The sequence below is a fragment of the Mastigoproctus giganteus genome, chromosome 3 (assembly GCF_048544385.1).
Source record: "Mastigoproctus giganteus isolate SK-2022 chromosome 3, ASM4854438v1, whole genome shotgun sequence".
Lineage (NCBI taxonomy): Eukaryota > Metazoa > Arthropoda > Arachnida > Uropygi > Thelyphonidae > Mastigoproctus > Mastigoproctus giganteus.
This window is the reverse complement of record NC_143577.1, coordinates 233476071-233547606: the sequence shown is the minus strand read 5'-3', so window position 1 is coordinate 233547606 and position 71536 is coordinate 233476071. Positions and strand designations below refer to the sequence as shown.

Sequence of the window (71536 nt, the reverse complement as noted above, 5' to 3'; positions counted from 1 at the left end):
TTTTGTTATGGACTCATAAAGACAAATGCAATTGTTGATACAAGTCCCAGATTGCTGTTTTAATATTTATGGGTTGTAAAATATGCTGGATTTTAAAGAATTCTAGATTGCAAAGTGCAGATTTTGCAGAGTTTTCTGTTAAAATGCAAGAACAAAACAATTTGAAGTGATAAGATTGTTCTTTGTTTTGACTTTAAAATTTTTATTTTTATTTTTTTAAATTAAAATAGTTTTAACAAAAGTGGTCATTTCAAAATATTTTAGACTAGTGGGTGCACTGGTGTACAAAGTACATCAATATGAGAAAGAGAGATATGATTATTTTTAACACTGTATTTATGATTTTTTTTTTTTTTTTTTTTGATTTGGTAGTTGTTGGCGCATCGGCTTCTGTGGCCATATTGCACCTCCCAAGGTTTTTGCAGTACTTTGATCCAAGCCCGAGGCGGGAATCGAACCCGCGACCTTTGGGTTGCCGGGCAGGTATTTTACCCACTCGGCTAGCCCGGTCGGCACTGTATTTATCAAATTCTAACAACTTTAAATGATACAGATCAAAAGGAAACTATATTGAAGAAATACTAAAATTCACATGATTATCACTAATAATATTTTAATTTGTAAGTTTTTTTATTTTTTTCTTGCAGAAGTATGCTGTTTTCTACTTTAGAGTTAAATATTGTGTTCTGTTTATATGCTGCATGACCATGTAGGTTAGAGGAGTTTATAACAAATTATTTGACAGTTATCATTAACCATATTTGGCAGTCATGTGGTTTGAACCACAGTCAACTCAAGTATGTGTATAATTCTGCTGCAACATTGATCACTTTGCAATGTCTGGCCTGAATGATCTATTTATACTCTGGCAAGACCAGTAGGTCAGAGGAGTTCACAACTAGTTAATTTGGTAAGAATGCAATTATTAACTGCCTTTAGCAGTCAATGTGTGTACTACTGCACTTTCATTTGACCACTCGGTTGCACCACACCTGTGTAGGTTGTTCTTTTCATCTATTCAGTTGCAGCCAATTTTCAGAGACTTTATGGGCGAGCTGCCTCCATGCTGTCCAGTCTTCAACAGCTTCTTTCAAGTCCTTCATGCTCATGCCAGTGTCACTCTTGATGGTGTCGAGCCAGTATATTCTTTGCCGACCTCTTCTCCTTGTTCCACTGACCTTTCCTAGCATTATCAATTTATTCTTGAGCTCGTTCAGAAAGTTTTCTGGTGAAAACTTTATGAACCCACTTGCTATGAAGTTTATAAACTTGATAGCAGTTGGTTACCATGTAGTTACCTACACCTGCTATATAAACTGAATTATCTGAGAAAGCAGTTTCATCAAGCCACAACATCCATTGGCCATATTTAAATATCATTTGGATATCAGAATTGTTAAAAAAAATTGAGTAATAATTGTAATTATCCTGTTCACCAGATTCATCATCCAATACTGAAGACTTGTGAAGGGTGGATGAGAAATTGTCAGGTTTTCATTGCGTGGCACCAGAGCAACAGAGGATGGTAATTTGGGATACACTACAGCCTTTTGATCCACAGACTTTGATCCTTAATATGTCTACTGTAGAAAAGTAGCAGTTGTTATGATGGTTTGTGGATTTTCTTCATATTCAAGGTATAGCAAATGCACACACAAATGCCACGAAACCATCTAATAATGACTTGCAATTATCACAGAAAAAAATGAGCTGCTTGTCTTGATCACCTAAAGGCATTTCTAAATAGGCTTTGTACTGCAAAATTTGGTACCACCTGTTTTCAATCTATATGATATCCACAAACAGAAGAACAAGGCAAGATAAATTAAACTTTCTGGTAACCACAGCAAACTGTGAAATAAAAAAGTAAGTATTAGTGGTTCATAAGTATCACAGTATTTATATGCAGTTACATTCTTGATATACTCCAGCATTACACACAAGGTTAGAGAAGTTTACAGTAAATCATGAATACAATCCATAAAATCAAAAGAAAATTTGAAAATTAACAATCGTTAATCATACAATTAACAATCGTTAATCATATTTAGCAGTCATGCAGGCTTGAACTATGGTCCACTCAAAGAGCCTGTTACTGCACTCTTGCTTCTGACCAAAGCTACGTCAGGCCTTGAATGTTATATATATATATAAATGCAGCAAAAACAGACATCTTCAATTTCTGTGTCCTGGGTGCCAAGTGATGTGAGACAGCAATATTTGTCTCAACTGTGATTCTCTAGACAGAGATTACAGTAGTTAGTTTTTGTTCTGGTATTTGTTAAATTTCCTTATTTGAGAAAAGCTCTTCTTTCAAAAAAGTATTATAAGAGAGCAAGAAAAGAAGTTCCTTTTAATATAATAGGTGGGACACTTTTAATAGGTGGGACAGCCTATGCATTACTAAAAGGAGCCAAATGAATATCCAAACTTTTTCACCAGTGGCACCCATAGACTTCATGTATCATAAAGCTGAAACTAACTGCTTGAAATCCTAAGAGACAGAAAAGAATGCATTAAAAAGGTCATTTACCATTTTTTGTATTTCATTCCTTGACAATCAGCCTATCAGCAAACTCCATTTCCTCTGTTCCACTGTTCACCTAAAAGTGGATAAAAGATTTCATGCAGGAGACCTGGAAGAAATGCTGAGAATGAGCATATAGAAGGTATGCTTATTACACTTTCATCTTGAAATAGCAATCCCATCAATCAGTTTAGGATCACTTATGTCACCCTAAACATTTCATAAGAGATAGAGACCTAAATATCACATGAAATAGTGAAAGAATTGTGAGACAAAAAGGCATACATACAAAATAGGTAGAGAACTTACACCCCTTTTAACATACTTACCTTCAATACCAACATCAGTAGAAACAGGTTACTTTTTGTGTAATATTTGCCCATATATCCCAAGACCAATCACGTGATATAAATGCCAAAAATTTGGTCATTCACAAACATTGGGAAACTGTGCTCTAACTGGGTTCTAGGACCTTAATCGACTGAACTGTAGTGTTAAATCACCATTTGTGCAAACTGTAAAGGCTATCACCTAGCATACTTCAAAGCCTGTTAGCTCTGGAAATTAGGTAAGAATATTCAAAGTTATAAGATAGAACATAAAATTACATATAGAGGCAAGAAAATGACTTCTTCAGACTCCAGAATTGCAACTATGTAGCAGTTACCCAAAAACATGAAACAATAGCAATACAGACATGACTGTTCCACCAAAAATATCACTTGAGTGGACAAGATCTCTATTAGTGGATTCTCTGCAATCTTTTTACAGGGGTGAAACCCCTCAACTTGATTTCAACAATCTTTTCAACAGATCACATTACTAATACACTGAACGCAGTCCCATCTACACAGTGATCATTTATTTCTGAATTTTTTGACTTCCTTAAGCAAACTGGACTTTTTAATAATTTCTGATTTCAAATTTTCTTTTGATTTTATGGAAATTCCTCATCTCTTAAAATAATAAGTGAATAGGCACATTATAGCCATAGCAGCTTATGTGCCATTAAGCCTCCATAACAACAACAACAGTGATCATTGAATTATGATCACTCCATCCATAATTCACCATGCCGCATAGCTCACATTATAAAAAATAACAGCTTCCTATGCTAGAGCAGTGGTAATTTGCATCTGGTCATGCAAGTCAAAGTGATAAAGTAGCAATCATGGGATATAGTAAAAGATATAGAGTTTCAAAAGGGCATGACTTTTCAGTTGCTCACAGCTCACTGTGTTTAAATTGTACAAAGAACGGTCTCAAATGAGTAAAGCCACCTCCTGCTGACAGAACTAAAGGATTATGCAAGGAGGATGTTCATTGGTAAATGAAGGGTGCAATGCAGTGCATATGCGCAATGGCAGGTCATTGTGACAATTGACATCACAATGCAATATGGGAAATGCAATAAAAATATCCCAAAGGACAATGCACTGCACATTCAGATGTATAGGTTCCACAGTGGATGACCCAAGAGACACTCTCACTGCTTATCAATGGTGAATGCTATGGCATCAACAACATGCTGGTTGAACACTGGAGGACGAAATGGGTGTGCTGATTGGATGTGTCCAAATACCTGGAACACATTGCAACATGCCAATGGACGTTTTTGTATGTGACACAAGCAACAGGTTTTTGTCACATCGTGCACACTATCCAAGCAGGTAGCAGCGGTTGCTTAATATGAGAGCATGTTTTGCATTTAGCTGGCAGGAACTAGGACCCCAGGGTGTGCATGGACCAATGTTTTACTGCCATGCACGATGCGACAGTGACCTCATGTTGCTTGTTCCACATACAAAAACGTCCATTGGTGTGTTCCAGGTATTTGTCACATCCAACCAGCACACTCATTTCCAGTCTTCCAGTGTCCAACCAGCATGTTGTTGATGCCATAGCATTCACCATTGATCAGCAGTGAGTGTGTCTCTTGGGTCATCCACTGTGGAACCTATACATCTGAGTGTGCAGTGCATTGTCCTTTGGGATATTTTTATTGCATTCCCCATATTGTACTGTGTTGTCAAGTGCTGTGTCATTGGGCCTACACTGTGCATGAGTAGTTATGAACACAGAAGATATTGCCCATCTTGATTGAACTCCAAATTCATCTGACCTGAGTTCACTTGAACACCTGTGGGATGTTATGAAATGGAAAGTGAGGTGCATTGATACACAACTGTCATATAATCTGACACTGGAAAGCCTTATGGGATCCATGGCAGCAGATCCCTCCGGACATCTAGTGTAGTCAATGCCTAAGGAAATAGTGACTATTATGCATGCAAACAGTGGCCAAACACTTAGGTTAGTTGCTCATAATTCAGTGATCACTCATTGTGCTGTTCCAGCAACTTAAAAAGCACAAAGAATTGTCCTCAATGTAATAAAACCCTCCCCAACACAATGGAATGTAATACACCCAATAAAGGGATACTGTAGATATATGCTGAAGTTGATATGTATATATGATGGCCAATCTTTTCTAGAAAAAAAAAAAAATTAAAGTGAACACACCCTCCACCACAAAGTATAAAAAAAAAAAAAAGCAATAACCAGTGGAAATATAAGTGCATACACAGCAACATTGGTGACTATGAATTGATTGCCTCCTTGTAACCCAGCCATTCCTTTACAGGAAACCAACTGAATAGCTGCAATGTCTTCAACAAAAATGCTTGCTACAAACAAAACATTCATCACATGATGAGTTTTGCTATTTTAGTAGAATCTAGAATTTCCCCAAACATACCTCTATGCACTTGTTTAGATTTGTAGGATCGTGCAGCTCTAGTGTTCACAGACCAGCCACTTGATAGTCCACTGTATGGAATTTATTGGTAACTAGAAGGAATTCAGAGGGGCTAGTGTATAATCTTGCTCCTCCTAATCTTCCAAGTAGTGTATTTGTTGACATTGTTGTGGCCATGTTGTGGTCAAGAATTTGGTTATGATGTACACACTTGCTGTGTGTACATCATAACCAAAATTTCGTTACTTTCAACATGTCTCCCTTTTCCTTTATCACGAATAGTCAAACTAATAGAATAATCTTATGCTTCCTCATTTCTCAAATGTGATGCACAAACAAATCTAACATTTCTCAAATATAAGTTGTCTCAGTTGCAATCTCTGTCCATTTCCACATGCAATCCATCAAACACCACTTTTTCTGATAGAATCCCAATTATCAGTTACTTCAACCACATCCTTTCAGTTCTAATTATTTACTGTACAGTTCCTGTCACTTCAGAGTTGGCGTATAAGCTTGCTTTCTTGAATCACATGCATCTGTGCACTCCGATATTCCCTGTCAGATTAATTTGGAATTTCTTTTTGATCTCTCTACCCCCCATTATCAAAATCAAACTACAGTATATCGTTCTACCTACTCCAATAATTGCCCCCGTGGGTAGCACATTTGGTAGGATCATCATCCTCCCCATACCAAGTGAAAAAGACCCTAGTTCAAAGACTGTTGTTGATGGGACGAATTTTTATGGGTCTTTCACAATGTGCTGAGTTAGGCTCAGTCAAGGGTAGCATGGTTTTTTCTACTGGACTCGGGTATTTGGACCAGCAAACAAAATTGAAGATGCACATTTTAAAGACAATATACATGGAGCAACATGGCCATAGTCGCGATGCTACTAAAACCCAACAACCAACCAATAGAATCTTATGCTTCCACCTGCAACTCCAATAATCACTTGGAACTGACTTGCTTTTTCTAAAACTCGATTTCTTTAGTCCAACTGTCCTAACAGTGAGGTAATTTCCCTTGGCGATTTTAACGTTCATAACTCCAGCTAGCTTTAATTTTCTACTCCCACTGACCCGGGTGGGGAGATGCTGAGTTTTTTGCAATTATTAAACACCTTGACGATTGTTCATTTGCCTACCAGAATACCAGATAATCCTCATCATACACCCAATACTCTTGATCTTTTCCTTATGAACAACACTTCAAAGTACATGGTTGTCCTCCACACACTCCGGATCACAATTTGGTAATGGGCTCTTCTTTCTTGGAGAATTTCTGAATTTCCAGCGTAGCCATTCTCACTCATGTTTGGCATTCAAGAATGTCAAATGGGATGATCTGCAGAATTTTATTATTTTCCTTATTTGGATTACTGTTTTAAATCATGTGTTGTCATTGTTTGCTCAGATCCTGTAAATGAAATTATTTGCGTAAGAATGAAATCCTTTATTCCACGCCCCATCTGAAAATCCCATCCTTTACCTACACCTTGGTTTTCAAAAAAAATGCCTTGAGATTGTTCAAGATATGAACGTTATATATTGCAATTGGCTCGAATCTACATCTCCAGATTCATTTTCTGCTTGCAGTAAAGCACACAAATGTAAAGCAGTTATTAATCTATCTAAACAGGATTTAGAGTAGAAGCCTTCCTTGTCCAAACAGTCAAACATTTTAGTCTTACCAAAGAGACTAAGGTGCTTGACTAGCCTTTAATTAAAACAGTGCTGGATTAAGGTATGGGATATGTTGAGGATCTACTGGCTCCTGGGATTTCTCCCATCTCCAAGAATGTTCTTTGTATCAGTGACAGAACCCTGTCAAAGCCCGAGATTTAGAAGTATGTGGGGCATGTGTAGTGTTATATGTTGTTGCCCATTGTTTATCCGGCTTATTGGCTGCCAGTCCCCTAATGGACCCGACGCTGCCCACACCTTGCCACATGGAGGCTAGCCGGGTGTTACCAGTGAGTCAATTGTACTCTGGCAGGTCCTGCCACTTACTTTCTTGAGATTTCAGTGGCTAGGACCGAAAATAAAATTGGAACGAGCGCGGTTGATTTTAGTTCAGTTATATTAAAGTGCTAATGTGGAGTTTGATGCTGAAGGCCTGTTTCTGAAGTGCCTAAAAGGTCAGGCAAATTTTTTTTTGGTGTCTTTTAAATTTGGACATGTAGGGCTATGTGCTGTGCAAGAGAAAGTTCTGGGAGGGGAGAGTGAAGGCGGGGGGGGGGGGTGAAATAGCAAGAAGGTCGATAGGGTAGGTGAACCCCTATTATTCAGTGAGGCATGCCCATGCTTCACCAGTGGGAAGGAATGGTGTGGCAGGGGGAAGAGGAGACAGCGAGCCATCACCTCCCCCCCTGCCGGGTGTGGGAAAAAAGGGTTGCACCGCACAAGAGAGTGCAGAGCCTTGAGCCAATATGGATCTGTCAAGGCGGCAACTTGGAGTTTCTATGCAGTATGAGATGTTTGTCAGTCTTCTCTGTCATCAGTAGTCTTTAGTATCCAGGTTTGTCCTCCTCGGCTATGAATGCTGGTCAGGTCCGTTATCAATGGCTGTGGTCTTCATCATCATGGTGGGAAGATCCGCGCCTGTCTCCATTGGGTATTCTTGTGTTCGCTAGGTATTAGATATTATTAGTAGTGAGCAGGCTTCTGAGGGAGGTTCTCCCTGAGTCCCCTGTGTGTTCTTTGTCTCATTTTTTTTTAAAAATCTGTTTCTTCTGTTGATGGCTATCAGTGTTTTACACCTAACAAATAGTTTTTGTGCGTATTCCTTTAGCGCTATATATTCCTCTAGTGAGTCCAGGTTTTTGAGGAGGTAGTGTATCACGATGATCAGTCTGCACCTGAGGTCCTCATAATGCGTACAGTCGTACATAATATATTCCCAGCACTCAAGCTCCCCACAGACATAGCTAGGATCCTCAATTCCCAGTGTTGTCAGCTTGGGTTTAAAGGCCCCTCTGTCCAGTGAGTAAATAGGTGGTGTGTAAGCCGGGTTGAAACCAAGTTGGTGGACGGGTACATCCTGTCGATATTCGGAATTTCCTGGTGATATTTCTCTTGTCTGAGTTGGCCCAGCACTCCTGCCAAACTTGCATCAGGTGTTTTTACAATCTTATCTTTTCATTTTGGCGTGATGCATTAACGTCCACAATATAGCCATGGTATGTACAGAGTATTCCTCTCTTTATGTGGTAGTTTATTCCCCTGCAGGTGATCTCTAAATCAAGGGGTAGAGCCCCGGCCAAGACCTGCATTGTGTGCATACTGGTTCTACAAGCATGTACAACTGTCAATAGGATGGTTCTTTGTTGCATCAAGGATGCGTCGGTTTAGTTCAGTTGCTGTTTTGGGGAACCATATTGCTGAGGCGAAAGTGATGATCAGTAGAAAGATTGTTTTATAAAACTGACGGTGCATTGGTTTAACCCCCAGTCCCACCTGCCGATCCTAGCCACCAATCCACAGTATCTTTTAATTTTGGCTCTGATATAAGATGGTTAAAGGTTACCATCCAGTATAACCCCTAAATATTTTAAACTGGGTCACTAGTTTTATTGTGGTAGGTCCCACCTTTATTTGTGGCGGCCTGCATATATCAAGCTTGCCTTTTAGCAGGATAGAGGACGTCTTTGTTGGTGATATCGTCAGGCAGTGGGTTCTGGTCCAGTTTTGCAGTATCAACATTGCCTGGTTGGCCTTTTCCTCTAGCTGGGCCATGCTATCTGCAGCAATGGTGAGGACCAGATCATCGGCAAAGGGCTGGGAGCGCCCATCGCCAAGGTCCAAAGCCAAGAACTTATCCAGAAACATGTTCCACAGGAGCAGCCCCTGCAGACACCACGATTCACTACCATAAGGTGCTTCCGCGATGATGCATCTCTCCAAGAGGTATGACCTAATTATGGAGTATAGGTTAATCAGCACGTGTGCCTGCCTTAGTCTTGCAAGGATGCTTGGCCACCAAATGGTGTCGAACATCCTGACAAAGTCAACGGAGATGACTAGTGGGTATTTATTATTACAGTGCTGCTGAATCTGAGAGGCTATGCAAGGCCTCCACAGTAGACGAACCCTGCTTGAATCCGTATTGCGATGTCTGAGTTTCGCTGTCTGGTAATGCTGCTTTATCCTTGTGTAGAGTAGTCTTTCTAGCAGTTTGCTTGTGGTTGGCAGCAGGGCTATTAGCCGATAGGAGTTTGGCAGGTGGTTCGAATTTTTGGCGATTAATTTTATCTTTGCTGCCAGATTAAGGTAAGGTGTATTTAGTGCCAGACGGTACCGGGGTTCCCCCCATCTCCGCGTAGTTTTCATGTGGGTGTACCAGTTCACTGGAAATGCCAGAGATTTAAAAGTGTATGGATATTGTATATGTGTAGTGCCGTATACCGTTGTTCATCTGGTCGTTTAGCCGCTGGATCCCTGCTGAGGCCCAACGTTGGCCAGATTAAGGTAAGGTACGGGATGCTGGGGTACCAGTCTTTAAGGGATGCCAAAAACAGGTACAGTGAGGCAAAAAATATTTACATATACTTAGTAAAGACCGCCGAAAAATCTTTCTCCCCTGGCCGTGGGAATACCTTGGTCCAGCACTGGACTAAAATACTATTTGCAGAAAAATTTGCTCACATATGTTCCCATCTATATTAAAACCAAGTGACTATTGTCTCCCCAACAAAAGAGTGCCAACAATAGCGTTCTAATTTTTTTCTAACTTGTATTGACCATCTTGCTAAACCACCTATTACCATTCCCAGTACCCTCCACTCAATGCGTTTTGTGTCTTCAAATAAAAGGATGTCAGAAGGATTTTACACAAGCTTGAGGCCAAGAAAGCTTCAGATCGTTATGACATTTCTTCATCTGTGCTTATGTTGTGTGTCGCCTTTTTATTCCATTGGCGTTTTTCCTTCCATTTATAAATTTTTTCATATCCAACCAGTTCTTAAAAAGGAATATAAATCCTCATCTCATTATCATCCCATTGCAATTACCTCTCTCTCTCTCCAAAGTAATGGAAAAATCCATTAACTCTGAACTGCTTTAACTATCTCGAAATGCTCTCGTATGTAGTACAGTTGATATAATCACTAGCCTCCCTACACCGGTGGTAAAGACCTAAGTTCGAGTCCTGTCAATGACGCGAGAAATTTTTATGGGCCTTTTCACAAGCTGTCTTGAGTTAGTCGGTTTAAGGAGAGGGATATATGGTTTTTTTTTTCTCGCAAAAACTGCTTTTTTGTCCAGCAAACAGCTAATCGACCCCACAACCTTCAATCTTCAACATGCAATTTACAGATATATACTGTATACGCAAAATATATAAATTGCTGATATGCCTAAAATCCTATAACAATTATCTCAAACCTTTCCGTGTGATCAGTGAATCCCTAATATGGATTCTGTCAATGTTCCTCCACAGGTGATATTGGCTTACATTATCCATACCCCCAGGGGCTCACATCTGGTGAGCATATGCTTACCAAACCCAGGATCCTGAGCTGGATATCATCTCTCTCTTTCTCTCTCTCTCTCTCTCTCTCTCTCTCTCTCTCTCTGTGGGTAACACGGATTTTTTTTTTTTTGGCTGGTGCAGCATATAGATAATAATAATAATAATCTATCGACAAATTCAATAGAAAATCTCCCTGAAATTTAAGCGGTTGCTCTTGACATTTCAATGGCTTTTGATTTGTGTTTGGCATAAAGCTTTAAATAAGCTTCAATCTTATGGATTTCCAACTGTTTTGCAATTGGGTATCTAGTCATCTTCATGACCACTTGATGCAAGTGATGCTAGTGACACACTGTCTTCTAACTTTTCCACAAAATCTGGTGTTCCCCTAGGTTCAGTTCTTTCTTCCATTATTTTATGTAATAATGCCATTCTAATGACTAGAAATTCTTTCCATATTATTGCCAATGTTAGGACTTTGTACTTCACTTTCCAGTTTGAGAAACATTGCCCTGCATAAATAGCTTCATATTCGCGAGTATCCACAACCATTTCCTTAAATGCTGATCAAATGATTAAATGGTGTGTTTAATAGTAAGAAAAAGTGGGTGGGACATGCTGTATGAAGTAATGAAATTTTTAGATATGGCGTACACGTGGTAAGAATATACTCAGATCTTTGACATAACGTGGCCTCGAGAATGCTCCCCGCATACACACTACTCGGACTCCCTCCAGTCACTATCTGGCAGAGTAGAGGTAGCAAGATTATACACTAGCTGATCCGGAAGCCTCCTAGAGAGTTACCAATAAGTTCGGTCCGGTGTACTAACAAGCGGCCGACCTGCGAACACCATTTTAGAGCTGTAGCCTCGAAATGTAAGGAATAATGGATCTCGCCACGACGTTCATCATAACCTCAAAAGTCATCAATCATACTGCATGATGGAAGAGATAGGGAAGGGTTGACCGGAACTTAGCCCTAGAGACTAAACAGGGTTCCACCACTTCAAGCCTCCAATAAGCAAAGTGGTGGTATTTCACCGGTTGATGTGAGTCATCTACCACCTAGTACTGCCTGGTAACATAGAGGGGCGGCGTTCCTACATGCGGTGTGGGCGCCACACCTCGACCCCTGCTTACGTTGGTTCCCACCTGGGTAGTGTGAACCAATTTAAACAGTCCCACCATCGTGAAGGTGCAAGCAGAGGATTTGGCTCAATTTCGGTGAAATCCTGACGGTCTGTCACAGACCGTCAGGACTTCACCGAAATTGGGTCCATTTGACTTGAGTGTCACCCGAATATCAGTTCCATCAGCGTTTTTGACTCCCAGGTAGCAAGTACAGCTTGTCTGGCATACCTGAGAGAATGTCTGTGACAACCTCAGTAAGAGATGTATACTTGCGATCGCAAGTATACATCTCTTACTTTAGTTATCATAAATCCATCGTATCATGTCTTCCAGAAATTATGAAATTTGCGAATGTTCAATAAAATATTTACAATACACAAGCTCTTTTATTTCATAATCAATATGCACACCCAGGGTCCTGAGCTAGATATCATCATTCTTCTTATTCTAGGTGATTCCTTTCTCTCTGTCAGGGAAACTTGAGAATTTTTTTTTTTTTTTTTTTTTTTGGCTGGTGGACCATAAGCCTTAAGCTTCAAGTTGATCCAAGGTTATGACGTCCATCATAACCTTGGATTAACTTGACCGCTAGTTAGAACACCGGACCGAACCTATTGGTAACTCTTTAGGAGGCTTCCGGATCAGTCAAGTGTGTATAATCTTGCTACATCCGCCTGCCGAATAGTGACTGGAGGGAGTACGATTAGTGTGTATGCTGGGGCCATTGTCGAGGCCACGTTATGTCAAGGATCTGGGTATATTCTTATCATGTGTACACCATATCCAAAAAATTTCATTACTTCATACAGCATGTCCCCCCACTTTTTCTTACTATTGAATATACCGTGAATTGTCAAACTAATACAGTAAGCTTAATTGCGAAAAGATCCAAACCTCCCGAACACTTCCTAGTCCATTTCACAAATATACGTGTCTCAGTTCTATTCTTAACGACATTTACAGTCTGCCAAACCCCATGTAATTTATCTGAGAGAATCTCAGTTATCGGTTGATTCAACTACTGCTGATCTGACTTGCCCAAATTTTTCGCTGTATAATTCCTTTCGCTGACAGGGAATATCGCAACGGAAATATGCACAAGTACCTCAAAGGTGGTACTTGTTAATATGTCCGTTCCGATATTCCCTGTCAGAGACTTGGTAACATGGAATCTTCTCTTTTCGATCTTCTCTGGCTTAAAATCTCTACCTCCTTCTGTCAATATCATCTGCTGTCTCTACCATACTCACACCTCCACTAATCACTTGGAGCTCTTTGACTTCCTCTCTTTGCAACTTCACTTTCTCCAGTCCAACTTTCTTATCAGTGAGGGAATTTTCCCTGGTGAGTTTCATGTTCACAACTCAGTTGGTTTCCATTTTCTAGTCATACCGATCCAGCTGGACGAGATGCTGAGGCTTTTACAATTACTAATAACCTCGCTCAGATTGTTCATTTACCTACCAGAATACCGGACAATCCTAAATATACAGAGAACAGGATTGATCTTTTTCTCACAAACCACCGTTCGAAGTGAGTGGTCCTTTAGGAATCTCAGATCAAAACTTGGTGAATGTCTCTTCCCTAGGGGAGCCTTGAGCTCATGGCTAGTCCCAAGATCCTGTTGTTTGGCATTAAAATAATACAAATTGAGATGACCTTCCAGATTTCTTTTCTTCTTTTCCTTGGTCGGATTACTGTTTCAAAACTTCTGATGTCAACGTTTGCTCAGTTCGCGTCAGTGAAAGTAGTCTTGTAGGAATGGAATCGTTCATTCCACAATCCACTTTAAAATCTCGTCCTTTATCTAAACCTTGGTTTTCCATTAAATGTGCTAAGGCTTTTCAAGAGAAGAATGTTGCATATCGTAATTGGCTTGTTTCCAAATCTTCAAATTCATTTTCTACCTGCAACAATTGTAAAGCAGTTATTAATCAGTCCAAACTAGATTTTGAACAGGCTAAGAATAGAAAACTTGCTTCTTGTCCTAATGGTAGCTGAGCAATCTGATCACTTACCAAAGCTATTGGCCGCAACTTTTGCCCATCTCTGCTCCCATCTCTTTCAAAACTAGATGGTTCTGTTCTCACGTCAGCCAAGGATAAAGCTGACCTGCTACCATATCCCGTATGAATTATCTTGGTAAAACACCTCCCACCATTCCCAACACGCTCCATTCAATGCCTCCTGTGGTCTTCCGTCAAAAGGATATCAGAAGGAATTTGACGAATCTTGATGCTAGAAAAGCTCGAGGTCCTGATGGTATTTCTCCACTTGTTCTCAAAACCTGTGCTCCTGAACTTACTCCTATTCTTTGGCGCCTTTTTTCACTTTCTTATTCCAAAGGTGTTTTTCCTTCTGCTTGGAAATTTGCTCATATCCAGCCAGTTCCTAAAAAGAGTGACAAATCCCTCACATCCAATTGTCGTCCCATTGAAATTACTTCTACTCTTTCTAAAGTAATGGAGAAATCAATTAACCGCCAACTCTTAAACTACCTAGAAACCTATCTGATCAATGATCGCAGTACGGATTTTGTCAGTGTCGATTCACTGGTGATATTCTGGCTTATGTTACGCAATTATGGACAAATTCAATGAAAAAGTTCGGTGAAACACAAGCAGTTGCTCTTGAAATCTCAAAGGCTTTCAATCCTGTTTGGCACAAAGGTCTTCTAAACAAGCTTCCCTCTTATGGTTTGCCAACTGTGTTTAGTAATTGGTTATCCAGTTTTCTCTCTGATCGCTCACTGAGGGTGATGGTAGATGGCTCTCTGTCTTCTAACTTCTCCACTAATGCCGGTGTCCCCCAAGGTTCAGTTCTTTTCCCCACTCTTTTCCTCTTGTATATTAATGACCTTCTTCCATTGACTAGAAATCCTATCCATAGTTTTGCCGATGATAGCACATTGCATTCCACTTTCCATTACGAGAAACTTTTCCCTGCTCAATCAGCTTCAACCTCTCGAAAATCTGGTACCAATTCCTTAAATGCTGATCTTCAGGTAATTCTCCAGTGGGGCAAAGACAGCTTAGTTGATTTCAATCCTTCTAAAACTCAATCTCGTCTTATATCTCGCAAGAAGGATTGTTCTGCTCCTATACCTATCATTGGTGACACTCCGAGTTCTAGGCAAGTTGATATATCTCTTTTGGGGATTACCTTGTCTTCTAATCTCTCTTGGCACAAGCACATTACAAATATTGCTTCCTCTGCATCTAAAAAAATTGGATTTCTCTTTCGCTCTCGGCTTTACTTTTCTTCCAAACAGCTGTTTACTGTGTACAAATCGCAAATTGGCCCTACCATTGCATATTATTTCCACAACAGGGGCGGTTCCCCCCAAAACAGCTCTCAGGTTTCTAAGTTCCATTCAGAAGAGGTCAGTTATGTTAATTAATGACTTATCTCTAACTGAGTCTCTCTACTTGCTGTCTCATAGATGTACTGTTTCTGCTGCATGCTTTTTCTACATATACTAGCATGAGCACTGTTCTTCTGAATTGGCTTCTATAATTCCCGCTCTCTCTTTCAAAACAGTCCGAACACGTGCCACCACCAGCCAACATCCATTTACTGTCCAACTTCAACCTCACAGAACCAACTTTTAATTTTCATCGTTTATTCATTCAACTGCCGTTTTCTGGAACAACCTTCCTTCATACGTATTTCCTGAAAATTACAGTCTACAGAAGTTCAAGTCTAATGTCAACAAAGATCTTTTCTCTTCTCAAACTCCAACCAAAGCACGGTACTCAGTATTATAGGTTCTAATACCTCCCGTGTTTGGGGTTTTCATAAAAAAAAAAAAAAAAAATAAGCCAGCAAAACAGGTAAATCGACCAGAGAACACACTCAGTTTACAGACATAATACATTAAACAGGTATATGCAGGAAAATACGGATGGGCCTAATATAATAGTTGGAATTTTTGAGTTAGAGTTATGAAGGAAATCCGATCTTGGTTAATTCATTATGATGCACCTTACTAATGAAGTAAATTGCACAGTGTTCAGGGGAACACTCGAATTCCCAGAAAATAAAATGCAGATCAAGCCACCAAACACCCATTCAACTAATATTACTCATACGCTCTCTCCCTCCCTCCCTCTTTTTGGGTAATTCAGAATTTTTTTTTTTTTTTTTTTGCCTCATGCTGCATAAGCGTCAGGCTTCCTTGCACCATATGGCTAATAATAATAATAATAATACAATACAATTTATTTTTATCACCAGAATTTGTTTACAATGAATGAACTTGTTAATAAAAGTAAATTTCTTGACAACAAGTTGTAATTCTTCATTTACAACAGATTTTGCATACAAATTTTTTATCTAACAGAAAAGATAATGAAATCACAACACAGTACATTCCGCGCTGCAAACAGAGATAGCAATTTATCTGCATAGCAATTCTAATCTACTGTATCATTGAGTATCAAAAAGTTTCTTATTATGAATTTTAATTTGGAGTTAGAATAACTTCTCCTTACCTGAAATCTACACTGACCAACAAGTTGTTTATTATATTCATTGTATGCTTATCTCCAAATCTATTTAGTATCCTAGGGTGAGGAAAAACAATTGCTTTTGGGTTCCTTAAATTATGTGAGACATTCCTTTGCAGATTCAACCCTTCAAAAATTGTTAAGATTTTTAAAAATTAAATTTAACTTCAGTTTTTGAACTGGATAAAGTATTTTATAATTCAGTAAAAATTGCTTCTCTTATTCAGGTCATTCCAAAAGTTTGTCCCCATTAAAAGTCTCAAAATCCTGTTAATTAAGTTGTTTATTACCCTTATTTCAGTTATATTTGCTCATGCCCATACATTTACTAAATAATTGAGCTGGGAGTCCACTAATGCATAATATAAAGTAACTTTTGTTCTAAGATTTAACTTATTCTTAATGTAGTAAAAAAGTACACATAAAATCTCATTTTTTTTGTACATATTTGTTATATGGATTGCCCCAAAAAAAAAAAAAAAAAAAAAAAATACAAACCCGGCGAAATATAGACCAATCACCTGCCTCCCAACAATGTACAAGATCCTGATCAGCTTCATAACCAGGAAGATATCAGACCACTCCGAGAGCCAGAACATATGGCCGAACAGCAGAAAGGATGCAAGCCGCTGAGCAAAGGATGCAAGGAACAATTAACCATAGATGTCGCGGTTATGAAGCAAGCCTACAAGAAGCGCCGCAACATGTACACAGCCTACATCGATTGCCGCAAAGCCTTCGACTCTGTGCCTCATAGCTGGCTTATAGAGGCGCTGAACATCTACAAAGTCAATTCGATAGTGACAAACTTCCTAGGAGAAATGATGGCGAAATGGAGTACCACCATTAAGGTCGAAAACATCACAACCAGGCCAATCCCCATCAGTAGAGGAATGTTTCAGGGAGATGCCCTGAGCGCATTGTGGTTCTGTCTAGCAATTAACCCGCTATCTACCATGCTCAACAGCAGAAAGTACGGATATAACCTCAAAGAAGGAAGGAAGAACCTGTATACCCTCACCAACCTGATGTACATGGATGGCATCAAGCTCTACGTGGTAACCGAGAAGCACCTTCAGCAACTACTCCAGAACGCCGAAGAATTAAGCAATGATATTAGGATGGAATTTTGTCTAGACAAATGCAAGACCCACGGATTGCGCCAGGGAAAATTAGTCAACCGAATCTACCAGCTGCAAAGTGATAAAGAGATCGAAGCTATGGCAGAGGGAGAGGCTTACAAATAGTTGGGGATGATGCAGGCTCAGCAGCTACAGCACAAGGAAATTAAGTCCTGCCTGACCAAAAAATACCATCAGTGGCTCAGAACCCTGCTGAAAGCAAAGCTGAACTGAGGGAACAGGGTTAAAGCCATTAACACCTATGCAGTCCCAGTGCTAACAAACTCCGTCGGGGTCATAGATTGGACTAACACAGAGGTGGATAATATCAAGAGAAAGACGAGGACAATGATGACCAAGAGCCAACAACACCACACGAAATCAGCCGTGGAGAGACTGGCAATTGTCCGGGAAAAGGGAGGAAGGGATCTGATAGACCTGACTGAGCAAAAGAAGACAGCGATATTAACCTGAAGGATTATTTCCATAAGCACACAGCAGCACTCCAGCACTCCGTAAGGAAGAAAAACAAGTGGTATACTTCACTCAACCTAAGTGAGGAGTCCATCCGCATCCAGGAGGTACAAACGAAGCTAGAAAGATGGGCAGAGAAGACACTTCATGGCAGACACTACAATGATCTCCATCAAGATCATATAGATAAAATTGCTTCCAATGCATGGCTCACGGGCGGGACGCTCTTTCCCGAGACTGAAGGGTTCATGTTCGCCATCCAAGACCAGGTAATCAACACCAGGAACTATAGAAAATACATCGCAAAGAGCCCGGAATGTTAGATGACACATGTCAACGATTCCACCTGGCCTCATAAACGATCCAACACATCGCTGCGGGATGCAATGTGATCACCCAGATTGAGTACACTCATAGACACGACCAGATAGCCAGGATAATACATCAGAAGCTACCAAGGAAATACCAGTTGGTCGGAGAAAGCGTACCGTACTACAAGTACGAAGCCCAGTCAGTACTAGAGACCCCAACTCACAAGCTGTACTGGGTCCGCGTCATAATAACGAATAGGACGATCCCGCACAACAGACCGGACATAACACTTATGGACAAGAAGGAAAAGGCTACTTATCTGATTGACATAGCGGTACCCAACACTGGCAACTTGCAGAAAACCCATGGGGAAAAATTCAGGAAGTACGAGAAACGAAGACAGGAGATCAAAGAGATGTGGCACATGCAACAAGTAACGACCATCCCGATCATCGTGTCAACCACAGGTATGGTGCCAAAGACCATACATAACAGCCTAGCAGCAATAGGTCTCCCAGCGAACAGCTACAAGGAACTCCAGAAAGTCGCAATCCTGAACACCTGTAGGGTAGTCCGAGAGTTCCTTGACCAACAGTAACACCAGACAAAACAAAAAGCACCCTGGGTACTTGGTAGTAATACCCGTCACGAGGTGGAACCCTAGTCAGGGAGAAATAATAATAATGCTTTATAATAATACAATACAATTTATTTATCAAGAGAATATGTTTACAATAAATGAACTTGTTAAGAAAAGTGAATTTCTTGACAACAAGTTGAAATTCTTTATTTACAACAGTTTTGTATACAAATTCTTTTACAACCAGAAAAGACAATGAAGTCACTACTTATAGTACATTCCACACTGTAAACAGAGATAGTAATTTATCTATATAGCAATTTTATTCCACTGTATCATTGAGTATCAAGAATTTTCTTATTAGAAATTTTAATTTGGAGATGGGATAACTTCTCCTGAGCCTGAAATCAACACTAGCCAGCAAGTTGTTTTTTATATATTCATAGTGTGCCTATCTCCAAATCTATTTAGTACCCTAGGGTGAGGCAAAGTAATTGCTTTTGGGTTCCTTAAATTACGTGTGCCATTCGATTGCAGATTTGATTCTTCATAAATAGTGTTAAGATTTTTCAAGAATAAATTTAACTTCAGTTTTTGAACTGGATGCAGTATTTTGTATTTTAACAAAAATTGCCTTCTCTTATTCAGGTCATTCCAATAATAATAATAATAATAATAATAATAATAATAATAATAATAAATGCCGTCTTTGTATAATATAATCATCCAACAACAAGCTTTGCCCGATCAGCATAAGCAACTATGGCAACCTGTTTACTCTCACTGAATCGTCCCTTTATTCATTGAAATTTTATTGTTCCTAATTTAATTCCACATTGTTCAGATTTATACATCGGTCATTCAATTGGAACTGTTTTACTAAAATCTAAGTATACTATACACTACCAAAGAATAGTTTTACTGAAATCTGCCAAAATTAATACTTTTTTTTTTGCATGTAGTTCTTCTCTGAGCGCCTCATACTAACTGATTTAAAAACAAAAAGTATCTACTGTAGATAATTATAAATTTGCTTAGAGGGGAACAGATCGGAAGCAGAAAACATCGGATCATGGCCTGTTGGCTTGTTATGACTGTGCCATGTTTACAGATCACTGTAAAAGACTATTATGTTTGAGTTATGAAGGAAATCCGATTTGGTTAATTCTTTACCTGCGAGATGTGGGAAATTTAGCCAATTTAAGATAAAGAGATAAAGCTTGGCGTACTAATGGATGAAATCGAGTCTTAAAAACGAGTAGATACTTTAGAACGTATCAATAGTGGCAAATGATGCATGAAAGAAAGCTTATAAAGCATCAATCAAAAAAAAAAAAAAAAAACCGCTTCCGACATCACTTATTAATCCCCTGCAATAGTTTGTCTGGTTTTTCGTTCAATTTATCAAACTTACACCCTTCTTTTCCACAGAACGAATGAAATTTTGTCCCAATAATCAACCAAGCGCTGACTGGAGGCAAATTTCGCATCTATCCTCTAACTGTCCTTATATAATTGGAAGTTATTTCCCTTCATCAGCATTAGCTTTATCTTTAGCAAAGGCACATGATGCAAGAAAACAAGCTTATATAGCATCAGCCAAAAAAAAAAAAAAAAACACACATACACACCCTTCTTATTTCACCCATCCGCTCACTCCAAATGTTTTGTCTAGTTCTGCGTTGAATCTGTTTAAGCTATCAACATCTACAACGACAGATGGAAGTTTGTTCCAGCAATCAACCACTCGCTGGCTAAAGGTAAATTTCCGCACATCTATCCTACAATTCTCTTTCTTGAATTTGAATTTATGCCCTCTCAGGCGATTATTCTGAGCAAGAAAAAGAATCCCATCAGCATTGAGCATGATCAAACCATTCAAAGCTTTATACACCTCAAACAGATCACCTCGCAGGTGCCTAGTCTCCATACACTGCAATTTGCAAAATTTAAGCCTTTCTTCGCAAGAGCGACCCTTTATACCATTCACTAATCTTGTTGCCCTTCTCTCTTTCTCGTCCAGCAGCTCTACATTCTTCTTAAAATGAGGCCTGCAGATCTGCATACAGTACTCAAGGTGTGGCCTGACCATTGCTTTATAAAAGAAGATAATCACCTCCTTATCCCTGCTAGAAAAATTCCAGTTTATCATTGACAAGACACCATGAGCTACTCTTACAGACCATCTTCACTGCTTAGAAAACTTCATACCTGCCTGCATAATTACCCCTAGGTCCTGTTAATTCTCTACCATTGTCATTATACTACCACAGACTTGATACGTTACTGTGAGGTTACTGCTTTCCACATGCAGTACTTTACATTTGCCAATGTTAAACTTCAGTTGCCAAATCTCAGCCCATCTGATAAATTTTTCGAGATCCCGTTGCATCAGTGTACTGTCGTTAGCATTAGCATTAGTAAAAGCATATGATGCAAGAAAGCAAGCTTATGCAGCATCAGCCAAAAAAAAAAAAAAAAACTTCCACTTCACCCCTCCGTTCGTTCGAAACCTGTCCAGCTGAGCATTAAATTTATTTAGGCTATCAATTTCCACAACAAGGGATGGAAGTCCGTTCCACCAACAATCTGCCCGCTGGCTAAAGGCAAATTTCCGCACATCTATACTACATCTGTCTTTCCTCAATTTCAATTTAGCCCTCTCAGGTGATTATTCTGAACAAGAGGCAGAATCCCATCAGCATTGAGCATGCTCAAACCATTCAAGGCTTTATACACCTCTATCAGATCACCCCGCCGGTGACTAGTCTCCAGACACTGTAATTTTCAAAAAGCCTTTTTTCGTAAGAGCAAGCCTTTGTTTCCTTCACTAATCTTGTTGCCCTTCTCTGTACTCGTTCCAACAGCGCTGCATCCTCCTTGAAATGAGGCCGGCAGCGTATACTGTACTCAAGATGTGGCCTGACCATTGCCGTAAACAAGGGGATAATCACCTCCTTATCCCTGGTAGAAAACTTCCGGTATATCATTGACAAGACACTATGAGCTACCCTTGCAGCCCGTTTGCACTACTACTCAGAGAACTTCATATCTGCCTGCACAATTACCTCCAGGTCCTTTTCATTCTCTACCACTGTCAGCGTAGCACCACAGAGTTGATACGTTACTCTGAGATTGCTGTTTCCCATATGTAATACTTTACATTTGTCAATGTTAAACTTCATTTGCCACCTCTCAGCCCATCTGCTCAACCTTTCCAGATCCTGTTGCAGCAGCATAGCGTCAATAGTGTCCGGCCAACCTTTGTATCGTCTGCAAACTTGGACATTAAGCTTGATATACCATCATCAATATTATTTATAAATACAGAAAACAATAATGGACCCAACACTAAACCCTGAGGGACTCCACTACTAACGTTATTCCACGATGAGCAGTGTCCATTGATTACCACTCTTTGTCTTCTCCCGCTCAACCAACCCCTCATCCATAGCAGCAATTTGCCTCCAATGCCACACTGCTCCAATTTGTGTAGCACTCTTTCATGTGCAACAGTATCAACAGCCTTTCTAAGATTCAAGTTATTCCCTGCATCCAGTTCTTTTGTGACTGCATCATAGTATCCAATGAAATTGGTCAGGCAAGACTGCCCCTTAACAAAATCATGCTGTGTCCGAGCTATAACTGAACTCTTGTCTAGAAGATCCTGCAGTGCTTTCTTAACCAGTGCCTCCATTAATTTTCCTGGAACAGAAGTTAAACTCACAGGTCTATTAATACTTGTGTCAGCCTTTCTTCCTCATTTGTGAATTGGGGTCACATTTGCACAACTCCAGTCTATAGGTACCTCAACTGAGTCCAAGGAAGCTCTCATAATTATTGCTAAGGGTTTGCTTACTTCCTTTGCTGCCACCTTTAATATAACTAGATAGATCCCATCCACCCTAGGTGCCTTTCTTGTGTTTATCTTCAACAATTTCTCCTCCCCTTTACTCTCAGTTATTACAAGATTATCTAGCTTACTGCCAGAGTTGAATACACCTCTGGCATTCTCCTCGCTGAATAAATCCTCATGTGTGAATGTCGATGAAAAATATTCATTTAGTTTGTTAGCTACCTGAGCAGGACCATCAACAGTTGAAACATCGATATCAAGTGGACCAATCTGATTCATCCCCTTCCTTCTAGAGTTTACATGAATAAAGAACTTTTTGCTGTTTTTCTTTGTATCCCTTGCCAAAGATTTCTTGTAATAACTACCTTCGCCTGCCTAACCTCCTTTGTAACTTGGTTACAGATCAACTTATATCTATCATAGCCTTCTGCGTCACGTGTTAATTTTTATGCATCCCATGCATTTTTCTTCTTTGCCATATGTCTCATTAGTTCATCTGACATCCGTTTAGGCCTAAACTTTGAACAATATTTCTTAGTTGGTATGTAAAGCCTAGTAGCGTCCAAGATAAGTTCTTTGAATGCTTCCCATTTTGAATTTGCTGTTGGTAACATCATTAGTTGGTCCCACTGTATAGAATTTAAATATTGTCTCAGTCCATCGCAGTCTCCTTTACGAAAGCAATAACCCTTACCTTTACCCCTAATGGTAGTTACCTCTTTCAGTCAACCCACTTCAGCACACTGTGATCACTGCCACCTAGTGGTTCCTCTATCTGCAGATTCTTAATGCATGAAGAATCACTACTGATAATCAAACCAAGAGTATCACTCCCTCTAGTTGCCTTCCTAACATGCCGATGTAGAAAACAATCATCCAATAAATCCACAAAAGCCTTGCTAGTGTGTGAGTGACCAACCCACGAATTCCAGTCAATATCTGGGAAATTAAATTCCCCCATTATAAGACTCTGATTTACTAGCCCACTCTATTTCCCTGTACAGTTTCTTATTATACTCATCAGAGCCATTAGGCCTATAGCACACTCCTACTCTCAATTTTGATCTCCCAATGCTTATGTCACACCAAACTGACTCGACACTGCACTGTCCAGCGATATCGACTGGCTTCACTTCCTTGGATTTTATCTGTTTCTTAACTAATAGCATAACCCCACCTCCCTTCCTATCCTGTCTATCCTTTCTGTAGACGTTGTACTCCCCAAATTCCAGTTCTGCATTCCTTATATCTATGTGACACCATGTCTCTGATATGGTGTCACAGTTTTCCGACCCACCTAACACTGCCTCGATAGCATCAGCAAATATTCTTGCACTCTTTCTATTTAAGTGTATCCCATTCGTGTAAAAATAATCCCTTCTGTTAACAAGTAAAGACCAGGCTGGAAAAAATTCTACCCCTTGTGCCTCGACCGTCTTTGTAGGGCCGAATTGATCGACAAGGCCTCTCATCATATACTCCCTCCTATCGTGTCTGGGCAGAATTGCAGACACTTTCAAATTCAACCCTAATTCTCGGCTTTTTTTCAACAGTGACCTGTACTTGTTAAGTAATTCTGCCGGTCTCCTACTCTTAATATCATTAGTGCCAAAGTGTGGATCTCTATCACGTTTTGAGCCCTTAAAAGATGATATCCGCTCTACAACGTCATCAACCTTTGCCCCTGGCAGACATACCCTGGTCCTGTTCCACCTATCCTTTTTACAAAGCATGTTCCCAGTTTCCCTGACAATAGAGTCACCAACAACTACTAGTTCCTGTGGGACCAGCGCATTCTGCCTTGGGGGTTGCCGCTGTGTTGCGTGATGACCAAGTGCAAGCTCTGGCGTTGATGTGGGCAGCTGAGAGCTTGATGGGCCCCTCCCCTTAAATCCTTCGAGGGCATCCAACCTGTCCTTCAAGCTCTCATATAGACCGATAACAACGCTGAGTTGTTGCCTGATTTCGTTGCACTCCTTGCATCGCGCACACACAAAGACATCCCCTATGGCAATATCATGTCCCGTACCCGATTGCCCCACAAACATCATGCAAGTAGTGCATTTTAAAAGGCTGTGATTCAGAGGGCACCAGCCCCCCTTAGTTTTCCTCTGAGCCACAGCACTCCCATTAGCTTGAGCCTTTTGCTTTGCTGCTCTGGTCTGAGTCATGATTTCGATTTAATTTCAATTTCAGTACAAAATTATAACCCTAAACTTGTATCCCAACACAGTTATAAGTATATATATATTTTCCAGTATCAAGTTATGTATAACATCCGTATCAAGTTATGTACTAATTAATTATGTTTCGTTTGTAATCTAAGTCGTTATATGTATTTAGTTAAAAGTACAATTTAATTGACAACGAAGTTTAACAAAATTAGTAGATTTTGTTAGATTTAGTGTCATTAACAACCCTTCCAGCCTTCATATCGTCTGGAAACTTGGACATTAAATCTGATATGGCATCACCAATATCATTAATAAATATAGAGAACAACAATGGACCCAACACTGAATCCTGAGGGACTCCATTAATAACATTAATCCACGAAGAGCAGTGTCCATTAATTACCACTCTCTGTCTTCTCTCCCTGAACCATCCCTTTATCCATAGCAGCAATTTGCTTCCAATTCCACACTGCTCCAATTTATGCAGCAGTCTTCCATGTGCAACAGTATCAAAAGCCTTTCTAAGATCCGAATATATGATATCAAAGCGATTCCTGCATCCAGTTCCTTTGTGACTACATCATAGTGTCCAATAAAATTGGTCAGACAAGACTTCCCCTTAACAAAACCATGCTGTGTCCTAGCTATAACTGAAGTCTTGTATAGATGATCCTGCAGAGCTTCTTAACCAGTGTCTCCATTAATTTTCTTGGAACAGAAATTAAACTAACAGGTCTATAATACCCGTTTCTCCCTTTGATCCTCTGTGGATTGGGGTGACATTTGCACATCTCAAGTCTATACCTGCCCCGAGTACAAGGAAGCTCTCACAATTATGGCTAAGGGTTTGCTTACATCCTTTGCTGCCTCCTTTAATATAACTGGATAGATTCCCTTCACCCGAGATACCTTTCTTATGTTTATCTTCAACAATTTCACCTCCGCTTTACTCTCGGTTATTACAAGATTATCTAGCTTACTGCCAGAGTTTAACACACCCCTCGCCATCTGCTCCCTGAATAACTCCTTATGTGTGAATATAGATAAAAAATATTCATGAAGTTTGTTAGCTACCTGAGCAGGATCATGAACAGTTGAACCATCGATATCAAGTGGAACAATGTGGTTCATCCCCCTTCCTTCTAGAGTTTACATAAGTAAAAAACTCTTTGCTGTTTTTGTTTTCTATATATGCAAGAGGAGAGATCTTATAATGAGTGTTTTGTTGATTATTTTTTATTTTGTTTTGCTTTCGTTCAAATGTTTCTTTCGAGTTCAATAAAAAAAATTTTAAATTTAAAAATAAAATTTAAAAAGCCAATTAATTAAAAGTGCCAACATAATCGCTTCAAACCAGATGAAGTCCCAATATTTCCCAGTAGTCCCAGAGGCAGGGGCTATCCATCTTTATAATCAAAATCAAAATTACTACTGCACGATGATTATAGCTCATGATTCCCCGAACACTGCTTTATCCCCCTCTCCACCTCTTTAGAAAATACTTGGACTACATCTGGTTTGAAGTGATTGTGTTGGCACTTTTAATTAATAGGCTTTTTAAATTTTATTTTTAAAATTGAAATGGGTGCTGCTCTTTGTGGACTAATGTTATTAGTGGAGTCCCACAAGGTTCGGTGTTGGGTCCACTGTTGCTTTTTATATTTATCAATGATATTGATGAAGGTATATCAGGCTTACTACCGAAGTTTGTAGATGATATAAACAGGTTGGCAGGGTTTCTAATGATTGTAATTGTAGTGTGTTACTGCAACAGGATCTAGAAAATTTGGGCAGAGGGGCTGAGAAGTGGCAACTGAAGTTTAACATTGAAAAATGCAAAGTACTGCATATGGGTAGAAGTAACCCCAGAGAAACGTACCAACTGTGTGGTACTACACTTAAGGTGGTGGAAAATGAAAAAGACCTGGGAGTAATTGTGCAGTCAGATGTGACATTTTCTGAGCAATGCAGACAGGCTGCCAGGGCAGGTTATGGGGTATTGTCAATGATATACAGGAATTTTGTTAGCAGGGAAAAGGAGGTGATTGTCCCTCTGTACAAGGCAATGGTGAGGCCTCGCCTTGAGTACTGCGTGCATGTTTGGAGGCCTCATTTTAGGAAGGATGTAGATTTGCTTGAGCGTGTACAGAAAAGGGCAACAAGATTGGTGAGGGGAATGAAGGGATCCTCTTACCAAGGGAGGCTTAAATTCTGCAAATTGCAGCAGCTGGAGACTAGGCACCTGCGAGGTGACCTGATTGAGGTGTATAAGGCCTTGAATAGGTTGAGCACGCTGAATTCTGATGGGATTCTTCCACCTGTTCAGGTTACGAATCTAAGGGGACATAAATTGAAATTGAGGAAGGATAGATGTGCGGAAATTTGCCTTTAGCCAGCGGGTAGTTTATTGCTGGAACAAACTTCCATCTGTCGTTGTGGAAGTTGATAGGTTAAATAAATTTAAGGAGGAACTGGACAAATATTCAGAGGGGATTGTTTTGTGATTTTTTTTTTGTTTTGGCTCATGCTGAATAAGCTCATACATTTGCTTTCTTGCATCACATTCCACTACTACTAAAGCAGATACGTGGCGCCTTTAGGCGGTTTTGTGACATGTTCTGTTAATACGTTCCTTTTTACCTCTTTTAGTGTTTGTGTAATGTCTGTATACCTTTAATCGAAGGAGTGTTGTATTTTTACGTAGGTCTTGTGTGATAATATAATTCTAGTGATATTTCTCAGATTTATGAGCAGAAATAATAATCAATGTCAGCTGTTTCCTCTGCTGCCATCAAAGCCGTCAAGAAATCTAGTTGCGAAGAAATTAAAAATAAAATTGAATATAAGCAGAAGATTCTTGATGAAGATTCATATACTGAGGTAAAATCAAAGCTGTTTATAGCATTATACTATTTGAAATGGTAGAATTAAGGGCATTTCCAGGCTGGGGCTATCCCTCTTTATAATCATAATGTGAACTTATTACTACTACATGATGATTATAGCTAATGATTCCCCGAACACTGCTTAACCCCCCCCCCCATCCCTTTAGAAAATACTGGGACTACATCTGGTTTGAAGTGATTGTTTTGGCACTTTTAATTAATTGGCTTTTTAAATTTGTGTTTTTGTATTCATTACTTATTACTTCGTCTTTTATTAATCGAATTTGACTAGTAAATCCGCGGATTTTAATTCGCTGTGGAAGTCATGTTAATATCGGTATTACTTGTGGCATATGATGCAAGGAAGCAAGCTTATACTGTATCAGAAAAAAAAGAAAAAAAACTGGCTACATCATCTGTCATCATCATCAGCCATTTTCAATCCACTGCAGTATGAAGCCTCTTCAGAAACTTTCCAGTTCCTTCTGTTTTGTGCAATGGCCATCCAAAGGTTGATGAAGTTGTAGAGCAGATAACATCTTTTAAGGGCACAAAGGGTGATATTGTTGTACACGTTGGCATTATGATATTAAGAGTAGGAGACTGGCAGAATTACTTAACAAGTACAGGCCACTGTTGAAAAAAAGCCGTGAATTAGGGTTGAATTTGAAAGTAGTAGTGGCGACATGTGATGCAAGAAAGCAAGTGTATGAGCTTATGCAGCATCAGCCAAAAAAAAAAAAAAAAAAAATCACACCATTCCCTCCAAATGCCTGTCCAGTTCCTCATTAAATTTATTCAACCTATCAACTTCCACAACAACAGATGGAAGTTTGTTCCAGCAATTAACCACCCGCTGGCTAAAGGCAAATTTCCGCACATCAATTCTACATCTGTCTTTTCTTAATTTGAATATATGCCTCCTTAGGTTCGTAATCTGAACAAGTGGAAGGATCCCATCAGAATTCAGCGTGCTCAACCCATTCAAGGCCTTATACACCTCAATCAGATCACAGCGCAAGTGTCTGCAATTCTGCCCAGACACGATAGGAGGGAGTATATGATGAGAGCCTTGTCGATCAATTCAACCCTGGAAAGATTGTGCAAGGCTCAAGGGGTAGAACTTTTTTCAGCCTGGTCTGTACTTGTTAACAGGAGAGACTGCTTCTACAGGGATGGGATACACTTAAATAGAAAGGGTGCAAGAATATTTGCTGATGCTATCCAAGCAGTGTTAGGTGGGTTGGAAAACTGCTAGCTTGGGGGGGGGATACAAGGACTAATAATTAACAGTAGCCACTGGCAGAGGTGAAAGTGATTCTTGCACTGCTTCTATTGGAATGAGCAGCAGCCTTGAAAGCAAGGCAATGGGGATTTTCAAGACTGCTGGTAGTCATAATGGAACTGGTAAACACATGGGTTGTGTTAGGGTAGCTAAGAATAGGAACAAGTTCATGTATACTTGCGTGTACACCAATGCTAGGAGTTTGGTAAATAAATTTGATGAATTTGAGGTATTGCACAGAACATCAAAGGCAGATATTGTTGGGATATCAGAGACGTGGTGTCACACAGATATAAGGAATGCAGAACTGGAATTTTGGGGAGTACAATGTGTACAGGAAGGATAGACAAGATAGGAAGGGAGGAGGGGCAATACTATTAGTTAAGAAACACAAAATCCAAGGAAGTGAAACCAGTCGACATTGCTGGACAGTGCAGTGTCGAGTCAGTTTGGTGTGACATAAGCATTGGGAGATCAAAATTGAGAGTAGGAGTGTGTTATAGGCCTAATGACTCTGATGAGTATAATAAAGAACTGTACAGGGAAATAGAGTGGGCCAGTAAATCAGAGTCTTATAATGGGGGATTTTAATTATTTCCCAGATATTGACTGGAATTTGTGGGTTGGTCACTCACACACTAACAAGGCTTTTGTGGATTTATTGGATGATTGTTTTCTATGTCAGCATGTTCTGGAGGCAACTAGAGGGAGTAATTCTCTTGATCTGATTATCAGTAGTGATTCTTCATGCATTAAGAATCTGCAGATAAAGGAACCACTAGGTGGCAGTGATCACAGTGTGCCGAAGTGGGATTTACCAAAAGAGGTAACTACTATCAGGGGTAAAGGGAAGGGAAGGGTTTTTGCTTTCATAAAGGTGACTACGGTGGTCTGAGACAGTATTTCAATTCTAAACGGTGGGACCAACTGATGATGTTACCAACAGCAAATTCAAAATGGGAAGCATTCAAAGAATTTATCTTGAAAGCTACTAGGCTTTACATACCAACTAAGAAATATTGTTCAAGGTTTAGGCCTAAATGGATGTCAGATGAACTAATGAGACATGTGGCAGAGAAGAAAAATGCATGGGATACTTATAAATTAATGGGTGACATGGAAGCCTATGATAGATATAAGCTGGTCTGTAACCAAGTCACAAAAGAGATTAAGCAGGCAAAGGCAGATTATGAGAAATCCTTGGCAAAGGATGCAAAGAAAAACAACAAAGAGTTCTTTACCTATGTAAACTCTAGAAGGAAGGGGATGAATCAGATTGGTCCACTGGATATTGATGGCTCAACTGTTGATGATCCTGCTCAGGTGGCTAACTAACTAAATGAGTATTTTGCATCTACATTCACCCATGAGGAGTTATTCAGGAAGGGGAATGCTAGAGATGAGTTAAACTCTGGCAGTGAGCTGGATTATTTTGTAATAACTGAGAAGAAATTGCTGAAGATAAACATAAAAAAGGCACCCGGGTTGGATGGGAGCTGTCCAGTTATATTAAGTGAGGCAGCAAAGGAAGTAAGCAAATCCTTAGCCATAATTATGAGAACTTCTTTAGACTCAGGGGAGGTACCCATGGACTGGAGAATTGCAAATGTGACCCCAATTCACAAAGGAGGATCAAAGGGCTACACAAGTAATTATAGACCTGTTAGTTTATCTTCTCTTCCAGGAAAATTAATGAAGGCAACTGGTTAAAGAAGCACTGCAGGATCATCTAGACAAGACTTTAGTTATAACTCAGACACAGCATGGTTTTGTTAAGGAAAGTCTTGCCTGACCAATTTGATTGGATACTATGATGTGGTCACAAAGGAACTGGATGCAGGGAATAACTTTGATATCATATATTTGGATTTTAGAAAGGCTTTTGATACTGTTGCACGTGGAAGACTGCTGCACAAATTGGAGCAGTGTGGAATTTTCAAACTCCTTTCTCAATTTTAAATTTGCTACTGGCTTTGTCTAGTCTAATAAAGGACATATGCAATATATATGCATTCTCATATATTTTCTTCAAAATCATGATATATGTGCCCGAAACATTGCCTTATGCTGTATGGAGACAAATGCCTTTTCATAATCCACAAATGCCAGGCATAATGGTGTTTTATATTCATTTGCTTTCTCCGTTAGCTGTGATATTACGTGAAGGTGATCCATAGTTGAGAATCCTGTCCTGAAGTCACCTTGCTTACATCATCTGTAAGTCTTCTCTAATAATTTGTCTAATCCTTCCCTAAATTTATTCAGATTACCCACTTCCATAACATAAATTTCAATTGAAGAAGTATGGCTGCAGGATTGACGTGTAGAAATTTGTTTTCAGCCAGATTGTTAGAACAAACTTCCATCTAGTGCTGTGGAAGTGGGCAGTTTGAATAATTTTTAGGAAGAACTAGACAAATAATTAAAGGGAATTGACAAGTAATACGGAAAGTTTTTTTTCTTCTTTTATTTGCCTTATTTTGGTGGATGCTGTATAAACTTGCTTCTAAAGTTTTAAAAAAAAATTTAAGTGTTTCTCCATTTTAGTAGTATTGCATGTTAAAAGCTTTGATGTTAGATTTTGGAATTTAGAAGGTATTGTCAGATGTTTACTATTAGATATTATATGGTGTCCACTAAATGTTTAAGAGGCATTTGAAAAGTTCAAGGCCTGAGTATGATGAGTTTATATGAGGAGTGTGGTAATAGGTTACTTTTCAACATAGTGCCTCTTCCCCCCTTGGAATCAATCAGTTATTATTATTATTATTATCCATATGATGCAAGGAAGCCTGAGGCTTATGCTGCACTAGGAAAAAAAAAGTTCCCGAGAGAGAGAGAGAGAGAGAGAGAGTGTGTCAAAAGTAGAAGGGAATCACCAAGAAAGAGAAGAATGATGATATCCACCTCAGGACCCTGGGTGTGCCAGGCCCATACTCACCAGATGTGAGCCCTCAGGGTTAAATTTTTGCCACCAATTCTGAAATGCATTGTTTCCAGTTGCAAAAAAAGTTTGCTCTTGGGCCTCCATGTTTGCATCCATTTCAGCAGTGACATCACTGTCAGTGGGAAAATGGATGCTAACCAGGTATTTTTTTTTTTTTTTCCAAATTAAGAAATAGGTAAAAGTCTCATGGTGCTAGATCTGGTGAATATGAGGTATGGTCTGAGATTTAAAAGCCACACTCATGCAATATAGCCATGGCAGTGAAAGACTTATGAGCAGACACATTGTCCAGATGGAACAAGACTCCTTTCTCAGGTTTTCCTTGTTCTTTTTCTTTGATGTTTTCATGCAAACAGACTTGTGAACAGGCATGTTATCCTGGTATAACACATAGGGGTATATTATGCAGACTTCATAAAGTCCACATAATGTCCCTGTGACTGTTTTGCCTTTTTGAAGGTAATACCCTAGCAACACTCCATCTTCATTCCAAAAAAAAACCAGTGCCATCACTTTGCCAGCAGAAGAAATTGACTTGGCTTTCTTTGGAAGTCCAAACAGTGGAGAAAACACTGTTTTTCCTCACCACCCAAATATTGGATGATCATACATTGACTGATTTTGTCCATCTTTCGTCATTCACACATTGGACCACTTCACCTCTGGTTGGAAGTGATGGACCTGTATCTCATCCATAGGCACAAACCTTACAAGGATGTTTGTTGGATCTTCTTGAAAATGATGCAATGTTCACTTGATTTGACAACTCTTGTGATTTTGATTTGCTGCCAACAATTTTGGAGACAGTGCTGACACCTTTTTCACTGTGAGAACATCAGTTATATGTGGTACATACATTCAGATGAAATGCCCAAGGCACTGGAAATGTACCAAACTGTCACTTCTTGATCACCGATTGCCAGAACATTCACACTGTCACCTTCTGGATTGATGGATGCAGCAGATCTTACACAGTACAGGTCATTTTCCAGACTCTTCCTCTGTCATTTAAATTCTGCTGCTCACTTCTTAACTGCTCACATCTGGTGAGTATGGGCTTGGCAAACCCCCAGGGTCCTGAGCTGGATATCATCATTCTTCTCTTTCTTGGTGATTCCTCTCTCTCTCTCTCTCTCTCTCTCTCTCTCTCTCTCTCTCTCTCTCTCTCTCTCTCTCTCTCTCTCTCTCTCTCTCTCTCTCTCTCTCTCTCTCTCAGGGTAACTCGGGAATTTTTTTTTGGCTGGTGCAGCATAAGCCTCAGGCTTCCTTGCACCATATGGCTAATAATAATAATAGGAGGTGGGCGGATCTTCCTCCAATGTTGTAACCATATCCTCATGAATTGCATTAGGCATTAGCCCTCTTCTCCCCATTGTACTAATTTTATCTATTGATATGCCTTTATATATATATATATGCACTTTCGACGAAGTAACCTTTTTAAAAGGTTACCAGTCTCATCTTTCTTGAATTTTAACCTTTTCATGGTGCACTATAACCTTGCTGTTTTTGCGCCACAAAAATCAAAACAATCCAACAGACCTCTCCCCCCCCACCCAAATATTGGATGACCATACAGTGACTGATTTTGTCCATCTTTCATCATTCACACAACTTGATTTACTTCAGGACTTGTAAGTAAAACAAAATGTTATCAAAAACTACATGAAACTTGGTAGGTTACTGTTTGAAGTATTATACATTAAGTACAGAAATTAAGTGTAGCCACTACCTTTTTATACTCAGGCCACCAACCTTTCAAATGCCTCTCATAAATATAAATGTAATTTTTATTTTTATCCTTTTCTTTTTATGTTTTAGTTGGTTGAAGATAAAAAGTTTTATAAGGTTACTTTTAAGTTTTAATTATCAGTTTACAAAAATCTTTTTCATTATCAACAAAGAAGCATACTCCTGCTGTGAGAGTGACACAACCACAAATCCAAGCTTATACCTTGATAATTAGTTCCCTATGCTAATACATTCTTATCTGCTTGCTCCCTCCATCTGGCTGTACAAAATTTCATTCTCTTCATCATCCATTTTGTGTGCAACATTTCTGTACTCTATCTCATGCAATTCCCTTTTCAGTTGGGGAATGTATCTACCATATATGAATAAATAAATATCAGTTTATTATAAGTGAAAGGTACCTAGGATACTTCCAATCATATATCCTGGATAGCAAAAAGCAAGAGAGGTTCACATTATAGAATTAAAATACCATTACAATCATTTACACAACTCAGTTATACTTTTGAAACACAAATTAGAAATGCTAGAATGCAAAACAACAAGGGATGTATTTCTTCCAAGTTACATAGAATATGTATAAGAACAGAGCAGTTACAACATAACAATGATTTGATTCAAGAAAATACCCCATAATGCAGTTAGAAACCGTATAAAATTTCATCAGTTCCCTTCTATGGGCAATTACCCATTACATAGAGGTACCAATCTGATATTTGTTATTTAATGCCAAGGAGGGACAAAGAAACATTCTGTGTATAAAGTTCATTTTATTCTCTAGAAAAACTGATTTATGTTTTTGAATGGTGTTTTTAGGAGGGATATGCCAGGCCATTACTGACTAGAGAGAGGGACATAGCCATTCATTCCTACAGTGTACAGAAAGAAATTATAGATTTTACATTAATTTGTAGAGTAAGGGAAAATTTATACTTGAGGTCATTTGAGTTTTGGATATAGTGAAACCAAATCCTGATTTTAAGTTTGTAGTCCACCTCTGCTGACTTACTAACCTTAAACTAATTAAATCAGAAGTTAGTTAATAAAGGTGAACCACCCTTCAGGGGCATATAAGATTGAAGAGAATAACAAGGTCATTGTATTTTTTTTATTACAGGAGCTTTGGAGGTGTGGCCTAAGTTCTATTTAATAAGCCACATTTTTTTGTAGTGAGGAAACTCTGAGAATTTGTAGGTGAAACACAAACTGAAAGTTTTGATCAACCAAGAAGCGAAGGTCTTGCGAACAGACACAGACAGGATGGTATGACCATCAAACAAAGGGAGAACTCTGAATGGACAGATTTTTTTTACAAGCAGATTTATCTATATTAATATTGTTTATAAACCCATAGAAACAATCTTTAACCGTCAAAAGAGAAGGATTTAGTTTAATATTGTTACTCACAACTTCAACACTGTTCTGAGAAATGTACCAGATTTTTAAATCATCAGCATAAGAAGTTAGAGGGACATCAAGTGGCAACAGAGGAGAAATCAAAGCTGAGATGATCAGAGAAGGGTACCACCCCAAGGAATCTCTGTAAAAACCATTCTAGTTATAACTTGATTACCTCAAGAGAGAACCAGTGTGCAGTTCAAAAAAGAAGCATAAGATGTAAAATATCCCCTAAAATTGTGAAGAGGGGTGGCCAATAGTGAGCAAAGCATATGAGGATTTACAGTGTCAAAGGAAGTTTCATGGTCAGGAAAAACAAAATCCAACTGCCCATTTATATTAAAAGCATTGGAAACAAGCAAAGAGGTTTCAAGTAGGTTGGTCACTGTTGAGACACCTTTGTCATAGAGAAATTTTAGGAAGAATTTGCTTAGTCAATAGAGAAAGCACTGCTTTTTGAGGTAGTTTTAGTAGGGAAGAGGAAATTGTGATTGATTCAAAGTGCTTAGGAAGGTAGGGATTTTAATTTTAAGAACAGGATAGACATTATAAGAAAGCCAATAGATCAGAAAAAAATCTCTTTAGGATGTCTATTAAAAATAGTAGTAAGACAGTCAAGGATTAGAGAATTTAATTACATAATTAGGAATGAGTTATGGCTAAAAACATTAGACAGAGGAAGCTCATTTATTAGGTTTTTTTGTTTTTTTTTGCCATCTGCAGAAAAAGAAATGGAGAATGTTGGAATTTGGAAAGAGGATTTAAAAGGAGCTAAGGCAAACTGGGACAATCAGACGCCTTTCAAACCTACAAATGAAATCTAACCAAGAGAACATCGATGAGGATTCTGAAAATACATTCTTTTCAAGTGAAGTATACTTGGACATAAGTTTTTTTTTTTTTTTTTTTTAATTGACAAAGGCATCTCTAGCACAGTTGTAGTTATGACACTTTTGAGTTGAAGGATTCCTCAATTTTTTTCCCTAAATAATTTTTGTTTAAGCCTAAATGAAATTCCAGTTCTTCATCCCACCATAATTTTGAAACTTCTGAGCTTTTAGAAGGAGAGACAAGAAGTTCAGAGCAGTACATTCCAGATCTGCTGGAATGGGTGCAGAAAAGGGCAATGAGATTGATGAAGGGAACAAAAGGGTCTTGCCAAAAAAAGGCTTCAATTCTGCAAATTGCAGTTTTGGAGGCTAGACACCTGCAAGGTGATCTGATTGAAGTGTTTAAGGCTTTGAATGGATTGAGCAAGCTCGGTGCTGATGGTATTCTTCCTCATCTCATATTCAGACTGCACACGAGGGGCATAAATTCAAACTGAGGAAGGATGATTGCTGCAGGATAGATGTGCAAAAGTTTGTCTTTTGCCAGTGGGTGGTTGATTGTTGGAACAAACTTCCATCTGTTGTGGACATGGTTAGGTTGAATAAATTCAGAGAACTAGACAAATTATTGGAGTGGAAGGACAGATGATGTGGGAATTTTTTCTTGGTTGATACTCTTAATAAGCTTGCTTTCTTGCATCATTTGCCACTGCTAATACTATATAATAGCCATGTAGTAAATAGCTCAAGAGTGAGTTTGATGGGGCAGTCGTTCAGCACATTCCAAGGAAAAATACTAAGCAATGTAAGAGCAACAGAAAAGTTTAAGAATTTTATAGAAACTTTTCTTTTTTTTTTTTTATGTAATATAAATTTTTTTAACAAGAAGAATTAAATCTTGGATTTTTTAATCGAAATGCATAAGCAACATTAATATGAACTGAAAAAAATGGATATTCTTACAGGAGAGAAGCAAAATTTTGCAATGTTAGTACACAAAACAGACAGAGTCTGTAAATCCTTATTATTTGTATCAACAATCTGAACTAAGCTAGTTACAGACAGCATATCAGCCACAGTATTATGAAACTGCCTGTTGACAGGAAGAGGAAGATTAAAGTCTCCAACAAGAAGAACAAAAAGTTTTAAATTTGTATTTTAAACCAGGCTAGAATTTCATGATAAATATTGCCTTGGAACATGGAGGAAAATAAACAGTGATTACTATTAAATAATAAATAATAGATCTACACTCAACAATCGATAATAGCTTCAAATTTAACAGAGTAGGATTTGAACACTTTAATTACTTTCAGAGATGACTTTAATACAGTGAAAAATCCTCCACCTCTTTTAAAAAATCTAGAATTCAGATTTTGTCTATATAGTGAAATCTCTGTTATCTGTACTAATCAATCTATTGTAAGACGCAATTATAGGGACTGAATATTTATAGGCACTGGTTACAAAAGCAAATGGAAGCAACTTCACAAGGCAAACAGCAATCCTTGTAGCAGTTTTTGCATTCTACCCACTTTACAACTTTTTAAGTTCTTTCTCAGGCTAATAGTTGGGTGTAATGAACATTAATAGCAGTAGAAGACAAGAGGGAAGTGGCTTCAATAGCAAATTTCAGATTATGAAGCTCTTTGGTTGAATATTGGAGCATTGTGAAACATGTTAAATTATAATATAATACTTGTTTCTTTTTTCAGTTTGATGATATATATTTTCCATATTTTCTTTTTCTGCAAAGGGAGGTCTGCAAGGTCAGGTTATTATATATATATGTCCAATGTGCCTTTGTATAAATATTGGGAAAGGCAAATGAACCATTAATGTGGAGCAGTTTTGAAAAGAAAGTGTTTCATATTTTGTAGTTTGGGTAGATTTTTTTTTCTTGCAGTTTTTTTTTTTTTTTTTTTTTTTTTTTTTGACTTGAGCTTCTTTTATTGCATTTTTTTTTTGGGATTTTATTATAGTCCTCACAGCAGCATTCCGCAAAGACTTGGGGGTCTTTGTAATTCATATCAACCACATGATAAATATTGCCTTGGAACATGGAGGAAAATAAACAGTGATTACTATTAAATAATAAATAATAGAATAACAGCTTTTAAGAGAATCACTAAGACTTTTAGGACTTGCTTTAGGATTTCTCATATTACTGGATTCAGGATAATAATTAACTATATTAAGAAGCTATCCACTTGCTGCTCTTATGGATTTGCATCTTGTATTTTTAAATACCCACATCACTATGAAAAAATGCGCTGTTGATTGTTAACTAAGTATCTGGGTGTGACTTCTGAAAAAAATAATAAAACAGTTTATGTTTGTTATTTTAAATAGGTAATATGCACATTATATCATTTCATTGCCTTGGTCCTGAAGTATTATAACACAAAAGCAACTCTCTGTAAGAGAGCATTGTACTTGGCATTTCAAATGAACATTCTCTTAATCTCAATAAGTAAGAGAAATGCTAATTATTTGAAGTCGTGGGTGCAGTAACATGGCAAACTCTTAGTGAAGGTAGCAAGTGTTATAATAGTTGAATGACTGGTAGTGACTTTTGTGTAGAATGACTGGTCCATAGCTTCTCAACCTGTCTTAAGCATACCCATTGGTGTTACATCTAATTGTGCCAGATATGTGAGATATGTGAACCCATAAGAAAAAAATTGAAGATTAATTACAAATACAGTAGAACTTCATAAATCTGGCACCCCCCCTGAACTGACCCAACATATGCCTTATTTTTAAATTCTTTTTTGAAGGTTATGCACATAGCCTAAATATTCAGGAGTAATTTGCTATTTTTATTAGATAGTATAATAGCTCTGATCCCTATAATCTCAACAGAACAGTATTCACCAGCATTACTCCAAATGTTAACCTGTACTACCAGATTGTTCAAGTGGGTAATATACTTGTCAAAAAAATGAAGATCTCGGGTTTAAATGTGTATGGTTGTTTTGATTGTTCAGTGTTTTTTAATGAGATATAAATAGTGTGGTATGATTTCAGCAATTGAATCACCTTAAAAACTGAATACATTCGAGTGTACTGTTAAGTACTATACTATACTAACTGTATAGTGTACTATAAATATTATAAAGTTAAAAAAATGGCAATTAACATTTAATGCTAATTAATGCAAAGGTTGTGCATCTAGGTTAGGGTAATCGTTAATTTATCAACTAGGGTGGGAAGGGGAAGCACATTCAATACCGTTGAAGATAAAAAGGATTTGAGCATTATAATACAGTCAGACATTGTCTCAAGATGAATGATTTTATACTTGAAAATATATAGTAACAATGACACAGAGCCCAGAAAATATGCAAAACAGAAAGAAATTGTTGTTTGGAAATTATTAATGCAATGTAATGCATAAGTTCAGCTAGCCTGTTTCCCTTCTGCCCTTTTATGGTCAACAACCCTTGCAGAAATATTTAAAGTGTTGAATTTTAAAATTCCTGATTTTTGAACTCCAGATTTTTGTGGTTTTACTGTTTATTTGAAGGTGGTGGGTATTGAGAAGAAAAGAAAATTATAGACTTGATTGACTTTGCAATTTACTTTGCAATTTATAGACTTGCAATTGACTTTGTCAATTGCAAGACTTGATGTCTTGCAATTGACAAGGTTTTCTTACTTGGCTTATATTTACACAATTCAACAAACTAAATTCAAGTTCACAGGGTTCATGTGTAACATAATAACATTTATTGTTATACATAGATCAAAAAAATTCGATTGTAAAGAAACTTGAATTTATGATTAAAGATTTGGAAAAAATAAGGATGATGCTTTTCCAGTGCTAGATGGCTTTTTAACTGAAAAAAAAAAAAAGTTAAAAGTGGATATCGAGGAGAAGTTCTAAAACTGATCATTAATTGTTTATATTTTCCTAAAAAATCATGATAATAACTATCCAGTTTCAGGTACAAAAACATTTCTTAGTGTGTGAGAGAGAGAGAGAGACCAATTGATAAAACATTTTTGTTAGTGTGAATAGCATAATGAGTTTCAAACAGAAAATTTGTGCAAATTTTGGTTAAAAAGAAGAGCTAAATAAAAAATTTCTTTCAGACAGGGTATTAAAATTTTTTTTGCCATTTAAATGTACATATTTATTTGAATGTGAATTCTCAGCTGTGCTTGCTGACAATCCACATTTGACTGTAAATTGAATGTGGATCACTAAGTTTTATCATTTATTACTGTCAGCACTGAATCCCCCAGGATTCTGTGCTAGGGTCCTTCTTCCATTAGCGGTATTACAAGTTTCACTAAAAAAGTCAATCTGCTGATGATAAGGTGGGTAAGGTTGTTAACAACAGGAATCAAGGTATGGTGCAATAGACTTAAATAAAAAGACCTTGATGAATTGTAAACCTGGTTTCAATTAAGATTTAATGCTAGTTAATGCAGAGTTGTGCATCTAGGTTAAGGTAATCTAGAGTTAAATTATCAACTAGGGGTGGGCAGGGGGAAGCACACTCAATACCATTGAAGATAAAAAGGATTTGGGCATTATAATACAGTTGGACATGGTCTCTCAACAGTGTAGCAAGGCTGCCAAGCTTCACTTGGGATATGGATATAGCATGCTCACCTAGCAGCCAGTAAAAATGAGGTAAACGTATCACTGTACAAATAAATGGTTAGAATGAATACTACATATAGAGGTCTAGAAGCCCCATTCTGAGAAGGAAATTGACTTGCAGGAAAGGGTACATGGAGAGCAACAAAACTAGTTAAAGATAATAGAAATATTCTTTCATGAGTAGACTCCAGTTCTGTAAGGTACAAAGTTTGGAAACTAGGTACCTGCATGGGATCTGCTTGAGGTGTGTAAGGCCATAAAAGGGTTGAATAAATTTAATATTAGTAACATATTTTCTCTTCTGGGATGATACAGACAAGCAGTCATATTCAAATTAAAAAATGTATACTTGATGTAAGAAAGTTTGCCTTTAGTCAAAGCAAAATCAGCTATTAGAGCAAGTTTCTACCTAGCCTTGTGGAGTCAAAGATCATTTGTAAATAAATATTTGAAGAAGTAGATAAAATAAAGTGAACTTCTCTGACTGACGCAGTTCTAGTTACAGTTTCATAGGTATATGATCCAGTGTTATTAACATCTGCAGAGTCTGAACCAAAAATGATTGAATAGTAATACATATTACTTTTCTTAATAATTGTTTTTTATATATGCACTGTATGTATATGCTGAATAAATTTTCATCTTCTTAACATTTTGTTTTTATTAGCACTAGTTTTTTTTTAGTTTTAACTATCCAGTGAAAAGGGTATATATGCAGGACTTTTTATCTACTGGAATGACATTTTGGAAGTTAAACAAAAATAAAAATGAAAGATCATATACTTACTTAAAACGAAAAAAATAATAATTTTAAAATAAAAATTATCGCTAATACTGTTGTGTGTTGGCAGAGAGTTAATCTAGATGCACAGCCTGACTTTGTAACTCATCTATTGAAGCATTTTCCAATTAATTAATAATTAAAATGCTTAATGAAACTGTGGCTTATTCAGGGCCATCATGCAGCCATAGATATAAACAGCAAAAAAATAAATCGCAATAAGAAATATGATAACATGATTTTACTGTGGAAATCTTTATAAAAATGTTTGAATAATAAATAAATAATACCTATTAAATTAATTTTATTAATTATTTTTATACAATTTACTATACTTTTATAATTTAAAATGTCAGATTAGCACTTATGATGCCATTACTTAAAAGCATCACTGGGGAATGAGAATGCATACTGTTTGTGTAAATGTGATATTATTGAAGTATCAAATTAAGGAAAAGGTGACTTTATTAAACACATTTTAATAAAGGTAAAGAGGTGAGAGTGCAAGGCAAAAGTAATAAATGGGCAAAATGATAAAATAATTTTTTCTTGAGATTTCAGAAAAAAAATATCATTCAAAACTTACTCATTAAGGCTGTAAAAACCCAAAATTTGAAAACCTTGAGGAGTTTTCAGATAAGTCCAGAGAAGGGTGACTAGTCTAGTTACCCTTCTCTGGATTTATCTGAAAATTTCTAGAAAATTGTGGTGCCTTTGGCACCATGATTTCTTAGAACTTTTTCCAGGGGGAGGACCCTAGACTTCCCTACCCCTTTCCTAGGGGGACTTCCTCAACATTCCAAAAGTTTATATTTTACAAAAAGACCCTGTATATATGTAAAAAAAAAAAAAAAATCATATTTAAGCATTGTTGGACTTGCATGGAAACCAGAATGAATTAACTGTGTAAGTTGGGAACTTGTCTATATGGAACTAGAGACCACTTTTGACAGTAGAGCTACCTAAGCTTTGCTTCCTTGCATTATTCTGTTTGTTTGGTTTGGTTTTTTTAGGAGCATTAGCAACTAAGGCCATATTGCTCCGGGGCCGACCGGGCTAGCCGAGTGGGTAAAGTACTTGCCCGGCAACCCAAAGGTTGCGGGTTCGATTCCCGCCTCGGGCTTGGATCAAAGTACTGCAAAAACCTTGGGAGGTGCAATATGGCCACAGAAGCCGATGAGCCAACAACTACCAAAATCAAAAATCAAGCTCCTGGGATATGCAGTGGTCATTCCCTGACCTTTCCGCATCCTCCGTATTTGGTAGTCACGGGCTCAAACCCCGGTCTAATCAAGAAGCTTGTGCTATGTACTGCTGCTCCTGCCCACCCGGCTACAGAGGTGCCACTTGCATTATTCTATTTTAGTACTAATACTAAGGTAATGAAGTGGGGAGGAGTAATTCTCTTTCCTGTCTTGTATTTCATTAGGGATAAGAACAAATTATACTTGAACTGGAAATATTTTCTGTCTGGGCAGTGAAAAAAAAAAAAAAACAGTGATTATAGAAATTTTTAGTGACAACTGTTATAAATTAGTATTTGCTATTCAGAATAATTTTTTAATCCATACAAAACTTATACATAGATTATTTATAATGATTTTTTTTATAATTAGTGTAAATGTTGTGACAATTTAGTTAATTTATCATTATTTCTGTTTCAGGAATTACAGAAAATTATACAGAGGGACTTTTTTCCAGATTTGACAAAATTAAAAGCCCAAGTTGGATACCTGGAAGCTCTAGAAAATAATGACATTGCAAAACTTAGAGAAATTCAAATGAAATATCATCCTAAGATTGGAACTAGTCAAGCAGGCACAGGATTGAATTCAGTTTGTAAGTTTCAATTTAGCTGTTTTGCTGATTTAAAAAATGAAATATTTGTATTAATTGTGACTGAAATAGCTGGCTGTTTATTAGTCATCCCTTTTCTACTGTTATCCCAAAAAAATACAGACATCCCTTGCTCTCATATTGCAGTTTTGCTTATTCACAGTTCCCTTTTTACTTCCAATTTTTCTGTTTGCCAACCAGATTTTGTTCATAGTAAAAGTATAGAGTTGATGTTTAGTAAATTATTTGATGACTTCAAGCAAAAAAAATCTTATATCTATGTAACTCTATTATTACTGTATATTTTTAATCATTACCTATAATTACTTTTGATATATGTGTATACAGGGTGTTTCAGTTAAACGTTTCAGAACTTCTAAGAGGGGTAGGGTACATCCTGACAACTCGAAATCATATAGCAATGTGGGGTCAGAAATGCTTTCCTGAAGCGGTGTTGTACACAGAAGCACCATAAAAAGAAAAGAGACCGTAAGTGAGAAATCGTTTTAATAATACATGAAAAGAAGCAAAAGGTACATGGATTAAAGTAAGTGTTCGAAGTTTCTTCCACGGGCTACAATGCACGCCTCACATCTCCGACGCATGGACATCCGAACATTCTGGAATACTCCAGGCGAATTTCGAATTTCTTCGGCAGCTACTGCGATTCTTGCAACCAGCTCCTCAGCATTGTCAACAGGGGTGTCATAAACTAGCGATTTCATATGACCCCAGAAATAAAAATCAAGACATGATAGGTCGGGTGACCGAGCAGGCCAACGCACGGGACCACCACGTCCAATCCACTGTTGACCAAATGTGACATCCAGGTAGTTACGAACATCTCCGCTATAGTGGGCAGGGGCTCCATCGTGTTGGAACCACATTGTCTGTTGCGTCGATGCAGAAATCTGTTCATCTCTCAAAAGTTGTGGCAATACTTGCTGCAGAAAGATCAAGTAGATAGGTCCGGTTAGACGACACGGTAACAGGTAAGGTCCAATGAGGTGATCTCCATACCGGCCCATACATTGACCGAAAATCGAATCTGTGCTGCACGACGTCGTATTGCATGCGGGTTCTCGACCGCCCAGATATGGTCGTTATGCGTGTTGAAAATTCCTTCCCTTGTGAAGGATGCCTCATCGGAAAACAACACTTCAGCAGGAAAAAGGGGATTTGTAGCACATTTTCCAAGGTACCACTGTGCGAAAGCAATACGAGGTTGAAGAAACTTCGAACACTTACTTTAATCCATGTACCTTTTGCTTCTTTTCATGTATTATTAAAACGATTTCTCACTTACGGTCTCTTTTCTTTATGGTGCTTCTGTGTACAACACCGCTTCAGGAAAGCATTTCCGACCCCACATTGCTATATGATTTCGAGTTGTCAGGATGTACCCTACCCCTCTTAGAAGTTCTGAAACGTTTAACTGAAACACCCTGTATATTTGCTATAAAACTGAAAGTATATACAGGTACATATCAGACAGGCATATAAAAATTCTTCTTAATTTATTACTATTAGTATTACAGTGGCTAAATGTATAAAAGAAAATTTGTTTTTTTTCTACATGTGCCAAAAAAAACTTCCCATCAACTTCTCTATGCCATTAGGTGCCCATTAAGTTTCCTCTTGGACTTCTCCAAGCTTTCACCTCAGTGATTCTGGCAGATAATTTATTCTGGTGGCTAGCTGTTTATTGGCTCAAAATAAACTTCCTGAGTTCCAGTCTGTTGGTATGTGCTATAAAATTGAAAATGTGCATGTACAGTATGTACATAAAAATTATTCTTAATTTATTAATTTTAGTATTGTAGTAGTGACCAAATGATGCATCATTTGGCCACTACTACTTCCTTGCATCATTTGGCCACTATTAGTTCTCCTCAGTATCTATGCCCGATGGTTCTTGTTTCTCCACTGTTACAGAGAATATGCCATGCCTGTTATTTTTCCGATTTTCCTCAGAGCCTTAGATACCATAATCATGAGCCTTATATCACCTCTCAGGTGTGTAGTTTACAATCTCTGCAGACCACACCGTTGGAGTTTTTTTTCTCTCAGCATCACTTTTTGTATGCCTTATTAGTCTAATCACCCTGGACTTATCTGAGAAGTTTGACATAGTTCTTTATGGACAGACTGCATTCCAAATGTATGTCACAATTGAGTTATGCAATGGAACTATAATCTCTTTTTCACTACTTAAGGGTCTTGAAAATCATTGATAGGATTAATGATTTTTCAGATAGAATCACAGATATTCAGTGAATCTTAATTCCATTGAATATCTGTGGGACATATTTAAGTGCTGGATTATGTTGCAGCCAAAAGCAATCTTCTTCCAAACCAGCTTTGGCAGCTGCTTTGCTGGAGGAATGGAGGTGAATTTTAGCCGAATTGGAAAGTGTATTCAGGAGAGTTGAGGCTCATATTCAAGCCAAAGATGGTCTTGCCATGTGTTAGGTTTTTGAATTAAAAGTACTTTTTGCAGCTACTTATTTGCATCCAAATACTTTTGGTCATATAGTGTATAATTTTATTAGATACTATCTAGTCCCTCTAAATGCAGAATTTAGTAGTTGATCTTGTCATCACGTAATGTAATATTGTTACAATTTTCATAAATGTTTGCTTGATTTAAGAAAGAATTTATTGGTAGAAGAAGGATCAACAGCCTTTCAGGGGAGATGTGCCAAGTTAACTGTTGTCTGTGATCTTTGCTGCCAGTGGAGAGTTTTTTACATGGGGGTAGGGTCTGTATTTATTGTTTTGTTTATACTTCAGCACCACCTCTAGATCATAGCAGTTTACAATTAATCATTTTAACATTAAATGCAATCATTAACCATATTTAGCAGTCATTCAGGCTTGAATGACAGTCTGTTGAAAAGTGTATGCTAATGCACTCTCACTCCTGGCCACTTTTCTGGGTCAGAACACAACGTTCTGTTTATACCCCAATATGACCACTAAGTCTGAAAAGTGTACGATTAATTCCAACAATGAATACAATCGTTAACCATATTTAGCAGTCACACAGGTTTGAACCATGGTCCATCAAATGTGCATGCTAATGCACCTTCGTGCTCTTCACGCACCATTCTGCTACATCACACCTAAACAATTTGTTAAACACTGCAAAATAAAGCCAGTCCATTCTTATTGGGGGGGGGGAGGTGTACTAACCTCTCCTTTCCTACAAAAATCAGATTTAGGGGATTTCTACTGTTAATTTGGAAATGGGTGTTAATTTGCAAGAGAGTGAGTGGAATTTTTTCAAATGAATTTAAATATCTTCAATTTGGAATTCGCTTGGAACACAGGCATGTCTATTGTAATCTGTTCTGTCTTTATGGCAACTTACTTGACACTGCCTTGTTGGATGATTTAATGAGATTTTCTCTTAATGCTTTTCTAGGTTGCTACTAGAGCAGTGCTTCTCAAACTATCTGTGGTGAAGGACCAGTTCCTTTTATTTCCAATCCATCACAGACCAGTACTTTTGGAAAATATAATCATTTCAGACCGGTAATGGAAGAATCATTGCTGACCAGTAATGTCCACGACGAATTTCCAATTCATCATGGACTGGTAACAAACAGTTCGCAGACAGGCATGGTCTGTGGACTACACTTTGAATATCATTCTACTAGAGTACTATAGGTTGCTGATTCCTCATATATGATAGTGACAGCAAAACAATTGAATTTTATAAATCTTAAAAATGTCTGTGAAATTATAAATTTCAAAGATTTTTTTCTAAATCATATATCAGTTTGCTTGATTCATTCTCAAGAAAGACAGCTTCATTAATTTCAGAAAATAAAATCAATTCAATTTCTGATTTATTTTGCTTGAAGAATTTCAGAATTGTTAATGAATTTGAATATGGTGAATTTAGGAAGTCCTTATGTACCATCATTTTGAAGACTTAATTTTATTTTATGAATTTGAATATTAAAGTGAAATAAGAACCTTTAGTCTTAGAAACAGAATCTTGTAGATTATAGTTTTTGCCATTTAGCCATTGCAATTTTATAATATCCTAAATGTATTATTTTTTCAGATAGCACACCAAGTACGTTTGAGACACCACTGTTTGATAGAGATAGTCCTCTTCCCGTACAACAGACTAATGAAGATGATGAAAATAAGGAACCACAAGAAGAGTCTGAAAATAGTGTTGGTAAAGCAAGAGGTATGCATATTTTTGTGTTGATAAATGAAGCACAAAAAAATCAGTACAATTAGCATCAATTTTAAGATAGTTTATATAAATTCTTCTCTTATTTTAGTTTAATATAATACCAAGGATTAGTCGAAAGTATCAGCATAAAGTTTTCATTCAGAGTAATAACATTCAACATGTGTGATATTTGGTCAATATCACAAAAATAAAAGTAAGGTATTTCAACATTATTTTTTTGGGAGGGGCATAAAACTGCCATTTTTATCTTTTCATATACTGCATAAAAGTAGAATACGTATATAATAAAATTCTTTAATAACTGTAACAAGTATAACTACAGAGATCCCTGTAACAGAAGCCAGAAGAATTTACAAAACCAGAAAACCATTAAGCTGGATAATTAGCCCATTAGCCCATTTCAGAACCCAGTATTCAATGCTTGGAATTTTCTTGAAGGAAGACAGAGGCTACAGACCAAATCGTGGAAGCTTAGCAGAGTATGGATACTATGTAGGCATTAATGTACTTTGTTATATAATGGTCTTGTTGTGTGTTTCTCAGCTATCCAATTTAGATTCCAAAATGCTCTGAATACTTTTGAGTGGATAGAAAATATGGTTTGAAAAGCTTAGATTTGAGTCAAGAATAACACCTAAAAACAGGACAGAAGATTGAGTTAGTTGGCATCCATCAATTATGGGGGTAAGAGCAGGAGTTTTATTACTTCAAGAGAAGATGACATATTTAGATTTCTTGGGGTTAATAGTGTGGGCAAAGATTTGTGGTACAGGATGAAGTTTTCCACATTAGTATTAGTAATGGCCACATGGTGCAGGAAGCCTATGACTTATGCTGCACCAGCCAAAAAAATAAAAAAAATAAAAATAATAATAATAAAATAAAATAACAAAAAATACATAAAATAAAATAATAAGGATAAAAACAAATTAATAATAATAAGAAAAAAAAAATAAAAATTAATAAGAGAAAAGGAAATGGACAACCTATGCATTTCCCTCCTCCCTTAGGTAATTATCCAGCTTACCTTTGAATTTCCGCAGACTGTCAGCCTCTACCACCCATGTAGGTAACTTATTCTAGTAATTTATAACTCGCTGGCTAAAATAAAACTTCCTGCAATCCAGTTTAAACATCTTTCCCGTAACTTGAAATTATGGCCCCTAGTTCTAGAATCATTTATAACTTTGAAAATTTCGTCCTTATTCATTTTGCTTATGCCTCTCAGAGCTTTAAACACCTCAATCAAGCCTCCTCTAAGGTGCCTAGTTTCCAAGCTCTGCAACCCACATATTTGAAGTCTTTCCTCATATGGATGCTCTTTTGCCAATCTCACCAGGAGAGTTACCCACTTTTGGACCCTTTCAAGAAGACCAATGTCTTTCTTTAGGTGCAGTCTCCATACTTGAACATAATATTCGAAGTGTGGTCTAACAATAGCCTTATGATGTCCTTATCGCTACTAGCGATGTTCGATAAACCAGTTCCTTGCAACCAGTCTACAATTTGCAAAATTTAGGCCAATCAGGTCATAAGCCAGAAGGTGCAATGCCAAGTGCCTAGGATAGATATTGAATAGGCAAAAGAACTTAGCTGATATTAATGTACTTAGGTCTTGTATTTGTGGGTTGTGTGTCTGCATGGTTTGGCAATTAACGAGGCATCAGTTACTTTAGTGACTTTAATATGTATTTCCAGCAGTTGGTGGTTAAAAGAAAGATGAACGACATTAGATATTGCAACAGAGATTGCCACTTGGTTGGAAAAAAAAAAAATGTTGCAGAGTGGTGTCATCTCTAGTAGGAGGAGATTCAATCCAGAAGAGGGAGAGCAAGAGAGCAGCCATTTTCTCAGTGAGTGTATTCCACAAATTTTTTTTTGAAGAAAGGTTTTCTTTCTTCTTCAAAAGGAAGAAAGAAAGAGAATTTTGAAATCTTTGCCCAAAAAGGATCAGGTTGTAAAGGGGAGCTGCCTAAACAATTCAGGTACAGAGAACCAGAATGATTTTATGGGTTTTGTTTTAAAGTGAAAGGCTCCAAGGCTGGCTTCAAAGTATTAGTTTACATTTGAACAGGACATTTTTTATGATCATTTTTAAAACAGATCATAACTCCACCACCCCCTTTCTGTTGCCTGTTTGGCTCCAGGCATTGAAATTCAAAATTTACCACCAGAGAAGTAGTATCTGACTCTTGTTTTAGCCATGTTTTTATTATAAGCAGAAATTGGTAAATGTCACCCATAAGTAAGCTTTCTAAGGTTTTTCATTTTGATTTTCAAACTACAGATGCCTTGCAAAAAGAAATTGATACTAATGAAGTTAGCAATTTTGACTGTTTTTCAGCACTGGGGTGAAATATGGTAGCCAAAGCTATGCGATTATCACATAGCTGTTGGTAATGAGTATAGGAGTTTAGCAATCCAATTCAGTTAGGAGAAGAGAGCAGTTAACGGGTCTTGTGACTTTTGTTGCAGTTGAGTCTAGGTTTCACTTTTGGTTTTTGGAAGGCTTCTTCTTGCCAGTCAGTTGGATAAGGTTCCGATTTCATAATGACTTCCAGAAAAGGAATGCTGCCATGTTTAGGTTTGCAACATAGGAGGAAATCTCTCAAATATGAACACATAATGCAGAGCACAGAAAAGATACTGTAATTCACAATTTAGGGACCATGCCAAAGATGCAGTGTGACATTGATATGTTTTTTTAAATCAAACATAAACTGTCAATTATGAAACGATGATTAGGGTTGCATAGTCCCTAATGAAATGGGGTGTGGAAGTGGCTTGTCCACTCAGATGTATGATTATTGGATTTTACAAGTATTGAGACTTTTATTGTATTATTTTTTTATGCTTTTCTTTTTTTTTTTAATCTCCAGATAAACTTTCTTTGGATGAATTTTTGGCTACCTATACCAGTGAAGATAATGCATCATTTGAAGTAATTATGCAAGAAGCAGCCAAACAACATAAAGCCAAATATCCCTGGCTTTATAAGGATGAAGACGAGTTAAAAAGAAAGGTTACAGATCAACTGTGTCTTCCTTCTAGTGAGAAAGCAGCAATTTGCAATAAGCCTTCTGGAAGTATTACTATGTGGGCCTACAAAAATAAAAATGCTCTTATGTATGTACCTGATGGTAAGTCAGAATTGTGAAAAAACTTGGTATAATATGTAATATTATTTTTATATTGCATAAACTTTTAATATTAAAACTGATATCTCAGATTAACAGTAGATTATTATAGTAAAAATTATGCAGATTTTTACAATGTTTGACAGATAAACTCTACTACTGATCAATTTAAAGGAAAACAGATGTTAGAATAAAAAAAGCTTTTTAATATTTTTTAAAGTAAATCACTTTGAGTAACTTCACAATTCTAAGTTTACTCATAGAGCTGGAAACATTTTTCAAATATATTTGAACTGACCACTACCAAATTGTCATCCTTTCAACATGGATTTTATTTTGGAGAACAAGAAGCAGTTCTCCATAGACTGCTTCTTGTTCTCCAAAATAAACCAGGGAAATAACAAAGTTCATTTAGTTCTGCAATCCCATGCTTTATGGAAATCTTGATAATCAATGCAGAATGAGGCCTCACATTGACATGTGGGAACTAGCTCTTTTTCTTGTACCCAGAACCTGACTTGGTGAATTCTTTTAACCAGATTTTTGAAAATGAAATTTTTTTTGTCTCAGAGAACATGTTGATGGCCATTCCATGTTTGGCTCTTTGTTTGGGGATCATATTTGAAACACCACAACTTGTCATATGTTACAATTGAATCAAGTAAAGAATGATCGTCATGAACAGTTTGATTACACTGCATTCTTTTGTGTCTGGATAGCTTTTGTTCATTACTTAGACAGTGCAGTATGAACCTAGGTCATATCTTCTGTCACTCAAAAGAGTCATTCAATGATTAGATGCAGTACACAAACTTTTTCAGCTGTTTCAGGTTTTAAAGCGTTGTTAGATATCCCCAATGCTCATCATCTTCCAGATTCTCATGGCCATCCCAAAATCTTGTAAACCAGGGGCAAAAATATTCTATGTTAGAGCATTCTTATCATACACTTTTTTTTTTACCAATTCATAGGTTTCAGTTGCACTTTTCCCCACTTGAAACAAACTCTGTTCTATCACTTGGCGCCTCCATAGCCAGGTGGGAAGGAGCAGCAGTGCATAGCACACGCTTCTTGATTAGACCCAGGTTTGAGCCTGTCACCACCAAATACGGAGGATGCGGAGAGGTCAGGGAATGACCACCGCATATCCCTGGAGCAATATGGCCTTAGTTGCTAATGCTCCTAAAAAACAAGTTGTTCTATCACTTAATACAGTGACAATGCTTTAAACAGCACAACACTGCTAACACAATTTCATGCAATTTGCAATAAATTTCTTTATGGAGGGAACAGTCAAATAAGTTAGCTGCCATTGTCTGTTACACCGTGGCTTGACTTGCATGCAGTGGACTTGGTCTTCAAACTTAATTATTAAACCTTGTATTTATAGTATTGATGTGAATTTTACAATAAGAAGTAATTTGATGACTGCGTATTTGAACATTCAATAAATAGTTTTACATCTAAAAATGTACCACAAATTTCTGATATATATGTATACGAGGGGGGGTTAAAAAGTTTTTAGCCTAACATATAAATAAAAGACAAATAAAAAAATCAAAGCTATTTTTATTCAATGTATTCTCCCGTTATATCAATGCACTTTTTACATCGGTTCTCCAAGCATTTTAGTCCCTTGGAATAGAAGTTCGAAGTTCGAAGTTTGCTCCTCCAACCAGGCCTTGGCCGCACTGATGATGTCATTTGTGGTGTCAAAACGCCTTCCTTTTAAAAATTTTTTGAGATTGGGCAATAGATGTTAGTCAGAGGGAGCCAGGTCAGATAATAAGGTGGATGGTCCAAATATTTGAAACCCAATTGTTCGATTTTTGCCATTGTCTTGGTGTGCCTTGCGTGCTGGTGCGTTGTCCTGAAGGAAGATGATGCCTTTGCTCAATTTTCCACTCATTTTTTTCTTTCAATTTTTTTTTTACTTTGTCTAATAGAGAACGATAGTAACTTGCATTGATTGTCAAACCTTTTTCTAGATAGTCTATGAACACTACACCTTCACAATCCCAGAAAACAGTAGCCATCACTTTTCCAGATGATCTTTGGGTTCGGAACTTCTTGGGCCTTGGTAAACCTGAATGTCTCAACTCCATTGATTGTTGTTTCGTCTCAGGGTTATAAAAATCTAACCAGGTTTCATCTATAGTCAAAAGTTGATTTAAAAAATTGCTCTTATCCTGCTGAAAATGAGCAATAATGGTCTTTGAAGTCACCATTCGGTTTCGCTTCTGATCGACATTGAGCAATTTTGGAACCCATTTTGCTGATCACTTTTTCATTCCCAGATCGGCATAAATTATCTTCAAAATGCATTCATGTGATTTCTTTAGGATCTCATCTATTGTTTTAACTGAAATTCTTCGATTTTCAACTATCATTTCGTGAATGTGGTCAATGTTTTCGAGAGTTGATGCAGAAATTGGTCTTCCTGACCTTGGAGCATCTTCAAGGACAAAACTGCCTCTTTTGAATTTGCCAACCCAATTTTTTATAGTTGCATAAGAAGGACGCTGTTCTTTAAAGTGTTTTGGTCATATCTTCAAAAATTGCTTTTGCAGAAAACCCTTTGAAATAAAGGTATTTTATGATCGCATGGTACTCTATCTTCTCAAACTTGTAATTTTCCCTTGACTCCATTTCTTTAAAGGCTCAAAAAAAGAATTAAATATTTATTTTTTTTTCTGGATTTATGGTTTTTATATTAAAAAAGATCGCTGATCACAAATATGATAATTAAATTGGTCAAATATTTTTAAAAATGGGTCAGTCTAAAAACTTTTCAACTCCCCCCCCCTCATATATCTATATTTAAAAAATGAAAAAAAAATTAAAATTGGTTTATATTTGGAGTAAATTTTTAAAAAATTATTTTGTGAATTATGTTTAGTGCTCCTTTTATTTCATGTAGGAGATTAGTTTTATACTGTTAATAGTTACTTTGTTCTAGTAACTTTATGATATTTTGTTTCTAATGCTTCTTTAGCATATATTCCCAGCATAATTTAAGAATTCAATAAATATATTTTGTTATATCAGAAAGTCTTTAGCTGTCTTGATATTCAAGACAGCCAAATCAGGAAGATACTTTATGGTGCAGTTAAAGTTAAAATGGACTGTTCTAATTATGAAATTGAAAAATTTGAAAAAAAGCGATTATCAACAATCTCTTATCAGTGCCATGCTTGCACTTGTTTATTTTCATCTATTAATATTGATTGCAGGCCCATTGACTAATGTTGTTCATGGGAAATAGCTCAGTCTTCAAGATTTATGAACTTAGTTCCTGTATTTCAAAAATTTTATCTTTTGTTTTATGGAGATCATGCTATTTTGTTTCCTATTTGTCTTGATTATATTAGGTGATGTAACTTGCAAGCAGAAAAGCTAGATTACAAATGCAACACGAACCACTTCATAATTAGATAATAAGTGCTTCTCTGTGTTCTATTTTTCTGTCTTGCCTTGGAAATTCTCTGTCTCCCACCCCAATGAGAAATTGGAAATTCTCTCTCTAGGAAAATTGGAAATTCTCTGTCTCCCGCCCCCAGCAGACATGGTAGAGTATCATGTCTAAATGAGTAGCCAAGTGGTGCATGGAATGAAAAACTTTCGGTTTAACACATAGCAAACTATATTTAATTAATACTGGGCTTCATTGACCCATTATATCAAATTGGTAAAGGAGCAGGATTTTTTATTTCAACATAGACATTGAAATAATAATGTAATTGACAATTCTCTACATTCTGTTTTTGTCCCAGAGTTTTAAATTAAATAGTGAATTTACCTCTTTTGGTGATTGCTATTCATATTAACAATAATATAGTAAATTAAGATCAACTTTTGAATAATGATAGTGTTTCTAAAGTGAGCATAAACCTAAGCTTGTCGCTGTAGGAAAAAGAGCATCTCCAAGACCCACAAGAAGAAGCAATGTAGAGGAGCATCTATTATTTAATTAATTCAATGTATGCGTTGAAATAAAAAAAAAACTCCTTTACCAATTTGAACCACCTTATTTCTGTTCAGAATAATCCTTCAGATGCTGGAGTTTTAAACAAGATCCATGGATAAATAAATGATTACCATTTTATTAAACGTCATCTATTTGGACAAAATACATATATGGTCATAAAAGTCTGATATGCTGTTGTTGTTCTAATTCTTAGATATTAAAGACATTTTAGCATTATTTTAATTACTAACATTTAAGTTTTTGCCATGATAGGCTGTGAACTGACTCCAGAAGAAAAAATACTGTATGCAAAACAAAATGAAGTAGTTTATGAAAACTCAAGGTACCATTCCCCACCATTCAATGAACAAGCAAACCAAGCTGCTATTGCTGAAGCTGCCTCTGTACAAGCAAAGATGAAAGAAGGCAAAGTAGGTATTGATGGAAAGGAAATATTACCTCAAGATTCACCTCAAGTTAATGGTTATGGTTTTGTTGGAACACCTTCTCCTATGCCAGGTAATTTTTCCTATCAAAAATTGCACTTTTTGGCATATTGACCATAAATAAAAATTAATGAAGTGGTTTCTTCCACAGTTTTATGCATCTTATCACCAATTACCTGAACCGATTGCATTTGGAAGAAATCTGCCATTCTCAAAGATTCAAGCAAGACACATTATTATGCAGTATTTTTATGAGTTGACTGAAAATGCAAATTTTAGAGTCAAATTTAAGACAAAAACAAGTTTTAAAATCATAAAAGCAGTTCCCTTGCAATATCTTACTTAATTGCTTAAAATTACAACTAACTCTTATACTGTTTCTGAAAATAGTCATTCCCTTTATCATTACACCTTTCCATATGCACCTTGTAGTCAGTATTAAATTGAACCTTTTTGAGAAATGGTTTAGAAAGTCTAGACAGGGCAAACAGATGTCCTTGGTTTAGAACTCCATATCATTTTATTCTCACACATTGCATATATAGTATGTTTCTGTTAATTTGATATTGGACTATTCAGAATAGTGGATTTCAAATATGGTACTGTTTCCTCAACTAACAAAATAGTGTTAGTTGAGGAAACAGTAGCATTTAGTACAGATAATTCAAAATATGTTTACAATGAAATTTGAAGTTTGAATTGGGCTCAGACTTTTAAAATTGGGGTCTGATTTTAAAAGACTGAAATCAAACTGCAGTGAAATATAATTATAATAGAAATTCAATACTGTTTGGTATAAATGTCACCTTTAAATTTTATCTTTCTATCTATTATTCTACTTCTCCAAAAATTATGTGCAGAATCATATGGAAATCACATACCTATAAGTCACATGCACATGTAATGCATTTTGTTCACACCACTGAAGCTAAAATACATTGATTGCTAATGATACCAAATGCATGATTTCTTAATGCTGTATCTTTGTTTGTTATCTCATATATACACTGAATATGAGAGAGAGAGAATAACAGCAAATGTGCTTCAGAGAAAAAATACTCTTGCAATGGAGGATAATAAAATAATAATTATTCAGGTATATGAAATATTCCTCAGTTTTTTCCTGTAACAATAAAGATCATTGAGCTTCATTTTGCCATCATAATAGCCATGCAGCTCAATGTATATGAGCTGTATATTAAAATAAGACTCAGTTGTTAATTGTGTATGCATTTTAGAGAGAGAGAGAGAGAGAGAGAGAGAGAGAATCAATATTTTGGAATGCTATTTGCTATTGAATACTTGTAATCTGTGCAAAATCACAACATTCCTCTCTTTTAGCACTGTCACTTACTTAGTGAACTTCATAATTTGTGCAAATTGCTCTTGCAAATTATAGCAAATTACAAATGTAAGCTATTGATAGTGTTTGCATGAACTGGTAACCAGTTTGACTTATGTTAATGGCTAGACTGATGAAAAGCAGAAAATGCCCAATTTGTGGGTACAGCTGAAAAAATGTACTTTTAATTGCACTTGCGAAATTTTACATTGGTTGTGTGGAATTAAATTATTTTTTGTAAGAATAAATTAAGTCACTATTTATAGAAGAGATTAACCATGAAATCTGCTTTTTTATGGTTTTCGGTACTGTGCTAAGCCAAGTTAAAAGAGATATAAGATATAAAAATTTTATTGCATACCTCCATATTTGAAAATTCTAATGTATTAATTTTTCTTTTGTTATGTTTTATTTCTGTATGGTTGCTTGGAATCATTCTCTTTCATGCAGCTTCCTTAGTTAATATCTTTCATAAAAGATTAATCTCTTATGAAAGAGGTTAATCTCTTTCATAAGAGATTAATCATTTCTTTCTAAAAAATATATTGAGTTTCTTGAAAGGGTCCAAAGATGGGCAATCGACATGGTGAGATTGGCAAATGGGCAACTGTGTGAAGAAAGACTTCAATTACACTGGTCAACATGTAAAATTTCATGCTGGTGAACATGAAAATCACATTAAAATTTGTCAATTGGCTCTTGTTTTCGAATTACAGTTGGCGTCTCATATTAGCGAGTTACTCTACATTATCAACTGTGACTCTTGGCAAAATGCATGGTAACACTGCAGTTTCAGTACCACCTCGCTCTTATCACATCATTGGCAACTGTTGCCTTGCTCTGCATCACATGATAAGTTGTTGCATCAAATGCATCTTCAACTCTGTTGCAGTAATCCTCGAATACAGGTAGGTACTAGGTGATTTGTTCTCTGTGAGAATCCTACTTTTGTACAGTATTTGTGCTGTGTAAGATTAATATGCCCTGTAATTGTGTGAATAGTCCAGATAACTTCTCTTACGTAAGTGGAGAAGTTACGTTAGCTTCAAGAAAGTGTCCCTTAATTTGAGCCATAAAAAAGACCTACTTCTTGTACTTTGGAGTACAAGAACTGGATTCTACACATATGCTACACTACCTATTCATCAAAACGCAATGCAAGGGTGAATTGAAAGGGACGTTTTATGCCTTTCGCAGTGCCCGTTATATGGAGAAAGAGCCAACAAATCATGTCAGACTGTTTCTTCTGTATGGTGCCTCTGCAATTCGTCCTGTGCCTCATGGTGAAGTACTGCCTATTCCCGAACCACCCAACCTTTCTGCACATGCTGATGAAGATGAAGACACCGATGAACATCAACTTGATATACACGAAAAACTACAGCAGGCATCTATGTCAAGGGATCCACCATTTTGCCCAATCCTTTACCCTTCTGAACCACATAAGATCATAGAAAGTGAGCTTAATGACCTCATCAGGGATCTCAAACTGCCTAAGAATATGTCAGGGCTTTTGGCCTCAAGGCTACAGTATTGGAATCTTCTAGATCATTCTGTGAAAGTGACATTTCGTACTCAAAATAAAGACGGATAAATTCTATCAAACAGAAGGTGAACTCACTGTTTGTAAAGATGTTGATGGTCTAATGGCATCAATGAACATGATGCATGTTCCCAAAGAATGACAGTTATTTATATATGCTTCTAAGGTTAGCCTTAAAGCTGTGTTATTACACAATGGAAATATGCTGCCTTTAATACCTCTTGCATATGCTGTCTACAAAAAAGAAAGAAACATATGCAAACGTGGAGAACATTCTCTTAGGTGTACACTATCAGAAGTATGGATGGCAGATATTTGGTGATTTAAAGGTAATCACTATTTAATTAGGACTACAAAAGGTTACACTAAGTATTGTTGCTTTCTCTGCAAGTGAGATAGTCATGTTAAGGATATGTATGCACTATGGGAAGAGGAGTTGGCCTCAATAAAAAAACATAGCATTTGAACCTCTGGTAAATCCAAATAAAGTTTTGCTTCCACCACTCCACATCAAACTGGGCTCATGAAAAATTTCGTGAAAGCTTTAGAAATGAACGGTCCTGCATTAATATGCTTGCAAGAGAAACTCCCAAGGCTTAGTACTGAGAAGATTAAGGCAGGTGTTTTCATTGGTCCACAAATAAGGCAACTTTTCAAAGATGAGCAGTTCAAATGTGTCCTTAGCGATAGCAAGAAATCAGCATGAAAAGCATTTCAAAATGTTTCAACTGGTTTTCTAGGAAATGTTTAAGCCGACAACTACAGGCAGCTTGTGGAAGATCTTGTTACTTCTTATGAAAAACGGGTGCATCATAGAATAGAATAGAATCTTTAATTGCAGCAATGATAGACATACAATTAGTCCCGTCACGGCATGGTGGTGCCAGGGGTTAACAAAACATCTTCATGTCATTGAAGATGCATTTCTTGCACTCACACCTCGATTTATTCCTGCCAAAGTGTGGTGACATCAGCGATGAACATGATGAGCATTTCCATCAAGACATTGCAGCGATGAATCAAAGATACAAAAGCAAAAATGGATTGCAGCCATCTTAGCGATTATTGTTGGATAATCGCTTCCAAAGCTGAATATAAGTGAAAAGGTGTGGTGTTTGATACAGGTATGTTCGTAGCTACATCTTAACTTCCGTATAAATAAAAAATAAATATCTTGTATAAATATAAAAAAAACTATATTTTTCGAAACAAGAGCCAATCTGCCATCGTAAGCACTATTTCCATGTTCGGTACCCCAAAATCTATAAAGTAAACTTACTTTCATGCCCGTAACAAGATATTATCCAAACTTTGTTGTTCAGTGTTATGTGGGCTACAGAGTTTGGCAACCAGGCACCTTAGAAGGGACCTGATTGAGGTTTATAAGGCTCAGAGGGGTTTGTAAAATGAAGTTTTGACTCGTGGGAAATTCTTTTTGCTGACGAGTTGTTGACTATTGGAACAAGTTGCCTCTGCAGATAGTTGAGACTGACAGTTTGAAGAAATTCGAAGGTCAACTGGAATTCAAAGGTTCTTCACATGAGGAGGGAAGTGCAAAATTTGTATTTCTTATCTATTTTTTTTTGCTGTGGTATCCTTGTACTATATGACTATACTATACTATAGCAAAAGCCTGTGATGTCCTTGCACTATGTGACTATACTAATACTAATAAATAGAGACTTATTTTAAACACACAAAAAAAAAAACAGATTTAATCCATGCAGTTAATGTAAAATTTCAGAACTGTAGTTAAACACATTTTTCCAGCTGTTCTAAAGTGGTGTTCAAACCGCTCATCAGCTTACACAGATGCTGTATGATCAGTTTATTTATGTAGCTGTAATTTGCAAGAGCAACCCATCTAAGTTATGAAGTTTACTGAATAAGTGAGAGTATTATGTTAAAAAAAAAAAAAAAAAAAAGGTTAGTTAATGTATAATGCAGTACACTTTGGGCATATTTGATTTTATTTTTTATACTAACTGAATGTTTTCTTTTTCTGTGATTAAGTGAAAAGTAAATAACTAATTATCTTATTGCTAATTGATTAGCTAACTGATTAACTAATAATATATAAAAGTAATTGTTTTCACTTCACGTTTTTTAATACTTCATTATCATAGCACATGAAATGCAATACATATTTCAGGCTCTGTGATTCAATAAATTTAAATAATAGTGTACATAAAAAGTATATTAAAGGGTTGGGGGAAGGGGCTCCAGATGTATCAGAAGTGCAACAGTTTAAGGGTTTTTTTTTTTTTTTTTTTTTGGAGGAATTACAAGGTTAGCAGAGAATGAATGGAATTAAAGAATCTAATATGTTTATATCAAGGTTTATTGCAAAAAGGAGTTATAGCAATGCAACTAGAAGGACCAGAGAAAAAGATAACAGAGGATGGTATGATGGAAGGCACTGAGGTATGGTGGAGGAGGGGCACCTCCGTAGCCAGGTGGGCAGGAGCAGCAGTGCGCAGCACACGCTTCTTGATTAGACCGGGGTTCGAGCCTGTGACCACCAAATACGGAGGATGCGGAAAGATCAGGGAATAACCACCGCATATCCCCGGAGCAATATGGCCTTAGTTGCTAATGCTCCTAAAAACCAAATAATAACAACAATAATAATAGTATGGTGGAAGGAGATGACTCAAAGGAATAATCCCAAAATGGCTTAGGGATAAAAAGCAAGTAAGTGTGGGTCAAATTTGTAAATATATGCGCTGAATGTAGGAACCAGTATGAGATTTTCTTGTGAAAAGGGAATGTAACTATAATTTTATGCTAAATAGAACACAAAAAAAATAGTATTCCCACTTTTAGAGCTCTAATTGCTAAATTTGATATTAATACTGAAGTGATGTAAATATATCATAAGTAGTTGTTGAGATTCAGTTATGCAGTGAGATAGTTTTCGTGAAAGTACAAAGCTACATGCTATGTTCAAATCTATGTGATACTGGAATTTCTATCTTGTAAATTCTCTGACTGTATGTAGTCATCTGAGAGTGTTAACAAAATTTATTTATATATATTACTTACTTGGCATTACAGTCTTCAGATGGCAATTTTTATAATACAGATGCCATTGCACTTTCCATTTAAAGTTATCCTTGAAATTTTTTTTGCTCCTGAATCAGTCCTCCACGGTAATATGACAGGTTTTCCAGTTGTCACTCATTTGGAGAGGTCTGAGTTCAAGTCTTGTCATAGACTGGAGGAATTTCTAAAGGCTTCTTCAGTTGAGGCTGCAGTTAGCCATTCTCAGGCAGAGGGAATAGGGCTTCTTTCCCCGATGAGTTATTCTGTTTTTTTCAACCTACGGCCTGTGAACACACCCGTTTACAGACATGAATACACACTGGCCTAATATGGTTTAAGTTTCTGATGAATCTAAAACTTGACAACAGCAACAGTTCCTGAATCAAAATAAACACCTGATTATCTGTCATGAAAATATGTGCTTAAAATTTGTCATAAAGTTTACATCAATTCTTTATTTAAATGATCATTCATATATTTTGAATTTCTATTTATTTATTCGTTTGAATTTTAGGAATTGCAGATACTCCACTTATGACATGGGGTGAAATTGAGGGAACTCCATTCCGTTTGGATGGCAGTGATACTCCTTTATCCCAAAATGCTGGTGGGCCTCAGTTTAAGATTCCAGAACCTCCTGCTAGAGAGAGAATAGCCTTATCTCTAGCAGATAAAGCTGCCAAACAACACAGAACTAAGAAGCAGGAAGCATTGAAAAGGGTTCATTCAAGTTTACTAAGGTAGAAATGTACATGATTAATTTTATGAAAATTGTTTGTTCAATATTAATTATAATGCAAGAGCATTTATTGTTTTAAAAGCTGTTACAAAAAATGGGTGTGATGAAACTTTAATTTTCTACGGTCATCTCATTTGCTTCTCTTTAGTGACTAATTCACTTGCTTTTTTTTATTTTTGTATATGTGTTTGACTATCTGAAGTTCAAAACTCAGCAATGGTTTGTGAAGTTTCCATTTTAGTTTTGCGGTACTCGCTGGTTGGCTTATTTGCTCTTTGGAGATTTCTTGGTACATTTGACTACTTTTAATGTGCACTAGTCTAGTGTTGGTGATGATCTTTATCATTTGCATTCCCCCTTTCTTCCAAAAAATAAAAAATATATATAATTATACACATATTTATAGTATTGACTGTTGTCATAGTGATAATATGTGATTTTATGGGAAACCACTGGCACTACCCAACAAACAGTGTCCACTATGTTGTTCTACAGAGACTGTTGCTTGTCTGTGTTTGAATGTATGATATGTATGTCACACTTTTGTCCTTCCAATTTACACCTTCTGATGACAGACTGCTCTTGGATGCACCCCCCCCCCCACATTGATAGCCATGGCTGAACAGAACATGTCGTGACGTTATGTTCCTCCATACGATCTTTGAACCTGCATTTTGTCTCTCCAACATAGCACTCCCCACTGTCTGGACATTTGATCTCATATATAACCCCACTTGTACCCTCAATAGGTACAGGATCTTGTACTTATTGAGGGTACAAGTAGGGTTCAAAGAGTGTATGGGGGAACATATTAACACAATAAAGACTGCAGACTATGGGAAATCTGCTGTGGCCTAACACTTCCTGGAGGAGAACCACCAAATTTTTCTAAGGTATTTCTCTTGAGCCATTCACGGTATTTGAACCGTGAATGGCTCAAGAGCTTGTAGATTTCTTCTTCGGAACATAATACCATCAATAGAGAGGCAGTCCGTATTCATCCCCTCTTTGAAACCAATTTTAGGAGGGAATGAATGGTCCTCTTAGCACGCTTCTGACCCATTTTCAGTCTCCATGCATGTGTGGAGGATAATGCCCATGCAGCAAGTGTTACCATATATATCTCCTATGGTAACACTTGCTGCAAGCTATGATCCTGCTGATGTTATGTAAGGATGTGCTGTGACAGTTAAGTTTTACTGTTGATAAAGGAGGCAGTCGCCTTTGAGAGCTACGGTTGTTTTTATCCCTTTTAATTTCACATATTTTAATTTATCTATCATTTTATCGCTTTTATCTCTACAGTCGGTGTATTTTATTTTTACGACAAATTTTATCTTCTCTTATTTTATTATTTTATTATTTTATTATTATTTTAATAAAGTTTCAGTCATAGACAGTTGGTGTATTTCATTGCAGTTAATTAGAGTCGTTACTCTGTCCACTTGGGTTAGTTGCAGCCTTTTCCAGAAATGTGACGCGGCCTCAATTGTGTAGATGAGCTTGACTTGCATCAAGCAGTCTTACATACTTATACTTGCATACTAGAGACTTTAACAGGATGTGTAATGCTGTCAAACAGCATTTATTGAGCATATTGACTGCTGAAACATTTACCTTACAATCTTTCTCCAGTAGGAGGAAAATCCTCCTCCTCTATCATTCTTTAATGATATCTCCCAGTAGCAATAAATGCAATTTATACCCTCCTTCCAAGATATCTTCCCCATCCAAGTCCTTTCTTTCATATTACATCTTATGTAAGGGGTTCTTACCCCCTAAAATAAATGAATTTGTATGATTTTTCTCCAGAATAGCACTGATTGTTTCATTTGGGTTCGAGTTGAGCAAGAAATAAATATACCACCTACTTTTAACAATTAAATTTTAATCTATACATCAAACTATACAGTAATGAACCTTATAACTGTGTAAGACAAAACTGTTGCATTGGAAATAAAGCAATCAAATTTACTACCTGAGGCAATATTTTAATAAAATTTTACCTCCCACAAGTCATTAGTGACTCCCAGAGGGTCATAACCCACAGTTCGAGCAGGTATGTATCGTGTTTTGCTTTTTCCCCTCCAGGAGATGCCTATTGCTGTCTTCTCTGTTTTAGTGTAACTGTTTAACCTCCCCCCCCCAAATTCTCTTCCTTTTCTCTACTGAGTTCTCCCACTATAACCTTGGTTGTGGTGGGAATATTCCCTGACAGTATTTTCAGGGAATATTATTATGGAAACAGGACCTGCTAGTTTCAGCACGACTGGTGTGTTGACAGCAATGTAGAAATTTGGACTTTTCAGTTCAGAGCCTGGACCTCAATCTCTTTTGAACACCTGTGGAATGAAGGAATTCCAGAAATACACAAAGCAAAACAAAAAAAAAAATTGTGCAACTTCCCTTATGTTCTGGAGAATCTGATTAAACCTAGAAACTGTTTATGTACCAGTTCTGTTCCACTTTTGTATATATGATAAAATTGCCATATACAAAATTTATCCAGAAATGTCAACATGAGATGTATCTCATACAAGTTCTGATACATTTATTTGCATGTAAATGTAGCTTTATAATGACATGTTGGCACTTTTAGTTATTTTCATTATTAAACCCTATGATTATTTAGTGTATATAAGTTTTAATATTTGTGATAGGGAAAAAAAGATAATTATCAGTCATGCTGGCTAATGTGAAGTTATTTTAATTAAAGTTTTTGCAAACAAATTAACTTTGAAACATTTTTTTAAAATATTACAGCAGTTTAGTGCATTCTGTTAGTTTTGGTTAACTTTTCACGACATAGATACCTTTACAAAAGTGAAATCTCTATTGAGTTTGCAAATAAAATTTCTTATATCTAACTTAAATATAATTTGTAGAGCAAATTTATTTCAAGTTTAACTTTATCAGTTAACTTTTAAAAAATTAAGTCAATCTTTTGAAAAACAGTAACAATTAACACCCTTTTTTAATTATTTTTAGATATGTTTAAAATAAACAGTAAAATATAAGTTATGTAAATTAAATATTTGCTCACTAATATAATATCACTGTGTTTTCAGTCCTTCTCCAAGATTTGGTTCCAGTACACCGAAAACACCTTTGGAAAAGTTAAGTTCTATGTCTCCAGCAGCTCAGCGTTTGGCTTGTGCAAAACTTGGAATTCATAAGGATACAGACAGAGCTTTGAGAGCAAGTTATTCACCCTCCCCATGTCAAAGGAACAGAATTTTGAGAGCAAATTATTCTCCTTCCCCACTTCAAAGAGACAGTACCCCATTAACATCTACAACTCCAACCAGTAGTAGATCAGAAACACAGGTTGTCAGGAACAGCTTGAACACATTGCAAAATGTTGCCAAGAGGAAAAAGGCTGTAGATTTTTTCTGAAGTATTTGTATTGTAAATAAATATTCTTTATATTCTATTTGATTGTTATCTGTTTTCAGAAAACAATATACATGATTTCCAGGTATAGGAAGGCCAGTGATGTAGCTAATGTATTGCAAAGCAAGAAAGGTTTGATGTAAAAACAGTAGTCCTACATCTGTGTAAGTGCAGTAGTAATGGAACATAATAAGCGTAAGCCCACAATTTAAATGGGCTCAAAAATATGCAATATAAGATTCCAGGGTTGGGTATCCGTTGAGATATTTGTGGAAACTTTGCATGAAGTGTTTATATTGTATCTCAGGCAATATAAACACTATAAAATCTAAAAAATAATAAATAAATAAAAAATAGTACCCCAGGCAAATACATTTTCCCAGGGCACTATTTTCTTGCTTATGCCATATTTTGAAATTTAAAATAAAAATATGTTACTATATTTTATTTACTGTTAAAGAAACAAAATGACAAAAACAATGACATAACTTTTATATGCATTAGAAATATATAACACTTACGGTGATCCATGGGTCATGGTATTAAAATATGAATCCAAGATGGACTACTGAAGTTTTTTTTTTTTTTTTTTTTTATTATCCAAATTTGTCTCTGGTACTCTATGATGGTTACAACCTCACTTTCAGTGTTCATTCATAAAGTGTCATTAGGAATTTGAGGAAAATGTGCAGTGAAAGTGCCTGGTCAATGACTTCAATGATAAAAAACTTCACAGGCTGAGATTCTTGTGTTTGTTTTTTTCAAAAACAACATAGAGATTTAACTCCTGAAGTTCATTATTGTTAAGGAACCTGCCATGAGAGGTTAGCAACTCTGCTATGTCATTTCAATGTCAGTTTCTTTCGGTAGCTCATCTTCAAAATCAAGGGTGTCCTACGGTGGCTATAGTTGCTGCTGGACACCCTTCATGCAAGGTGGAAATTTTTACATCAGTCGTTTTTTGCTGAGCCTGTGTAAGAGAACCTGGCACACAAACTGAACATCAACCCAAAGTTGGTTATGCCAATGATGCTCGTAATGAGTGTACATGCCTAGCTTGTTGGGCTCATTCTCACTAACTACTGCTTAGCTTCCCACCAAATTTATGCATAAAAGATTTTGCTTTTAATTTTTTGGAATAAAAACCATATTACAATGAATTTACACTGGCCGAGGTATGCTAAGCATTAGTTATCTGTCGTGTTATCTCAACTGCATGACTTAACCTGATCACAAAGTCTGTGTATGGCATGAACCTTCTGTCTGGCCTGATGCTACACAAGCATTTCCCAAACTGTTTTAGTCATGGAACATTTTTCATCTCAATATATGCACAGAACACTTACAAAATACAAGTTTAGCGAGAGCCAAAGAACCATTGCTAATATTTTATTACATATGGCGCACTGTGCATCAGTAGCATCTTTATTTCCAACACGTAAAGCCGAAATTGAAATAACTCATTATACTTTCGTTTTGGCCTTTTATTAGTTGGTTCCTGTTTTTTCACTTCAGATTTCTGGTGAACAAATGGTTGTGATTGTTCATCCTCACTTTGAAGTGTGACAATATTGTGTTTATTTTCATCAAGCAAGTTGCAGTACTAGAAGTACTTTGCTTCTCGTTTTTCAACCACAAATATATGGTCACATATTTTAGTAATAATATTTTGAAATAATTATCAAAAAAAATTTATAGAAGGAAGCGAGTTTAGTTATGATATTGGTTCGCTTCCTCCTCGCCTTCAACCCATGCACTCCAGGCTAAATCGCATACGAATGGCATATATTAGATCACTATATTGCTACTTTTTCATAGGTGTCTACCTCTACACATACTTCTCTATTCAAAGTTCATCAAAATAAAGCATTCTGCGGCCTATTTGATTATTAGTCTATGCCAGTATATTAACCAAAAAAAATTAAATTAAATATTATAATGATACAAAGTGGTGTACACTACAAAAATATGCAAAATTTATTTTATTTTTTAATTATTAATTACGATTTTTTACTAGTGTTCTGTGGAACACAGTTTGAGAAACACTGTGCTACACTAATGGTGAATTTCAATTTAGTGTATTTGCCACTTAGCAGGGCATCATTTATCCAGAATAATGAGTGTCATATCCTTTCCAGATTTTTACAATTAATGTTTTATAATTAGTGAAATAATTTAATCATTTATTTTACTGTACATATTTTTGATTTAGTTATATGATATCTTTTGAGTAGGTAATGGTTATACTGATGTGCATAATTACAGTATGTACCGACGAGCCAAAACATTAAGACCACCTACCTAATATAATGTTGGTCCTCCATGTGCAGCCAAAACAGCTCGTATCCAGCGAGGCACAAGCTGTATCTTATGGTATCTGGTACCAACGTGTAACCAACATCCTTTAACTCCTGTAAGGTCTGTGGTTGAGATGCTGCAGATTGAAGTTGCTGTTCCAACACAAATTACAAATGCTTGAGGAGATTGATGTCTGAGGAATTTCGAGCCCAGGGCAATACTTGGAATTCTTCCTCAAGGTCCACAAACCAGTCTCGAACAATCTGGGTGGTGTGGCATGGTGCATTATCCTGCTGAAAGACAACACCACCAGAGGAGAAGGTTGTTGCCACGAAAGGGTGTACCTGGTCAGCAATGATGTTTAGGTAGGTGGTAGATATCAGAGTGCCCGGCACATGGATGACTGGACCCAGGGTATCTCAGCAGAACATCGCCCAAAGCATAACACTGCCACCACTGGCTTGTTTTCTTCCCATGGTGCATCCAGGCACCATCACTTCCCCAGGTAAATGATGCACATGTACCTGGCCGTACACAGTGCACAGGAAACGTGATTTATCGGACCAGATGACATTCTTCCAATCACTCAAGGTCGAGTTTTGATGCTCGTGTGCCATTGTAGGTGCTGCCACCGGTGAACCATGGTTAGCATGGGCACTCGGAGTGGCCTGCGGGTACACAGCCCCATTTTCAGCAGGTTTCGATGTACTGTGCGTTGTGACATAAGCTATTCCAATTACCAGTGAGTTGTGCCACATTACTCCTGTTATGTTACCAGCATTCCAATTACCGGCAAGTTGTGCCACAGTCACCCTTCTGCTGCCATGCACCAACTGGGAGAGCCTTCACTCACCTCAAACATTGATGAGCCGTGGTCGTCCAAAACCTCACCAGCAGTTCGGATCACTTTCTGTAAGTACTGACCATGGCTGAATGTGAGCATCCTGCCAGCCATGCTGTTTTGGATATGCTCTGACCCAGTCATCTGGCCATTACAATTTGGCCTTTGTCAAACTCGCTTAAGTCTGCTGCCTTCCCATCTGAAGAACAAGAGTAACACTGATTAACGGAGCTCAGTATCAGGTGTTTTATATACCATGTCCCGACCCGTGCATGTGGCGTAGTTCACCTGCAGTTGCTATGATTTGCATAAAGACTTGCTGGTCGTAATGTTTTGGCTCATGGGTGTATGTATATATGCATAATTTTTTTTATATATACCTTAATTTTAATTTAAAAATTCAGTTACACAAGGCTACAAGCCACCAACTAAGCCTGCTTGGTGTAGGGTGTACACTGTCCACTTATGTCTTCCCTACAAGACAACAAATGCAAAGCACTGTAATGACTCAATGCTTTGGTGACCAAAGCACTAGCCAGGACTAACTTGGTCATTTTGTGAAAAAAAAAAAAAAAACCCTAAAAATTCCTCTGGTCATTGACAGGATGAGGTGTGGATTGTGGACATATTTCCTGCAGCCACGTTAACCTAAGTGAGCATGCCATCGTTCTTCCCTCTGGGAAATGAGTTTTTTATTTTTTGAATTTTCCAGCAAATGAAAAAAACTGATTGATAAATAGCTAAATTTCAGACAAATGTACTTATGCCTTATAGCATTAGTTGTATTAGTAATGTATAGCATTAGCTGTATTAGTGCTTTACACGGCGCCTCCATAGCCACGTGGGCAGGAGCAGTAGTGCATAGCACACGCTTCTTGATTAGACCGGGGTTCGAGCCCGTGCCCACCAAATACGGAGGATGCAGAAAGGTTAGGGAATGACCACCGCATATCCCCGGAGCAATATGGCCTTAGTTGCTAATGCTCCTAAAAAAAAAACAAAAAAAAAAAAGTGCTTTACACACAATCACACCAGCCAGGACTGCATGTTGGACATACTTGTCTGTAACCTTCAGTTACGAACTTTGAATTTCATCCACTCAACCAGATGTCCCTCCAAGCACTTGTTCTCTTTAATTAAGACAGCACTCTATTATGTTTTCAGCCATCTCAATGAGATCTAACCTCTGTTAGGCATTTTTATTATTAATTTTATGATCAATTTTAAATATTTGACATACTGTTAGTATTAGTAATGGCAAATGATGTAACAAAGGAAGCTTATACTGAATCAGCCAAAAAAAAAAAAAAAAAACTTCCCATATCACCATCACCTGTTCAAACCCACTAATAATTTATGTAATTACTTTTTATTTATTCAGGCTATCCACTTCTCCAACACCAGACTGAGTACCGTTTTTTCCCATCAATCACCTATCCTCTGGCTGAAAACAAATTTCTATGTGTCTACCCTACTACCATCTACAATTTAAACTTATGCCACTTTGTGTATGTTGTCTGAGCAGTAGTAAGGATGCAGAAAATTTTTCCCTTACACAATCCATTCAAAACCTTAAACACAAATCAGATCTTTGAGGCACTTAGTTTACAGACGCTGCAATTTTCAAAACTGAAGACTTGGTAAAATACCCTTTTTTTCTCCTCACTAATCTCTGCCCTTCTCTGCACCCTTTCCAACAATCCACATCCTTTCTAAAATGAAGTTTCCAGACCTAGGTGCAATGGAAGAAAACCATTGCCTTATGTAATGGTATAATCACACCCATGTCCCTTCTGGCAAGATTTCTGTATATCATTGACAAAACCCCATGACACCAATCATGGCAGTCTGCTTATTTGTTCATATTACCCTCTTTATTAATAATAATGAATCCTCCACAGTTGGAGATTATATGGCATCTGTATATCCTTAAATTTGCAATACAAATTCTCTATTTAAAATTCCAGTAATAAGTAAACATATTAAAATTGAAATTCCCAACTATATTTGTGATTGTCCCTTCCAAATTTGGTGTGGTATTACCTCGAATGCTCTTAACACCAAATAAATTATTTCAAGTTATTTTTGTAGAATGTATATATGCAAAACTTCTGTTGTGACACGAATAAAGTTTTTGGAACTCCTTTATTGATATCGATTTTAATGCCCATGACATTTGCTGCTCGACTTCCTTGTAAGACCCAAAGCATTCCATTCAGCAGTTTTTAGCTTTCTGGATTAAATAGAATTGGATGGATGAGTAAAAGGATTTCTTTTTCCATCCAATTTCCTGAATAATATATGTAGTGTGAGGCGATGTAGTGGCACAGGATTACAAGCAGGTGGGTTGAGGTGGCCCTCCAGGGTAATGTAATTGGAATAATCACCGTTCTCACTACGTGGAAAAGACCTAAGCTTGAATCCTGTCAATGAAGCAAGAAAAATGCATGGGATACATACAAATTAACACATGACACAGAAGCCTATGATAGATACAAGTTGATATGCAACCAAGTTACAAAGGAGGTTAGGAAGGCAAAGGCAGATTACGAGAAATCCTTGGCAAGGGATGCAAAGAAAAACAGCAAAGAGTTCTTTACTTATGTAAACTCTAGAAGGAAGGGGATGAATCAGATTGGTCCACTTGATATGCTGGACATTGCCAACTTGAGTTGGCAATGTCCAGCAGCATACATGAGGTCAGTTGGCTGGACTTTCTAAATGAGTAGCAAGGCTTCACACAGTAGCAAGGCTTTTGTGGATTTATTGGATGATTGTTTTCTACATCAGCATGTTCGGGAGGCAACTAGAGGGAGTAATACTCTTGATTTGATTATCAGTAGTGATTCTTCATGCATTAAGAATCTGCAGATAAATGAACCACTTGGTGGCAGTGATCACAGTGTGCTGAAGTGGGAGTTACTCAAAGAGGTAACTACCATTAGGGGTAAAGGGAAGGGGTATTGCTTTCGTAAAGGCGACTACAATGGACTGAGACAGTATTTAAATTCTATACAGTGGGATCAACTGATGATATTGCCAACAGCAAATTCAAAATGGGAAGCATTCAAAGAACTTATCGTGGAAGCTACTAGGCTTTACATACCAACTAAGAAATATTGTTCAAGGTTTAGGCCTAAATGGTTGTCAGATGAACTAATGAGGCATATGGCAGAGAAGAAAAATGCATGGGATACATACAAATTAACACGTGACACGGATGCCTATGATAGATACAAGTTGATCTGTAACCAAGTTACAAAGGAGGTTAGGCAGGCGAAGGCAGATTACGAGAGATCCTTGGCAAGGGATGCGAAGAAA

At 37.0% G+C, this 71536-nt stretch overlaps 1 protein-coding gene across 1 annotated transcript; it reads left to right on the top strand.

Annotated features, from left to right (window-relative positions):
- Positions 1-27596: 27596 nt before the first annotated feature.
- Es2 (ess-2 splicing factor homolog) lies at positions 27597-65079 on the top strand. Its single transcript, XM_090370343.1, has 7 exons — positions 27597-27799; positions 43077-43251; positions 47324-47455; positions 50344-50604; positions 54842-55087; positions 61459-61684; positions 64752-65079. Exons 1-7 carry the CDS (start codon positions 27686-27688, stop codon positions 65077-65079), a joined length of 1482 nt encoding a protein of 493 aa, XP_090226469.1. The 5' UTR covers positions 27597-27685.
- The last annotated feature ends 6457 nt before the right edge of the window (positions 65080-71536 follow it).

Excerpts from the sequence above, each read along its gene's own strand:
- Es2 (XM_090370343.1), top strand. The coding sequence starts at position 27,686 with ATGTCAGCTGTTTCCTCTGCTGCCATCAAAGCCGTCAAGAAATCTAGT. Across the intron at positions 55,088-61,458 it reads AACACCTTCTCCTATGCCAG|GAATTGCAGATACTCCACTT; the intron begins GTAATTTTTCCT and ends TTTGAATTTTAG. Across the intron at positions 61,685-64,751 it reads GTTCATTCAAGTTTACTAAG|TCCTTCTCCAAGATTTGGTT; the intron begins GTAGAAATGTAC and ends CTGTGTTTTCAG.